The sequence below is a fragment of the Microtus oregoni genome, unplaced genomic scaffold, assembly GCF_018167655.1.
Source record: "Microtus oregoni isolate MIOR12 unplaced genomic scaffold, Mior012 000016F_ref0000370, whole genome shotgun sequence".
Lineage (NCBI taxonomy): Eukaryota > Metazoa > Chordata > Mammalia > Rodentia > Cricetidae > Microtus > Microtus oregoni.
The window spans coordinates 41,571,006-41,642,172 of NW_024543075.1; the positions used below are offsets into that span (position 1 = coordinate 41,571,006).

Here is a 71,167-nt window from a genome sequence, read left to right on the forward strand (position 1 = left end):
GAGCAAGCATTGATCGTTTTTGCCTGTTCCAGTACTTCTCCCAGTAGGAAGCATAGGAAAGGTAGGAAAGGAAGATGAGGAAGTCAAATGGGTCCACAGGCAGGTAGGAAGCAGATGGGAAGACATGATGGTTAGGATTCCTGTGATCTCTTGAGCATGGTTCCACACACAGGTAGGAAGCAGATGGGAAGACATGATGGTTAGGATTCCTGTGATCTCTTGAGCATGGGTCCACACACAGGTAGGAAGCAGATGAGAAGACATGATGGTTAGGATTCCTGTGATCTCTTGAGCATGGTTCCACACGCAGGTAGGAAGCAGATGGGAAGACATGATGGTTAGGATTCCTGTGATCTCTTGAGCATGGTTCCACACACAGGTAGGAAGCAGATGGGAAGACATGATGGGTAGGATTCCTGTGATCTCTTGAGCATGGTTCCACACACAGGTAGGAAGCAGATGGGAAGACATGATGGGTAGGATTCCTGTGATCTCTTGAGCTTGTGAACAGCAGCGTTTGTGTCACCATCAGTAGCAATGAGTGCTTGCAGATTGGCATTGTCATTCACAAATCCCAGGGCCTAGAGATGCTCCATCTGCTTGCGGAAATGAACCTCGGGAGATTGTAAGGAATGGGAAGGGTCTCCAGATGGGGACTGTGATTTCTGCAGCACTGTTCCAGATTGGAGGCAACATTCAGGCTCAGTCATGTCTGACACATTCAGGGTCCAGGGCACTGGATCAGGGTAGCTACAGCTGGAAGAAGGAAACCAACCTAGACCCCAAAGGTAAGGCTCAATGCATGGCAAAAGAATAGGAGCCTCTGTAGCCAAGAGCTGTAGACCATGCTCGATCTGTAGTATTGCTTGTGATGTTTTAGGGTTGGCTAGGGCTAAAAGCAAGTCTGAAAGCTGTGATAACTGCAAGGATGTGGGAGTTTGTTGTCTCCACTGCTCATTCTGCTGGGGCATATTCATGAGCAGCAGCATCTGAGCAGCCATGTATGGGTAGTTCCGAAGCAATTGGATCATTCCTCCTGTGAGCTGAGAGCTGGTCTGCTCACCTGACTGCTGGAGATCTCTCTCTAACCCCTGATCAGAGCTACCCACAGGGATGGCTGTACCCTTATCATCTTCCTGAAGCTCCTGGGTGAAGGCTGTGCTGAGTAAGGTTGGAATCCCAACTGGCTGCTGAATAGCACAGACATAGCTTTGGCCCTCAGTGGTGACTGAGGCTGGATTTTCCCTGGAAGCATCATGAGCACTGCTTAGAGTAGGATTTGTTGGGGTGATTGATGATAATCCACAAGAATTAGCATAAATGTCTTGGGCAGGGAAGTGGACCAATTGTTCCTCAGATGGCAGAGGAAATGGGGAACGAGTCTGGACTTGTTCTAGCACTTGACCAGCCAGAAGGGTTGTAAAAGAGTTGCCCCCCAAAAGATCATGCATTCCATTGAGCATTTGGTCATTGAAATCATAGGTCTGGCCCAGAGCATTGTTCCCATTTGGAATTGTCTCTAAGCCCAGGTAGGGCTGTGGGTTTGGTAGATGCTCAAGGTTCTGTGCTGGTTGATTGATCTGCATTATCTCTTGGATAACAGCCAGGTGCCTGGCCAACTCCAGAGTGTGACATAGGATCTCAGAATTGTCGATGAAATGGGAGACTTCTGGGTTCTGCTGCAATAGTTCTTGCATGTCTGGATGTTCTGAGATAAGCTGACACATGAAATCAATATTGGACAACATCCTCTGAACACAAAGATTCTCCAGCATCTGTGCAATATGCTCTGGACTGTACACTTCTGGGCTTTGAGTACCCATCTTGGGTGCGTCGGACCCCATGAGGAGGGATGATTCCTCTTTGGTTTGACCCATGCCTGCAGACTGGCACACCCTACTATTTCCTTTGGTGCTTCTGTCTTGATGGCAGGGATTGTTCGTTGACAGGTTCCGGAAAGAATGAGCCAGGGATCTGGAGCTATACTTGGACTTGATGACCACGTGAATGGTTTGGCCATCTTTGATGCCCCTGTGACTCAGTATGTCATGGTCTTTGAGAAGGCGGCCCATGAAAACCAGTACCAGTTGGTCCATTTGGCATTGGAAGTGAGCAGACAGCTTCTCTTTGAATTGCCTCACTGAGGTGTCACCAGCTACTGTAAAGCTGTTCAGGTGTCCTGGTGTCTTCACAATCACTCGAATGACACTTGGGGAGCTATTCTCATCTGCAGGCACACCTGCAGGACATCTGCTCTGGGGCATCCTAGGTGTTCGAGAGTTAATCTGAGGCATAGACCTTTGTGGGGAGGCAGATGGGAAGCAGCCAGAAGCAGGGGCAGAGAGAGGTGAGGGCAGGCAAATGTACTGCTGGCCTTCAGTGCAGGTGCTGTGTTCTAAGATCATAGGTTAGTTTTTCTTGGCGCCCCCAAGAAGAATGAATGGGCTGAGTCCAGTATTAATCGGTGTCGTGCCCTCACCCCAATTCTCCAGATGTGGCCCAGCTGAGGCCTGGCTTGGCTACTGACTCATACTTGGCAAAGAGTGGACTAAGTGGTGATGAACCTTCACAGCTGTCCTACCCCAAGGGCATGACCTGTTAAGAAAAGAAATATTGTGATGTCAGCTTAAGCCTCACAATATGTCCTGATGAAGTAGGGACATATACATTTGAGAAAGCGAGGATGCCGCACTCCATAATAAAAGTAATTAGGACAGTTTCAAGAATGGAGATAAAATTTCTTACTAAATAGGAGTAGTAGAAGTAGTAGTTAAACAGATATAGAATATGTGTTTTTTATATGTCTGTGTTTAGGTCCTTGTTTGGAATAATTAGGGTTAAAGTATAAAGTATTGGATTTGTTGAAACACTTAAAGAATAAAACTCATTCCAGAGAGCAAGAACGAAATCTGCATTGATGTGAGATTCCCCTCTGTATGCTGTGAATATGTTTTTATTACCATTAGCTAATAAGGAAGCTGTTTTGGCCAATGGCTTAGCAGAGCAAAGCCAGGTGGGAATCTGAAGAGAGACAGAGACAGTAGATGGAGTCAGAGAGATGCCCTGTAACAACTGCGGGAGACAGATGCCACAGATCCTTACCTGTAGGCCACGTCCTTGTAGTGATATGCAGATTAATAGAAGTGGGTTAATTTATTATGTAAGACTTAATTAATAAGAAGACTGAGCTACAGCAGTTGGGAGCATCGCCTGCTCTTCCAAGGGTCCTGAGTTCAATTCCCAGCAACCACATGGTGGCTCACCACCATTTGTGATGGGGTCTGGTGCCCTCTTCTGGCCTTCAGGCATGCACACAGAAAGAATATTGTATGCATAATAAATAAATAAATATTTAAAAAAAAAGAAGACTGAGCTAATAGGCTAAAAACACTGTTGTAATTAATATAGTTTCTGTGTGATTTTTTGGGTCTGGGCAACCAAGAACAAAGAAGCAGTCTCCATTCACACTGCATCACAGAGAGGGCTTCTTATGTTTGCTCATGATCTGGACACAGTGAATGTTAAAAAGGAAAAGGAGAGGAGAATCAATGAAACAAGCCCTTAATCCCAGCTCTCTGAACGCAGAGCCAGGTAGATGTCTATGGTGAGCCTGGTCTACATAACGAACTCCAGTCCAAACAAGGCCACATAGTGGACCTTGTCTCAAAAATTAAGTTAATTAAATAAAATATTATTGTTTTTACTTTTTATTGATTCTTTGTAGATTTCACATCATGCATCCTGATCCCACTCATTTTCCTGTCCCCTCACTCTTGTCTTCTGCCCTTGCAACCTTGTCCCCAAACAAAATTTAGTAGTAAAAACCAAAAGAAATTTTTTTTTTAAACCTCAGCATGAATGCTGAATTCTAATGTGGCCCATTGAGTCACACTGTAGACCCTTTAGTCTATACATCTTTATTTGTTTAAATTTTTTGGCGGGAGTAAGTGTTTTTTTTTTTTTTTTTTTTTTTTTTTTTTTTTTTTTTTTTTTTTTTGACAAAACCAGCTATGTGTAATAGATCTCACTGTCCTGGAATTAGCTTCTAGACCAGGCTGGCATTGATCTCATGGAGATTCACCTGTCTCTTTCTCCAGGGTGCTGGGATTAAAGGCGTGCACCACCACCACTCAGCCCATACATCTTTGTTTGTAAGTGTTCATTCCAGTGAGTTATTGGTCTGGTTCAAGGTCTCTAGCTTCTGCTACACCATTAACACGGAATCCCTCAGTGAGAACCCTTTTAAAATATTCCGTTGTTGCCTTGTGTCATGGAGATCCCATAACTTTTGATCTGCAGGTCCAGCCCCTTCACACATTCCAGCAGTTCATGGAGGATGTGGGTTTGGGGTGGGCTAACTCATAGTCCTGGTTCTGGGCCTGGGTGGTAGCTGGGTTGACCAGCTGCCAACATTCCTTCATTGTCACCATCCTGCCTGTAATGATCTGAACGTTCACTTTAAGAGACAAGCCCTGCCCACTCCTCACTCCTAACTCTCCCCCACACAAACCCTCCAACCCTGCCTCCCCCTGTCAGCTGAAGCAGATAGATCTTCCTTCTTGCTTGTAGCCCGAGTCTCTTCCTTTTCCACCTCCCTCTCAAAGAAGCAGCTTCCGCTTCCATCTCTTCCTTCTCTCTCTTTCTCTCTTTCTCTCTCTCTCTCTCTTTCTCTCTCTCTCTCTCCTTCTCTGCTCTTCTCCCCTTCTCTCCTTCCCCTCTATAACCCACTAAATAAATATCCAATCTTAGTCTGCATGGTGTTTCTATACATGTTGCTGTCTCTCTCCCGCTGCACCATGTGGCTACCTGCCAGGGCCCAGCCGCATTCAGAGACCTGAAGTGTTGTGTCGTGGCATGCCCATCTGTCTTTCTGTCCTCGTGGCCTGCTGCAGCCACTTGGGGAACTGTGCCATTCCTACCTGGGACTGGCTGCTTTTCGGACCCACTGTTCACTGCCTGCCGCCACATGGCCTGCTGCCACCGCTTGGGTACCTGCAGGGTTTTTGCTGCTGCAGCCACCGAAGTTCCTATAGCATTTTCTAATTAATCCACTACAGTGGCGATCTCTTGAGCCAAGTGTAACAGATAGCAAGAAGTAGAATCAGTTTCCCTGTTCACACCCTCAGGTCTGTCTCACACATACTCATACCACCAGGGTCAGCTCTACTGTTTTGCCCAGGCAAGATGCAAGGCTTGCTCTCCAGATTGCCATACTTGGTAAGGGACAGAGCCAACTCCTTCCTTCTCCCAGCCCCTAGGTCAGCTCTCCCGCCTGACACAGGTGGCAAGAGCTGGGGGGACAAATTTCCTCTACCCTTGACATCCCTGTCATACAAGGGAGAAGGCAGGGGCAGGTCACCTGCTCTCACACCTACAGGCCTAGCTCATCTATCCATCCTCACCAACAGAGTCAGCACTAGTGTGTTGCCAAGGCAAGGTGCCATGCCCACGCTCCTGTGTGCTGCAGCTGGTGAGGGGCAGGAACAGTCCTCCCTCCCACTCTCGTGACCTCAAGGCAGGGTCTCCCTCCCACCACAGGTGGCAAGAGGGGAGGAGGGGCCCAGCTCTCTCTCCCACTTCACCTTATGGTAGGTGAAGGGTGGGGCCAGATCTCCCACCAGCCTTTGCAGTTCCAGATCACTGGCACCTCCTGTCAACTGGGTCAGCTTTATTGCGCTACCCTGGCCAGGTGCAGGGCCTGCTCTCCTGAGTGTTGCCGGCAGTGAGAGGCAGGATCAGCTCTCTCATTCACCTGACCCCAGAACCAGATTTTCCTGCTTGCTTAGGTGGTGAGGGATGAGGAACAAGGGGTAAGTGGAGTCTTTCTCCCTTACCCATGCCACAGACTGTGGGGCTAGCTCTCCAACTCTCAACCAGCTCACTTGTAACCGGGCCGGTACGGAAATCTCTTCTGTACTTCCCTGAAGAGATTCGAGGCCCACTCTCTTGAGTGCTACAGTTGGTAAGCAGTTGTGCAGCCTTATCCTACCTGCATTCACTGGTAACAGGAGCCATGGATGTCAACACAGACCATGACAGCAACACAGGCCCAGAAGACACCTGGGTGGCAGTAAAGACTACTCAGGGTCACATGGCCCTGGCAGAGGCTCAGCACTCAGACACCAAAAGGGCCCTAGGTGGTGGCCTAGGCCCTTGATGTCAGTGTGGCCCATAGTGCACTGTGGGCCATAGACATCAATACAGACCCCAACCGTGGGTGAACCGTGGACCAAGGCATAGACCTTGACAGCAGCCTGGGTCCTTGCAGTCTGGCCTAACTGAAGATATTCATGGCCAGGTGGGCGAGTGCCATTACGATGAGCAAGTGTGGGGTGTAGAAATGGGAGAGGGGCAGAATGGTTAGTGTGCTGTGGTAAGAGGCAGTTCTGAAGAAGCCAGGGCAGCAGGGAATGGTTCGTGTTGGGCTACTTGTTACCAGGATCAGGGTGATGTCTGGGTCTGGGCTACTGCCTAGGGCTATGTCTGTGTCCTTAATCCTAACATAGCTGATGTCTATGTTGATGTCTATGACCCATGTTGCCACCAAGACCACAGGGATGCCCAGGGTCTGGGCCACCACACGTGGGCATGCTGCCCTTGGGCCATGTTGATCTGAGTGGCCATGCTGCCACCAGAGAACACAATGACATCCAGACATGATCTGCTGCCGGGGTCATATCTTGGTTCATTGCCCTGCAGCAGCCAGCATCTGTGTTGATATGCATGGTTTTGGTAACCATTGATGGTCATGTGGATGATCCAGGTCTGGTCACACACCTGAGTCCATGACAGGGTACAAGGGCCATGCTGACACCAGGACCAGACCAATCTGAAAGGTCTGTGCCATTCAGGGCCATGGTGATATGTGGGCCAGTGTAGGGCTATGTCTGGGTCCATGGCACTACCACAGTAAGGGCCTAGGTTGATAGCCACGGCTCCTGATACTACCAAAGGCCACACAAATACTCAGGGTCTGGGCTATTCCCTGGGGTTAGATGTGGATCTGAGGGCCCGCTGCAGCTAGGGTCATACAGAGATGAGTCACAAGGTGCCATGGTAACATCCAGGTTCAGGTTGCTGATGAGGATCAAGAATGGGTCCATAGTCCTACTTAGCGGGATCTGCATTAATGTCTGTGGTCTGAGGTTCCACCAAAGGTCACACAGATGCCAGGGTTCTACTATGTATCCCATGGCAATGTTGGTATCCCCGGGCCTTACTGCCACCAAGGCCATGCCAATCTGAGTGTCCTGCAATTGATGCCTGGGGCCATGATGTTATTCAGGCCAGAAATGCTGCTGAAGGCCATGTCTGGGTCCATGTTCCTGCTACAGCTGGAGTCTGTGATGATGCCCATGGCCTCCGATACCACAGAGTGTGGTAGGAACCTTGAGTGTTAAAATCAAAGGGCCGTGCTGGGCCATCCCTGCCCATCACTGACCCTGGGATAGCTGGTCCTGCCCCTTGCTGGACACTGCAGCAGGAAAACTTGTCCTGACCTCTCCCATGGGAAAGCTAACTCTCTACTGTATTCAGGAGAGAGCTGACCAAGCCCCACCCCTCACCCCTCACCATGGGTGTGGGAGGGCTGGCCCCTGGCATGTGTCAAAGAGAGCTGGCTCCACCCCTCTCCTGACAAGGGTGGCCACAAGTGGCCTGGACTGACCAGCTCAGTTAGCATCCAGACCCACATCCTGGGCCTTGGGTTGGCCCACCCTAACATCTACCCAACCCATCTCCTGCTGGAGTTTGTGAGGAGACTGGCCCTATGGAACAGTAAATGCTGGATCTCCATGACTCGGGGCAACAACAGAGTATCTGAGATGAGTTTCAGTGACGGTGGTGTGCCGGAGGCCTTGAACCAGGCCAATGACTCATAGCAATGAACATTTTGAGAGTGGGGCTGATTGGACCAAAGGGTATACTGCGTGACATGATACAGGTCCTGACACCACTAGGATGAATAAAGAGGTGATGGACAGGTGGAAGAGCAAGGTGGGTTGTTTATTTTCTTTGTTTTCAATAAACTTTGGGGGGTTCTTTTGGGGGGACATGCTGCAGGGGTAAAGGGCAGATCTGGAGGCAATGTATTATGAACAACATTGGGAATTATGATGTGAAATTAAAAAAAATAATGTTTAAAAAAACGAAGAAAAGAAAGAGAAAGAGAGAGAGAGAGAAAGAGGAAGAAAGGGAAGGAGGGAGGGAGGGAGGAAGGGAAATGAAACAAAAGTGAAGATCTTAAGTGAAAAGGAAGCCACATATTCCTCTGAGGCCCAGACTGTGGAATTCTAGACTTAAGTGAGAATGTTCCCACATAGTAGGTAAAGATTATTTTCTTCTCTGAGAATTAGGGGTACGACTGGCCATAGGGGCTTTCTTTAAGAAACTCCAAAATAGAGGTGAACAGGCTGCTCTTTACAGCACACTTTTTATTCACATAATTTATAAGTGGCTTGATCCCTATGCCATCATAACAGACTTTCTAAACTGATTGATTTCAAGATTATTGCTCAGTCTTAAGTGAAAACACCAGAGATGGCAGGTATATCTAGACCAATTGGTAGCAGGGAAAGTGGTAAACACTGCATTTCCTACAGGAAACAGTTTCTGGCAAGATTCTCAGTATCCCAGCTTCTTGGAGCTAGCATTTGATTGTTTTTCTTAGAAAGCTGATGAATTATTAGTGGCTATGTTAAGATATTTATATAAATATATAAATGTAGACTCATTACATTTACAAATTGAAAGCACAAATGTTCTAAAATTCATGTTTGCAAATATACACTCAAATACAGTGCATGCATCCTCTATGGCCACGATAGCTTGGGAATCTGTGTTTATACAGCTGCCTAGAAAGGGGATCACTGTATGGACAGATGAGGAACACAGGGAGAATTTAAACTCACACCTTCTCAGCACACTAAACAGGGTAAGGAGAGAACAAACACATGCTAGAAGACTTCCTGCAATCATACCAAGAAGTTTTTATTGGGAATGTCTCGATTCACAGTCCCAACCATATCCCATGCTACTTATCCTGACTAATTCTGAAGCTGACTTCCTAGAACAGGGTCAGGTGTGGTTGAGGGTAGTGAAGAACATATCTTCAGGCCAAGATTCTGCCTCTCTTCTCTGTAGAACCCTTTGGTGGTGTGGATGTATAAAGGGAACTTCTGTACCCCACTCTCAATACCAGCGCCCATGGGTCACTGGAATCAGATGGACTCAGCTCTACCCTTAGAATGAAAGGTCACATGATCCTAGAATTCTAGTAACTGTCCTGCTAAGTTTAAAAGCATGATGCCCAAATATCAGAAAAGGGCAACATTTCTCTCATTTCTCTAGCTAATTTTTTTGGTTATTTTTTAATGCTAAGGATTGAATGATGAGTTGCCCTCCCACCCCAATGTGCTAAGCATTGAATGTAGAACCTGATGCATGCTAAACACATAATTCAGCACTCAGCTACCTTTCCAAACCCGCTCTAGCTAAGACTGTATTTTTTTCTTAATCGAATCATTGCAGGCCATTCTTAGCAGCTTAATGTGTTGATTGAGATATTGATTACATACAGAACTAAATATAATCACTGTACTTCAATCATTTAGGTAGGTGATTGTTAAGAGAGGTGTCCTAGAGGTAAGGAAGACAGAGTATTTTTATGAGTACTCTGATCAGTCACAGAGTCTCCTGGCCTGGAGGGTTTGTTGGATCTGATAGGATTGATTGGAGCTTAAGCCCCAGAAGGCCCTTTAATGGGAGAGCTTGGCAGCCTTTCCTTTACTGTCAGGAAGGTGAGATCGTAATTTATTAAGAATCCGTCATTGTATACATAGAGCTTGTGGTCCCAAGGACAGTAATTGATGCCTTGCAGTGTTTCCAACATCTTGTCCAACAGGATGCTGAGTTGGTGTTCCTGACTGGTGGCCGTGTCATAAGCATAAAAGATCTCCTCTTGATGTGTGCTTAGCGAGCGTAAAGCATAGAGCACCCCACAGGCCATGAAGGCCCCTGAAAGAGAAGGCTTGTACTGGCTAGTATACCAGGTCTGCTCAACTTCTAGGGTGCTGTCATTGAGACGACTTATTACCAGGTTACCCTTGCTCTCTTCTGTGGCATAGAGCACCCACAGCCCCTTCTCGTCACCGGCAAAATCTAAGGTAGTCCATGGCACAGCAGCATAGGAGAAGCGGTTGTTGTAGGTGGCACCAGGCAATGGACGTCGCAGCACCAGGGTGTTGGAAGAAAGGTCCACCTTGGCCATGTCTCCTGTGCCGTAGTAGTTAAAGTACATGAAGTTCTTGTAGACGGTGTTGCCACTGCCATCACCATAGCCCATCTTCCACTGCTCATAGTGCTTCAGAACCACCAGGTCACCATAGGATTTGTACAACCGGTAGTAATCAAAGTACCTAGGCCAAGAACCCCACACAGTAGAACCATTAAGTGACAGCAGCAATAAGTACTAAAGAACAATGAAAATGATAGTGGGGCATCTGTAACACAACCCCTATAATCAAGCCCAGGGAACGCAGCAGAAGTGGGGGTGGAAAGATTAAGTGTAACAGCCAAAGGACCCTGAGCAGTGCTGTGTCTTCTAGACATGATAGGAATGTCTCACCCACGAGCTCACAATAGTATGGTGACCTACATAAGACCTGCACTAGATCAATAGATGACTCAGCATAGATGTGGGAAATATTTAGGAGGTCTTAACCCTAGGTGGAGAGTTACAAGCACTTCACAGCTGTGTGGAGGGAAGGAGCATCTGTTTTCCTCCTAATAGATTGCCCATGCCCTTATGGTCAGTCCAACACACGTGTACATGTGGGAAAAACTCCCTGGACTCAGACTGTGTGAGTATGTAAGTGTGTGTGTGATAGTATGAGAGTGTGTGTGAGTACGTCTGAATGTATGTTTATGTATGCATGTGTGTCTGTGTGTGTGTAATTACAGAAGAGAGTGTGTATGAGCGCGTGTGTGTGTGAGTACGTCTGAATGTATGTTTATGTATGCATGTGTGTCTGTGTGTGTGTAATTACAGAAGAGAGTGTGTATGAGCGTGTGTGTGTGTATGTCTGAATGTATGTTTATGTATGCATGTGTGTCTGTGTGTGTGTAATTACAGAAGAGAGTGTGTATGAGCATGTGTGTGTGTGAGTACGTCTGAGTGTATGTTTATGTATGCATGTGTGTCTGTGTGTGTGTAATTACAGAAGAGAGTGTGTATGAGCGTGTGTGTGTGTACGTCTGAATGTATGTTTATGTATGCATGTGTGTCTGTGTGTGTGTAATTACAGAAGAGTGTGTGTATGAGCGTGTGTGTGTGAGTATGTGTAATTATAGAAGAAAGTGTGTTAGTGTGTGTGTATGTATGTGTAATTACAGAAGAAGAGGACATAAATATTAAGGTGCAATATGGGGGTGAATCAGGTAGGGAGGATGAGCATCATGAAAATACATTGTCCTTTGCTATGAAATGCTCAAACACACAAAAAAAAGAGAACTGGGAAAGCAATTTAGAGTAGCAACTTTGGGGTCAAATGGTATTTTCATTCCATCTCCTACATATTGTATACTATGTTGAAATAAATAACCATTTTGAAAAGCAACAGCCACACTGTTGCTAGCCAGTGGACAGGTCTGCCAGACAGAAACTTAGCAAGAAATAAGGGAACTAACAGATTTTGTAACTCAAATGAACTTATTAGATATCTTTAGAACATTATACCCGAATACAAAATAATATGCCTCTTCTCAGTACCTCATGAGACATTCTCTAAAACTGACCACATACTCAGTCACAAAGCAAATATCAATAGATATAAAAAATTGGAATAATCCCCTGTATCTTATTGGATCACCATCACATGTTAGAATATAACAATAGCACCAAGTACAGAAAGCCTACAAACTCATAGAAACTGAACAATGCTCAACTTATCCACAACTGGGTCAAGGAAGAAATAAAGAAAGAAATTAAACCTTCCTAGAATTCAATGAAAATGAATGTAAAACATACTCCAACTTATGGTACATTCTGAAAGCAGGGCAAAGAAAAATTCATAGCACTAAATGCCTTCATGAATAATTTGGCAAGATCTCATACTAGTGACTTAACAAAACAGCTAAATGCTCTAGAAGAAAAACACGCAAACACACTCAAAACAAGTAGAAGACAGGAAATAATCAAATTGAGGGCTGAAGTCAACAAAATAGACACACACAAAAAAACAATATAAGGAATCAATGAGACAAAGAGCTGGTTCTTTGAGAAAATCAACAAGATAGACAAACCCTTATCCAAACTAATATAAAAACAGAGAGAGAATATGCAAATTAACAAAATTAGAAATGAGAAGGGGGACATAACAAGAGACACAGAGGAAATCCAGAGAATCATCAAGTCATACTTCAAAAGCCTGAACTCCATAAAACTGAAAACTCTAAAAGAAATTGACAATTTTCTGTATAGGTACCACATACCAAAATTAACTCAAGACCAGATACACAGTTTAAATAAACCTATAACCCCTAAGGAAATAGAAGAAGTCATTTAAAGTTTCACAACAACAACAACAACAAAAAGCAAACCAGGGACAGATTGTTTCAGTGCAGAATTCTAACAAAATTTCAAAGAGCTATTATCAATATTTTTCAAATTATTCCACACAATAGAAATGGAAGGAACATTCCCAAACTTCATGAGGGTACAGTTACCCTGATACCCAAGCCACAAAAAGATTTAACAAAGAAAGAGAATTTCAGACCAATTTCCCTTATGAACCTTGATTCAAAAATTTTCAGTAATATACTGGCAACACGAATCCAAGAACACATTAAAAAAACAAAAAACAAAACCAATCATTCATCATTGTCAAGTAGGCTTCAACCCAGAAATGCAGGGATAGCTCAACATATGAAAATTTGTCAATGTAATCTACCATATGAACAAACTGAAAGAAAGAAAAAACCCACATGATGATCTCATTTCATACTGAAAAAGCTTTCCACAAAATCCAATACCCCATCATGATAAAGGTCTTGGAGAGATCAGGGAGACAAGGAAAATACATAAACATAATAAAGACAATTTACTGCAAGCCAACAATCAACATCAAACTAAATGAAGAGAAACTCAAAGCAATCCAATAAAATCAGAAACAAAACAAAACTGTCCACTTTCCATATCTATTCAGTATAACACTCAGAATTCTAGCCAAAGCAATAAGCAACAAAAGGAGATCAAAGGGATACAAATTGGAAATGAAGAAATTGAACTTTTGCTATTTGCCATGATAGTACTCATTAGCGACCTCAAAAATTCTACCAGTAAACACCTAAAATTGATAAATACCTTCAGTAATGTGATGGGATACAAGACTAACTAAAAAAAATAAAATAAAATCACCATCCTATAAACAAATGATAAATGGGGTGAAAAATGTCAGAGAAATATCACCCTTTACAATAGTCACAAGTAATAAAGAATACCTTGGGGCAACTCTAACCAAACAAGGGAAAGACCTGATGACAAGAACTTCATGTCTTTGAGGAAAGAAATTGAAGACAATATCACAAAATGGAACTATCTCCCACACTCTTGAATGGGTTGGAACAACATAGTAAAAATGTTCATGTTGCCAAAAGCAATCTACAGATTCAGTGCAATCCCTATCAAAATCCTAACACAATTCTTCACAGACCTCGAACTATAATAATAAAAACAGCTTGATATTTGCATAAAAAGAAATATGTGGATTAATGGAATCAAACTGAGGACTCTGACACTAATCCACACACCTGTGAACACCCGATTTTTGACAAAGAAGCAAAATTGTACAATGGAAAAAAGAAAGCAGCCTCAACAAATGGTGCTGGCTTAACCGAATGATGGCATGTGGAAGAGTGCAAATAAGTTAATGTCTAGCACCACGCACAAAGCTCAAGTCCAAGTGGATTAAAGACTTCAACGAAAATTTAGTTACACTGAACCTCATACAAGAGAAACTGGGAAATCGCCTTGGATGCATTGGCACAGGAGACCACTTCCTTAATATAACACCAGTAGCACAGACACTGAGAACAACATTAAAAAATGGGACCTCTCGAAACTGAGAAGCTTCCATAGGGCAAAAAATATAGTAAATAAAATGACAGCATACCGAATGGGAAAAGATCTTCAACAACCCCACATCTGACAGAGGACTGATCTCCAAATATATAAAGAACTGAAGAAACCAGACATCAAACTCCTAAATAACTCAATTTAAAAATAGGGTACAGAACTAAACTGAGAATTCTCAACAGAAGAAACTCAAATGGCCAAAAGACGTTGAAGGAATTGCTCAACATTCTTAATCATTAGGGTAATGCACATCAAAATGACTCTGAGATATCATCTCACACCTGTCCGAATGACTTAGATAAAAACACTGATGACAGCTTAAGTTGGAGAGGATGTGGAGTAAGGGAAACACTTCTTCACTGCAGGTGGGAGTACAGACTATACAGTCGCTTAGGAAATCAGTATGGCAGTTTTTCAGAAAATTGTGAATCAATCTCCCCCAAGACTCAGCAATACCTCTCTTGAGCCAAAGTATGCTCAATCATACCCCAAGAACACTTTCTCTAATATTTTCATAGCAGCATTATTCAAAACAGCCAGAACCTGGAAACAACCTAGATGCCCCTCAGCCGAAAAATGATTGAAGAAAATGTGATACATTTACACAATGAAGTATTACTCATTTCCTAGGAAGATGAAATAGGTAAGATCTCCTGGGTAACCTGGAGGGAAGGGGAAGGAGTGGGGGATGAGAATAAGAGGGAACAGGATGGTCGAGTTGTGGGAGAGACAGAGAAGGAGAACAGTGAAAGAAATATCTTGAGAGAGGGAGCCAATTTGGGGTTAGGGAGAAACCTATTACTAGAGAAATTACCAAGAATCCACAAAGATGACCCCAGTTAAGACTCCTTGCAAAAAAAAAAAACAAAAAAAAAAACTGATCACCAAAACAAATAATGCAATAAAAAAATGGAGTACAGTGTTAAACAGAGAACTCTCAACAGAGGAATCTAAAAGACACTTTAGGAAATGCTAAACATCCTTAGCCATCAGAGAAATGCAAATCAAAACAATTCTGAGATTCCATCTTACAAATGAAAGAATACCCAAGATCAAAAACACTGATGACAACTTATGCTGGACAGGTTGTGGGGTAAAGGGAGCACTCCTGCATTGCAGGGGGTACAGCCCTTTGGATAACAGTATGGTGATTTCTCAGAAAATTAGGAAAAAAAACCTTCCTCAATACCCAGCAATACCACTTTTGGTACATATGCAAAAGATGCTCAATCATACCACAAGGACATGTGCTCAACTATGTTCATAGGAGCATTGTTTCTCATAGCCAGAACCTGAAAACAACCTAAATGCCCCTTGACCAAAGATTGGATAAGGAAAATGTGATACATTTACACAACGGAGTACTACACAACAGAAAAAAAAATAACGACATCTTGACTTTTGCAGGCAAATGGAAGGAGCTAAAAACCACCATTTTGATTGAGGTAACCCAGACCCAGAAAGACAATTATCACATGTACTCACTCATAAATGGCTTTTAAACATAAAGCAAAGAAAACCAGTCTACAAATCACAAACCTGGAGAATTGTACAGACAACAGTGAAGACCCTAAGAGAGACATACATGGATCTAATCTACATGGGAAATAGAAAAAGACAAGATCTCCTGAGTAAACTGGGAGCGTGGGGACCTTGGGGGAGGATTGAAAGGGAGGAGAGAGGCAGGGAAGGGAGCAGAGAAAAATGTAGAGCTCAATAAAAATAAATTAAAATGAATTATTAAAAGAAGACTCCTTGCAGTAGTGGAGAGGTTGCCTGAACTGGCCTTCCCCAGTAATCAGATTGATAACCATCCTAATTGTCATCATAGGACCTTCATCTAGTAAGTGATGAAAAGATAAGCAGAGATCCACAGCCAAGCCCTAGGCCTAGCTCCTGGAGTCCAGTCAAAAAGAGGGAAGATGGATAACATCAGCAAAGGGGTCAAGATCATGATGGGGAAAAACCACAGAGACAGCTGACCTGATCTAGTGGGAGCTCATGGACTCTGAACTGACATCTGGGGAACCTGCATGGGACCAAACTAGGCCCTCTGAAATTGGGTAACAGTTGTGTGGCTTGGTCTATTTATGTGTCCCCTGGCAGTAAGATCAGAATTTATCCCTGATGAATGAACTGGCTGTTGGAGCCCATTCACTATGGTGGGTTACCTTGCTCAGTCATGATGTAGTGGGGAGGGGCTTAGTCCTGCCTCAAATTGATCTGCCAGGATTTGTTGACTGTCCATGGGATCTCTGAGAAGTGGATCAGGTGTGTGGAGGAAGGGGAGACAACTGTGGTTGTTATTTAAAATGAATAAAAACCTTTTAAAAAAAGAATCAGTGCTAGGGCTACTAAGAAGCCTGTCAGGACCAGGCTAAAGTACATATGGGATGGACCCAGGTACATAAAGTTTGTCATCCAGGACTCACCTGCCATCAGCACGCAGGGGAGACACCCAGTAAAGGGCAGAAACTGGGTTGGGTGCTGAGTCTCGGCCCCAGGCACCTACTTTGTATGATAAACCCCTCCAGTTGAGCTTCAGCACAATGGGTCTGCTCACTTTCTGTAGGCCTCCATGAGTGCAGGAACCTACAGGGCAGTGCAAGCGAGATATGAGCTAGCTACAAAGCATATAATCCACTGATGCAGAGGATGGAGTGTAATCAGTACATGTGTGCTTGAGAACATGTTCATGCAACTGCATGCATAATCATATAAATAGACTGATTTTGCATGGATAGAGATGAATGCATGTGCCTGGCTATTAGATGTATAAATGACTGCATATGTGGATATGTCCATGAGAAGATACCAGTTTTGGTACAATCAGAAAACTGAAGACTTATTCCTTAGCAAGACCTACTGGCCTCCCAATCGTCCCTAAGGCTACTGTAGCAATCACGCATTTGGCCCAGTAAATAGAGAAAATCTTGGGGAATTCAGTCTGTGAACTCACCCGGAGCCAGGGGTGGACCAGGGTGTCTGGAAGACTGTTCCTGTTCCTTCTCCCTCTCACACTCACTTAGTCGTCCCTCAAGGACGTCCACCTCCTGTTGGAGAGCACGAAAGCTTCGGAAGTCTGCGTTAGCCAGAAGCTTCAGGCTCAGACTGGCATTAGTGACCTGAGGGAATGAGATCCCAGGAATGTGGATCACAGGGTGTCCTCAAGCTAAACTGGCACTCTTGATTTTCTGGGTTAGGCGTCTTCTCCAGAAAGAAGAGGTTTGGGGAAGTGTCTATCATAGCTAATCAGGTAAGAAAGGAGGGTGTGAGAGGAAGGGGAAGGGGGAGCACTTTGATCCCTCTACACACCTGGTTCCGGAGTTGGTGGAGGAGCTCCGGGGCCCCGCTGACACCTGCCTTGACCTGAAGCTGGGCTATCAACTCCTGTGCACGTTCCAGTTCTAGGTGTAGCAGGTTGAACGCTGGGTTGTCATATTGGGACCCAGTGACACCAGGATTCCTGGACTCCAGCATGTGACTCACCTCCAAAGTCTGACTGTCTTGGTCTTCAGTGGTAGGTGCACACTCCTTGGCCTGGGCATGAAGGACGGGCATATTGTTCCTCCAGATGTCAAGGAGCCCTACTCTTCTCATCCACTGACATCCACCTTCTGTCTATCACTTTATTTAACAGTAGTAATAACTCAACTTCCTATCTGAGAACACTCAGGTCCCTGTTTCTCTGAAGGAAAGAAAATACCAACTATACTATTCATAGAACCTTTAGAGTCACCCACCCCTTAGGACTAGCACAAGAGATAAACAATACCAGCTTCCAGTCTGGCCATATATCATGAAGCTTCCCAAGGAGTCCAGCAAGTAAGGTTTGCTAGACCATTAGCAACACTGAACTACAGATATAGTATTTCACCCCACCGTTCCACGTGGCACCTCTAGTTCAGTTCATTATGGCAAATCTGCTCTTTGATCCTCCACATTGATCATCCTGCGTTCAACCCTTTGATTAGATGATATGCATGTCTGTGTTTCCCCCGTCTTGTTTTTCAATGGATCTACAATCAGTATTTTATCTATCAATGTAAGAAGCTCCTATAAACATCATAAGCCATGCTTTACTATGGGAAACATTAAGAATAGTACCAAATTTCCCTTTCTTTCTTAGGTTTGATCTCAAATCCAGGGAATCATTGCCATGGAGTCACGACTAAACTGAAGTCAGTAAAAGATGGTCTTGCAACTGCCCCATCTCCAGCACTCACTCACCTTGGACAGCTGTTGTTCATACTTGCCAATGAGATCCTGTAGTGTATTCTGTAGCTGTTCCAGCTGCTGCAGGAATACCGAGTTGTTGGGCAGATGGACCACACACTGGAAAGTGCCACTCTCATCCGTGGAATTGAACGCATTTCTCACCAACTGCAAAATCAGGGTCAAAGGCATACTGAGGGCAACGAAGCACACTGGATCATTATAGGCTATTTGCAAAAGCAAGTCAGGGAGAGAGGCCAGCTCTGCTGTGGGGTGGTGGGGAACACTATGAATCTTACTGCCTGCTGAGGGATCCCTGTGTTGGGAGTTTGAGTTACTTTAATTTGCCAACAATGAAGCTTCAGTCCTCTCCTAACTTCTGTTAGTTGACCACTCACTCTTACCCTGAATCATGTATTGAGTGCACATAGTGATATTCCATTTGCATTTTAATAAATAAAGCTTGCCTGAAAATCAGAGAGTATAACAGGTGCACTGGTCAGCTTTACAGACTAGGCTGGCTTTGAACTCTTTACACGCAGTGGTGGCGAGGGCCTTTGATCCCAGCACTCAGGATCTGTGTGAGTTCATGGCCAGCCTGGTCTGTAGGGCACCAGTGGGGCTGTTTTACTCTCCGGCCTTCAGGCAAGCTTCATTTCTTGAAATACAAATGAAATATCTCTACTATAAGTGCAGATAGCTACACTCCACAATTTATATTTCTTTCAGAAAAAACACCGAGGCAGGCTTACGGAGCTTCAGTTGTCAACAAAACCTCTACAACCCCTACAACAAAGTTCTCTACAAGCTCAGCCTCTCCTGAAGGAAGCATGTAGAGAGAGTTCATAATCATCAAGAGAAGCAGCAGGAGGAGTCCACATCTGGATCCAGAGCTAACACTCACAAGAACATTTCTTGAGGTGAGTGGGGATCCAGGAATTTCAGTTGAAAAACACAAGGGTCTGAGATTAAAAGAATCTTATAAAATCATGTAACTAATAATTAACAAGGCTGGGAACTTCTCCAAAGTTAGGTATTTATTCCAAATCTTATGCTCTTATTTCAAAGGCATCCACACAGCTCTAAACTATGATGGAATGGGTCAACATAAGCACGAAGGTGAAGGCAAGAAGGAGCTCCCTTGTCTCAGTGAACCAGAGCAAGAGTGGGGCAACTCTAAGGCTAAGAGACACATAAGTTGAATTCGTCTTACCCTTGCATAACATGGTTTGCTCACAGCCAGTTCAAATCCACTTATTCTAGAGCTACATTTTCTATTTCCCCTCATATTGCATATGTAATCTCTCTGTGTCCCAGTACCTTCACATGGGTAGTAATAGAAATTGTAGCATTTTCTCTATTGTTTTACTTCAAGGATGGTAAGTAGATGGACAGAGAGACAGACAGATAGATAAGATAGACAGGTGGAGAGAGCACTTGAGATAGTGCCTGCCTTCTTAGAGTCGCTTAGATGTGCTATTGTAGTTCATTAATTCTTTCTCAATTTCACTTTGAAGCTGAATAAGTTAGCACTCTTAGAAATTCCTTCTAAATTTTAGATTATGACCATGGTACTAACTGGGGTTTATATATGATCCCTGTACTTCTCTGAGAAGCTTTACCTCCCCTGTATGTTTTTGAGTTCTAATACCCAGAGCTTACACTGGCTATGTCTTCAACCTAATAAGGCCACTTAATCTATAATGCCCTGGGCTGACCATCCCATCCTCATCACCAACATCTTTATCACAGGAAGAGTATACGCATGTGGTGGTAAAAAACAAGGACTTGTAACATCAGAACATACAGTTCTCCCCCCTCCTCTCTCTCTCCCCCTCCTCTCATCTTATGCCCATACTATCCAACAGATATCCAACCAACAAAATGGCATCCCATCCATCATCATCTCTCCTCCAGTTTTCTCTGTCTTTACTCTTGCCGCAGACCTGGGAATGAGAACGGAAGAAAGCGGCCAGCCTAAAACATAGAACTATCTCTCCTACATGATACCTTCACCCTTTGCCTGTACCTGAGGCTGTCCTGGAAGTGCCAGGAGCAGCAGAAAAGGGGCCAAAAGAGCTAGGTCAGAGTGCATCTTGGTCCAGCTGTAGGTATGGGCTAAGTCCCTAGACTACCCTGAGCTTTTATTTCCATTGCCAATGAATAGTCTCAGTAGGAGGTGACAAAGATTTCAACATCCAAAAAAGCTAAGCTATGTGTAGGATCTTGAAGTTGGGAAAGGGGATCAGAAAAAACTGGCAACTTCAAACATGGGTGGAAGTGTATTTCTTCTATGAAAACAGGGTTGCCCTCATCCATCCCAAACAGAGATCTGTTCCTGCCTTGCCAGGCCCTCCTACACAAATAGATTAAAACAAACCTGAGAGATCTGGCAGACCTTGGGAAGGGTCCCTTTCAAAGAGGATTATGGTCTTTCATCAATTTTCAGAGAGGGAGGAAGGCTCTAGAAGGAAATGCAACCTAACCTGTTCAACCTAAGGGCAGAAGCCATTTACTTAACCACTTAATCATGTCCCTTGAAAAGAGGCCAAAGTGTGCCCCTGGGGGAAATGCAAACATCACAGCACTATTTTGCCCTGTTACAAACCTTCTTTAGCGAGCTGCCTCCTCCACTCTCCTGGGTACTCTAAACATTTTTACTCTACTCCCCTCCAGATGCTCCCCTGGTATCGCTACTCCAAATGCACCCAGCCTCTGCTGTCTGTGTGCTAAGAAGCCTCCATGCCTCCAGCAGCAGGAGGCTATCAGGCCTCAAGTTCTCCGGCCTCTCAAGCAGATATTCCTATGGAGAAGGAAGAGTTTGGTTCCTAAGACCTGGACGAGAAATCACAGCTCAGGGCTCTCTCTTTTGGCTATCCAAAATCTCTCCCACCCTCTCTTTTTTTAAGCCATCTTACTGGAGTACCTATTTCTCAAGCAATGTGGACTATCATTTGGTCATGTGCCTCAGAGATGCTACATTTCCCAGAAAGGTTGCCGTAAAGGGCTAATCATTCCACTCTTATTCTGTTATGACTTCTGTTGCTTCCCTATTTCTCACAGTTCCCCTAAATCCAGACACTGCAGCACTTAGTACCAGGGCCCTCAACTACTCACTCATCCTTTTAGAGCCTGCCTGTGCTGTACACCTGTTTTAACAAGGCGCATGAAATCTCCCACTTCCCATTCTAGAAAGACTTCAAGAGCTGTGGTACATATAATTATGGGGAATTGCATTACTTTGCAATATAGGAAAATCTCAATAAGGTTATATTTTATCTTGGCTGACATTCTGCACTCAAAACCAACATACATAAGGTACATTCTCCATCAAGTCCTGTATTTTCATCCGGGAATCACAGAGGTTGTTAAGACAACCTCTGGTTATCTTGGGAGTTTATTTGAAAATCAAATATGCACATGATATGAAAGCATCTAGAATCAGGGTTCAAATGGGTGTCACTAGCGCTGTGTTTCATGGGAGAACAGATGGAAGGAAGGCTGAGTAGGAGAATAGCCAGGGAAAGGAGCATGAGATTGAGCTGTAGCCTTTCTCGCATCCTAGCAACTATATCTAGCAAATGACATATGGTAAAAAGCAGGAACTTCCTCAGACTCTTATCCGAAACAGGAACCCTCTCGTGGATGCTCTTGCTGTACTGCCACCTCAGCAGCTCTGGAGCTCAAGGTATTAGCCACCCAGATCAAAGCCGAGTTTTCAAAGCTCTGCACCTTATACTATCTATGCTATGCTATGCTACACTACACTATGAATACTATACTATATTATACTATACTGTACGATACTATTCTATTCCTCCAGCTCTTCCTGTCTTCATCCCTTCAGCAGACATGGAATTCTTGCTTAGCACCAGATGCCTTACAAAGAAACCACACTGAGCCACATTAGACCAATCTGAGTGTGTGAGAATGATGGAGAAAGACCATAGTCTTGCAGATGTTTCCTGGGCCCCCTTGTGGGTCACTGAAGGGCCCAAGCTCTTCTATACCTTAGTAACTTGTCACTGGAAGTCAAAACAGATGTGTAAGGAGAGGACTGTGCTGGTGAAGCTGGGTAGGGAGAGGTCAGTTTGCAGTACTCTGCCTGCCTACATGTTGGGAATAGGTCGTATGGTCATGGCCCCACCTGATTGCAGATGATGTCAACACTTGTGTTCACACAGATACAGTGTGTGGCACAGCTGGCATGTCGGTGCCCACCTTTCTCGCCCTTTGAAGCAAATGTCTAAGTCTCTGAGTGATCTGCTTTGTGCGCACTCCATAGACCACAGGATTAAGTGCTGGAGGAACTACCACGTAGAGATTAGCCAATAAAATATGGATGTGGCCAGGAACTGTGTGGTGGCCAAAACGGTGAGCCAGGAAGGAAAAGAGAGCAGGTGTGTAGAAGAGAACAATGACACCAGCATGGGCCCCACATGTACCCAAGGTCTTGTAGCGGGCACCGGGGGATGGCAGGCGACAGACGGCACGGAGTATAAGGGCATAGGAAGCACCTATGAGCCCTAGGTCCAGGGCTGGAGAGAGCAGTGTGGTAGCCAGTCCATACCAGATGTTGGGACGTGTGTCGCCACATGCGAGACGAGCCACACCCATGTGCTCGCAGTATGTGTGAGGCAAGGCCCGATGCCCACAGTAAGGGAGTCTCTGCAGAAGGACCACAGGGGGTGCCATGACACAGGCGCCACGCGTCACAGCTGCTACAGCCACCATGCCCACCACACGCTGGCTCAGCAGAGCCCCATAGCGTAGAGGCTGGCAGATGGCCACATAGCGGTCCACTGCCATGGCCAGCAGCACTGAGGACTCAGCAATGAAGGCCACGTGAGCAACAAAGAGCTGAGCTAAACAGCCGGCAAAGGAGATTTCATCCGACAAGCCCCAGAGCACAGCTAGGGCTTTAGGCACCGTGGATGTTGCCAGAATCAAGTCAGCGGCTGCCAGAAGCCCAAGAAGCTGGTACATGGGAGCCTGGAGGGTTTTGTCCACTGCCACCAGCCCCAGGAGAAGTGTATTCCCTACCAAAGATGCCAGGTACAGCAGGCATACGGGCACAGCAATCCAGGCATGCAGGCCCTCCAGTCCTGGCACACCCAGCAGGATAAAGGGCCCGGGCCCAGAAACTGTCTGATTGAGGCTGAGGAGTGCAGAATCCAGCTCCATCTTCTGCTTCCACCTGGCTCTGTCCCTGCAGGGCATAAAGGAGGTCTGTGAGGGCGACCGTAGTGCTCTGGAGAGTTGGGTGAGGGAAGGGAAGGGATAAGCTGTTACAGCTGGCATTTCCTTTCTGATCACTATGCCATGGACTGCTGTGCTAACAATAGAGTTCCCAACAGTATTGGGGATTTGTTATCATTTTCATATGCTGAATCAAAGAATTTGGCATCTATGCAGTCAACAGACGCCCAGTCACACAGTGAAGGGTAGAGTTAGGATTTGAGTCAAGTCTCATCTGCTTAAACGCTGTGCGTTTTTGAGTGTACTTTACTCTCTGAATGGAATGCTCCTGCATCTGCCCAGAACTGAGAGGAAGGCATTCTTCTAGGTAGCATACTGTGTCTTCCTTCCACCCCAGGGAAACGCGTGTGAGAATGGTCAGGGTGAAGGAGACAGGGTGTGTCTCTTCCAATCCATTCCCTGATGAATGCTAGGGTGAAGCTCCTGCCTATGATGCTTTTCCCAGAAACTCATCCAGATGTTACGCCCATCCCACTCTGTACAGGGTGCTTTCCCACTACCAGGACATTTGCCCCTCTAGTTCCCTTCCACAACAGCTCTAAGGACCTGATTTTGTGCAATGTAATTCTTTCTCTGATCAGTATTGACATCAGAGATTCCCCAAATCCCACTTTACGGTTCCTGTCTCCTCTCTCCTTTGTCCATGGGAAGAAACTATGCACTCTCTGGGCTCCGTTCTGGGAAATCTGGTGCCATTAAGAATATAGACCACTGGCTTTGTGGGAGCCTAGGCAGTTTGGACACTTACCTTACTAGACCTGGATGGAGGTGGGCGGTCCTTGGACTACCCACAGGTCAGGGAACCCTGATTGCTCTTCGAGCTGATGAGGGAGGGGGACTTGATAGGGGGAGGGGGAGGGAAATGGGAGGCGGTGGCGGGGAGGAGGCAGAAATCCTTAATAAATAAATAAATTTAAAAAAAAAGAATATAGACCATTAGGTCTGGGGAAGCAGCAAGAGGGATTGGGGCAGGGTGCCTTCATAACAGTGGAGTGAGTGGTCAAATTAAGATGGTGGTACTGAGCTGGGCAGTGGTGTCAGACGCCTTTAATCCCAGCACTCGGGAGGGAGAGGCTGGTGGATCTCTGTGAGTTCAAGGCCAGCATGGGAAACAGGGCAAATTTCTGAATAGGATTCAAAGCTAAAGAGAAACCCTGTTTAGAAAAACAAAACAAAACAGAAAATGTTGGTAGAGGGAGAGAACTGGGTGGGGTCTGTGACCCTGGCTGGCCTTGAACTGACTGAGATCCAGTGCTGCCTCCAGACAGAAGAGCTAAACTTGTAATCTTAGCACTCTGGAGGTTGAGGCAGGAAGACTATGAGTTCTAAATCACCATAGGAATCCTCTGACACCAACAGCAATACACCACACCACACCCCGGATGAAAGAATTGCAGAATAGGATTCTTTGTTCTCTACCTGAAGACCACAGTCTTGTCACTCAGTTTCTTGAAAGGTACAGTCTGGCAGTCTAAGCTGGTCTGATAGACTGTTAATCTGCGGACTGTGAAACCTGGGCTAAGTGACCAGATAACACCTTAGCAGAGTTGTGAATTCAGCAGAGCTATTTCCGGGGCCTTTACTCATCGGGACAGCCTCCCACAGAACATAGATTAAACCCACACTAGACCTTCCCACATGGGAGTCGCTGAGTAGCAATCAGAACTTCCTTCTGGAAGGCGATTTGTTTGCTAAGTGAAAGGGTCTAGCATCACCATTTACCATGGGGCCCCATAGCGTCCTCTGGATACAGAGAACACCTTGGCTGGGCTCCCTCATACAAAACAGAATGCTAAAGACATAAGCTATCACTTCCTCAGTAGTTGGGAACACCTGCCCCAAACCACAGGATAAGAGCAACCTGTAACCAGGTGGGGCCCCTCAAGAAAGTCCTGTGCTCAGGGTGAGAGCTTTATCAGATCACATCCTGTTGGCACCTTTCCAAGGACAACTGCTTTAGACTCTTCAAAACCATAGCACGTAGGTCTCCTTCCATTTCCCTCTATGCACCAAGTGAAGATGGGGAGATGGAAGCTGGGGACCCTCCTCGCATTCTCTAGAACAGAATTCTCAATCTTCCCTATGCTGTGACCCTTTAATACAGTTCCTCGAGTTGTTGTGAACTCTACAATAATAAATTATTTTCATTGCTACTTCATAAATGTACATTTGCCACTGTTGTGAGTCATACTGTAAATATCTGTGTTTTCTGGTGTGAAAGGGTCATTTATAGGGTTGTGACTCTCAGGTTAAGAACCACTGTTAGAGCCTTACTTTTGCTCTATGCCTGACTCTGTAGGCAGCACTGTCATCTTCTCATTTTCTGCCTGCCTGCTCTGTTCTCGTAATGTCCTGAGACCTAAGCCCACATGGGGAGTTCAGCAAGGGGCATGCAGAGGGAGGAGAGAAACAGCAGTGATCTCCCATAGCTCCCAGGACTAGACTGGCTCTGGGCTGGTCCAGAGTCCAGCTGCATCTCCATGGTAGAGACTCCACTACTGATGGGCCACACCATCTCAGGCTGCTTGCTGGGATAAGAAAACACCTGTACAGAAACGCTACAGTCACATAGACCTGGGGCCACACAAGATTCCCCCAGATCCGTGCAGGTACTGTCTCTTCTTCCCCATTCCTAGATTCCTTCCTCTCTGGAGAGCAGTTTCCCTTTGACTAGCAGAAGCAGCCTGCAGCACTTGCTTAGATTCTGAGTATCCACCTGGCTGCTTCCCTCCCTAGAGGGAGTCTCTGTTCTGATTCACATGTGCTCATCTTTGCCAGCATCTGTCCTAGAGACAGGGGTGTTTCATGAGCCACCTAGTAACCAGGGTTTGTCCCTACCCTCGGCTACCTCCAGAGATCATATGGTCATCACCATCTCTTCTGTTTTCCTGATGATCCTCTTTGTGCTGACTTGGGTCCTGGGAGTTCCTCCTTTCACGGTGCCTCAAGGACCAGCTCTTGCCTGAGAAGCTTTAAGGACAAAGGTCATCCCTCATGGACAGAGTAGAGCACCAGACACATATGAAATCAGTCTGATGCACAGAAGGCAGGGTGGGAGGGCTGAAGAAATAAACTGGAACACTCCAGTCAGTCTGTTCTTCTCATGATCTGGGGAGAATCAATTAACTTGGAGCCATGATTTGATCCAATTGTGGGTTCTCACCTGATTTTGGAAGAAGTAAGGATACTAATATGATACCAAATTATATTGTTCCTGTTCCTGTTTGTCCTCATTTCAGCACAATGACAAAACTCAGAGCAAACTCTGAAGCCAAGATGTTTAGGTGAAGATCCTATTTCTGCCACACAAAGGCTGTGACTTTGCACAAGGTCCTCATCTCTTGTCTTCATCTTCTCTTTTCTACAGTGAGGGTAATCAAAATGCATCTACTCCCACAATGCTTTGATAAGAGTATGTGTGTGTATATGCAAATATATATATACACAAATATAGTGTGTGTATATACATAGAGACTGTGTGTTCATACAGTGTGCATATATACATATATTGTGCATATACATATATAAAAATATGTAGTGTGTTTATATGTACATACATATATTCACAGTGCTACAAATCTAAAGGACTGGGTACACAGTTCAGTTATGAAGTACTTGGCTAGCTTTTGTGAGACCCTAGGTTCAAGCCAGTAAACCATATATCAAAACTTACCTAATTATTTAGGGTTCAGCAGACTGTACACTGCAGTGACTGCTCAGCACACACTGAACATTACTGCTGTTGCAGTCAGCACCTCCATCACTCGACTCCATCCATCGGAGACGCTCTCACTGCAGTCTAGTACACAATGTGGTAGGTGGCCTGTCAATGTGCCTTTAATGAAAAACAAAACACAAAACGCAATCAGGAGACTGAAACAAAAATTGTGAGGCATCAAATGGGTCTGAACTTATTGGCTCAACTCTTAAAAGGGGGAATAAAAGATTTTGATTTGATCCAAAAAAAGACTTCCTTTGGCAATAGAACTTGTTGGGATTAGTCTGGTTATAAGACCATTGTTAAGCAAAGTGAGAAGCACAGGGTGTTGCGTTCACTCGCCCCTTTCCCTACCATTCTGACAGAGAACAGTGAGACAGAGGAGAAATGATAATGCTTTGTGCCAGATTCCCGAAGATGACAGTCCAGTGGCTTTCCTACAGCAGGAAGCTAAGCACAGAGGAGCACGTACAGGCAACGGAGCAGTGCAAGCTTACCCAATCTGTTCTCTGGTTCTGTGAAAAGAAACCCAAGTCTCAACAACCCATTTCATTAATTTTGACCTTCAGTGCTGAGCTCAATGTGGAAAAGATCCAAGGGGAGGTCATTCGGAGGCTTTGTTCCAGGAGCCCTCAGAGCAGTCTAGAGTCTGTGTAATGTTGGTGGTGAACTGCTACTACCCGTGGGACCTTGACTTCTCACCTCTATGCTGTGGAAGCTGAATTAAAGATGAGGAAAAGGTATCTTGTCTCTATCCTCCAGTGTCTGCCTCCAATCTTGCTTCTCTGGCTCATTCGTCTGACAGGGTTGCCAGAATCTCAGAAACGCCAAAGATGCTTCTATGGCAAGCTGAGAGAATGTAAGTACAAGTGAATATGATTTATGGGTTTCTCCTGTTTGCACCTCAGGAGCAATGAACTCTGAGCCCCAGTGGGCCTGAGGTCTCAGCTGTGCTGTGTGGATGAGGAATTAGCAGAGATTTGAGGCTATCTCTGTGGACTTTCTTAAGCCCCAGGTTTAAGTGTCTGACATACTCAGAACCTAGAGAACAGGAAACTGGACCACGTGTCCCCAAAGATCCATTGCATGTGAGAGCAGCAAACCCAGATAGACATTCTCTTTGCTCCACACAATGGTAAAGCTAATTGTCACCTAGAAGTTATTACTGTTCTTAGGGACTGTCTCTATTCTATATGCTTCGTAAAGAGACTAAATATTTTGATGGAAACAGCCTGGATATTTTTCTTCCGGATTGAACTTCCAAATAAACCGTCACTACGATGCTGCCTTGAGTATTCCTGACTTTCCAAGCTTAATGTTTTCTTGGTGTGATGTAGATTATACGTCTCCCCCAGCAGTGGCTGTGCTTACGTAGGTAGCACATGACTCCCCCTACAAGTACCTTTCCCTGGCCTGAACAGACACAACACTCTGAAGGTTGTGCAACATGGCAGGAGGAGCTTGAGAGCAAATTGCCTATCTTAGGTGCCTGCCAGATGTACATGGAGAGGCTTAGATGCCAATAATAGACATTATTGTTCATGGCGCTTCCTTTTCCTCAAACATGGTACATTTTCCCATTTGGAACAACTAATGGCTTTCATTGGCACCACAAAATTCCAAGTTCATTCTTGGTTTTAGATCCCAGTTATAATGAAATTTGCTGCATGAACTCATAAGTCAGATGACAAAAAAACTAACCTATAAAAGTCTATAGTTGAAGAAGTCACACACATAGCAATACACAGAATTAATAATTTATACATTTTGTCTCATCATTCTATAGGAGTACAAACCAGAAGATAGATTTTCATCCATGATCTGATGATGGAACAGAAAGTTTATAACCTGCCATGCCATGAAGGAGTAGGACTGCAATTTGAACTTACAGGAAGATAAATTGTACCTTTTTTCTCCTTGAATAAATAGTAAAGAGGAGAGGGTTTTAAAAGTTACAATCTCAGGTTTCCACATGATAGATCTGAAGTAAAAGTAGAAACAACAGTGTAGACAGTGACGGAGTGGCCAAACACTGCAAATCCAGACCTTTCCTTCAGTACTGACCCTACTAGTCCAGAAAGCAGACCTTCCCAGGAAAGCTGATGGCTTCTGGGAAAGAGGAAGTCAATTTTCTTTCACAATGTGGCCCCTAGGAGATCGACTCCAGTGTATGGCCACATATCCAAAATATACGGCCAATGCAAATTGGACTCAATGCTTTCAGAAAAGTAAATGAACACAAAGTTGGATTTGGGTAAATAGAAAAGGGTGGCTAGGCCTGGGAAGAACTGGGGAGGGAGTAATAACAAGTCACACTGTATGAAATTGTCAACTAATAAAAGTAATCAAGTAGTTAACTAGTTTTTTTTAGAAAACTAAGATCACTTATAAAAAGCCAAGGCTCATGTAGGGTTACTGAGAGGCCACAGAAATAAAGAAATCTACATTCTCTTGGGAAGGAAGATGGGAAAGCAACATCAGCTTCTGGACAGACATAGAGCAGTTGGTGTGCGGGATGAGACAGTTCACACAGAGGTCCCTTCTCTCTTTTGCTTTGCTTTGTGACTCCATTAGTCTTTCATGGAAGCCATTCGTGCGTATAAGTGAATAATCTTGGTTTCTAGTTTCTACCAGGATGAATAGAGTATGTACTTTCAAGTTATCTTAACTCCGAACATATTTATTTATTGAATCTTCGGGAAGCTTTTAAAATAGAAGCTCTTAGCTATTCTGTGTTCTCAGCAAGATGGAAATTACCAGAAAAAAGAATGCCACAAAGTATTCTTTTTTTTTTATTTTTTAAATTTATTTATTTATTAAGGATTTCTGCCTCGTCCCCACAACCGCTTCCCATTTCCCTCCCCCTCCCCCGATCAAGTCCCCCCCCCCCCTCATCTGCTCGAAGAGCAATCAGGGTTCCCTGACCTGTGGGAAGCCCAAGGACTGCCCACCTCTATCCAGGTCTCGTAAGGTGAGCATTCAAACTGCCTAGGCTCCCACAAAGCCAGTACGTGCAGTAGGATCAAAAACCCACTGCAATTGTTCTTGAATTCTCAGTATTCCTCATTGTTTGCTATGTTCAGCTAGTCCGGATTTATCCCATGCTTTTTCAGACCTAGGCCAGCTGGCCTTGGTGAGATCCCAATAGAACATCCCCATTGTCTTAGTGTGTGGGTGCACCCCTCGTGGTCCTGAGTTCCTTGCTCGTGCTCCGTCTCCTTTTGCTCCTGATTTGGACCTTGAGATTTCTGTCCGGTGCTCCCGTGAGATGCTGAGGCCACAAAGTATTCTAATGCCTGTGAGGACTTAGCATGTCAGCACAGAAAGCAGACTCCTCAGAGTATTGGGCCTTGGTGTGTGATAACTGAACTAACAGACACAGACTCGGAGGGGGTGCTGAAGGCTGGAGTGGCCAGAGGCAGTAAACAGGGAGATATGACTTAGAAACAAAGTCCACAGAGCTGGACATTAAAAGATAAGTTCTGGTGACCTCACAGTGATTAGACTTTGTTACAAAAACAGCAATTTTTATACTTTAAAAATTGTATGTTAAACATAGATCCAAAACTATCTCTGCTGAAAATAAATGTGAGCTAGACCTGTCAGTTACATTGATTTAATGATTTCATGATGTGTGTATGCACAGCAATATACATTATTCCCTAGTCTAACTATTCCTTTCTTTTTTTAATCTACAGGAAAACATTAATGCAAGACACATGGATTTTCATTTCTTTCTTTCTTTCTTTTTTTTTCAAGACAGAGTTTCTCTGTAGCTTTTGATTCCTGTCCTGGAACTAGCTCTTGTTGACCAGGCTGATCTCGAACTCACAGAGATCCGCCTGCCTCTGCCTCCCAAGTACTGGGATTAATGGGGCATTTTCATTTCAAAAAAACATAGTAACTATACAATTTAAATTTTGAAAAGGCAAGTACAATTAACAACAGTAATAAAACATGCCCTATAAATACTTTTTTCTATAGTCTATTTTCAAGGTTCTGAGCTCAACAGAATGTCACCAAGATTTGATTCCAGGTCTGTGTTAAAGACCTTCTTGCTGGGAACCTTGGATAGTCACTTCAAGGTGTGGGTCCTACTCTTCAGATAGTAAGATTTTGTCTACTAGAGGCCTGAACATCTGCTCCTCTTTACCCAGAGTCTGTTTTCATCTTGTTGTTGGGGTAGGGGGGTCTATCTCTGCATTTTATTTTGTTTTCTGTTGTCTTGGGTAGAATTAAGCTACTGATTTAATTCCTTTAGTATTGTTTCTTAATTAGTATACAAAATAAGAGGGATTTCACTGTGACATTTCCATACTTACTTTGTGTTTTTCCCCCTCTTCCCCTCTCCTTTCTCCTAGTCTCTTGCTTTCTCTCCTTCATCCCACAGTAGCCAATCTTCTGTTCTCACATCACACATTTTCTATCTGTACCCCAATCTCCCCAACTTAAAATGTCTGTTTCCAAAGTGGCAATGGACTGCAGATGTGGGAAGAAAGAAAAGGAGGTACCTTCTGGAGGAAATAGGAACAGGGTAGAGGCAAGAATAACAGGAGTGAAAAACAATTGAGAAGAAAGCTTGATGACATAATAGCATGGATGTATGCAAATACCACCCTGAAATTAAAATCATCCTGTTGATCCAGGCGTGGTGAGTCAGGCCTGCAGTCCCCAGAAAACAACCTCCAATTGGAGGCCAACCTACTGTAGTGGTGAGATACAGGCCAGCTCTGGCTGCAGAGTAAGGGAGAGTATCTCAAAACAGCACAAAATCTGAGGAATAGGGAGGAACAGAATCAGTATCCTCATAGAAGAGAAGTGACCCAGATGCCAGATAATGCCAAAAACTGAACGTATGTTCCAAAGAAACTTAATGCACCATGCAGAGCCTGCGAGTGTACCTGCCAGGAAAGAGAGCACCAGAGACTGGGGAGCTGGTAATAGGTTGGGCAGACAAGATGACTACTTTTCACAGCAAACCTTAGAGCTTCATCTATGTGTAACCTGGATGCTTTATTTTTTATTTTATTATTGATTTCTATTCAGCTCTACATTTTCCTTTGCTCTGCTCCCTGCCTCTCCTCTCCCCTTCAAACATCTCTCAAGATCCTCATGCTCCCAAATTACTCAGGAGATCTTGCTTTTTCTATTACCCATGTAGATTAGATCTACGTATATCTTTCTTCTCTGGAATTGTGATTTGTGGGCTGATTTTCTTTACTTTATATTTAAAAAAACTACTTATGATAATACATGTGATAATTGTCTTTCTGGGTCTGGGTTATCTCACTAAAAATGATGTTTTATCGCTCCATCCATTTGCCTGCAAAATTCAAGATGTTATTATTATTTTTTTTTTTTGCTGTGTAGTACTCCATTGTGTAAATGTACCACATTTTCCTTATCCATTCTTCAGTCGAGGGGCATTATGGTTGTTTCCAGGTTCTGGCCATGACAAACATGCTTCTATAAATATAGTTGAGCACATGTCTTTATGACACAATTGAGCATCCTTTGGATATATATTCCAAAGTGGTATTACTGGGTCTTGAGTGTAGTGTGAGCTGCGGGCTGCGTTCCTGCCACCCAGTTCACAGCCATCTGACTAGCTTATGCCCTGAAATAACAACACACAAATTGTATTCATTTAAATACTGCCTGAACCATTAGCTCTAGCCTCTTACTGGCTAACTCTCACATCTTGATTAACCCAATTCTAATAATCTGTGTAGCACCACGAGGAGATAGCTTACCGGGAAAGATTTTGCATGTCTGACCTGGCGGCTGGCTCCATCGCATCTGCCCTCGAGAGGAGAGGTGTGGCTTCTGCCTAACTTCCCTTCTTCCCAGCATTCTGTTCTGTTTAGTCCACCTACCTAATTTTCTGTCCTATCAAAGGGCTAAGGCAGTTTCTTTATTAACCAATGAAATCAACACAAAACAGAAGACGCTCCCACATCACTTGAGGAAGGTTGTTTCCTAATTTTCTGAGAAATTGCCACACTGACATCCAAAGAGGCTGTACCAGCTTGTATTCCCACCAGCAATGCAGAAGTGTTCCCTTTACCCCACAACCTCTCCAGCATAAGTTGTCATCAGTGTTTTTGATCTTGGCATTCTTACAGGTGTAAGATGGAATCTCAGACTTTCAGACTTGTTTTGATTTGCATTTTTCTGATGACTAAGGATGTTGAACATTTCCTTAAGTGTCTTTCAGCCATTTTAGATTCCTTTGTTGAGAGTTCTCTGTTTAGGTCTGTACCCAAATGCCCTGTGTTTACGACGTCCTTACATCTCCACTTTCTAGTTATCTAGTTATATGATTCTCACCGATTTCCACATTTATCTAAAATTGTCGTTCATTTAAAACCAAACTCTGATTGCTTTTCTTAGAAAACCACAGTGGTGGTGACTCTACTCTCTCGTAGTCTTTAATTGTGTTCTCCTCCCCTTTCACTTCAGTAACCGAGAGGCACCTGACAACTCACTCTGAGCTCACCATCTAAACAGGACTTTAGTCAACATCTGTCTGATTGCTCCTTAGTAGTCTCCTAATTATTTCTGTATAGTGTTGACTTTTATGTACTGGTTCAATGTATTCTATTTGATAATTCCAGAAAACTGTCATACCCAAACATTTATAGTCCCATGAGATGCTATTCTTGTTTCTTAGAAACTGCACAAGTCCATAAACCTGCAATATCTACTTTTATCTAATATCTGTGGATTTCTGTATTATTTAGTTACTAGTTAAATAAATATAAGCACTGTTATAAATATAAGCTTTAATAACTTGGTCACTTATCAGTAATTATTAACACCAAGTATCAGACCAGCCTGCTACGATGGAGAACAAGCTCCCTTAAACTCACCCCAGAGTGACTAATTCATCCTTGAACACACAGTTCACACCTCAGTTCTTCAAGTTTCCATGCTCAGCCCCCAGTGAAATACCCATCTTTAGAGATTCTAGCTGTCGTTTCAACAAAAGCGATATCTTGTCATTTCCTTTCGTAGTAAGTCTTTTATTCATGTGCCTTACTCACCTTCATCTGAGCTGTGTGTTCTTTGGGAAAGGTTACTTTGCAAGGGTTTTTCACCATCACCTTAAAGCATGACCCTCAACTAATAACTGAGATACAATGTAAATATACATCTAAATGTATGCAAACCTGACTAAAGAATTTGACATTACTGTTTTCATGTTCTAGTTATTCTCCTTTAGAGATTTCTCAACTCCGGGATATTTTCCTCTATGACAGGGGGTCTAGAGAAAACCATTATTTTACTACCTTTATGTCCTAATGCTAAGTGCTGTGAACACTGACATTTGCTCAGCAGACCGCTCCTCAATGCCACCCCTAGAAGGAACACCTATATATGTGGTTATCCTTCCTTTCTGTACCACATACATAGCCATCGTGGTAGGCAATGATATTATAATCTGTGTATGCAGACAGGAAACGGTGTCAGATGTCAAGAGATGTGGATTTAAAACCCAGATGCACTGCTATTTAACGACATTGTAAGCTTGTCTGTCAATGAACCTAAATTTCTATTTGTGTATAAAGAAGATGAGAATGACATACACATTACAAACCTACAACACTCAGTCCGTGCATGTACAGTTTACTTTCCACCTTCCTTGAGATCATGACTACAATTTAGAGAGAATTCCATAATGATTCTTCCTATATGAGGAGAAAGCCATAAAGGAGTGGGAACTTACCTGCATTCTAGGTCTTTGTTGGGACTCCAACTTCTCCTCCAGGAACTTCCCTTAACCTTCCACCAAAGATCAACCACCTCTGTCAAAGGCACCTAGTTCAGATCTGTCCCAACATCCTGTATCAACTCAGATCCCTGTCCACCCTCCTGACTGTCATATAAAATATGATCGCTTTTCCACTTTGACCCACACCCATGGCAGTTTGCACCCCTTGCTCAGTCATCTCTTATAAGTGAACTCAGGTAGTGTGCAAGAAAAAAAAGCATTGTTAACCACTGAGCCATTTCTCCACATAGCTAGTTTTCCAGAGCACTGTATATATTTGCAATTCTTGTACCCACAGATGTCTGCTGCCTGTTGCCACATTAACTCTGAGCAGTGCCATTAACTCATTTCTCGTGACACTATTTAAGCATTCCTTTCTGCTTTCACCCATCTCACTCACAGACAGAAATATACTTAACATCCCTAGGGAGTAGGAATTCTGGATTTTTCATATAAAAGGAATCACATATTGTGGTATTCTATGTTTATTATGGTATTCTGTGTTTGACTTTCACTTAGTATAATGATTCTAAGGTTTGTCTATATTCTAGCTTCCATTCCTACTTTGTTAGACAGGATGGAATGCTGCAAGTCAACTTTTGAGAATTAAAGACAAGAAGATCAGGAGTTCAAGGCCTGCCTAGTCCTGCCCTGAAACAATAACAAATAAAACCTCACAACTACTCAGCAAGTCCTGCCACCCCACTTAAAAAACCCATCAAGCAATTTTTTCTTTCAGACCCTCTCTCTTTATATGCCCAAGACTCTTATGTACCAATTCTTCTGCCTGTAACATTGGACCCTCTTCTCCCTTTCAGGGTGTCTCCTCCACCTAAACATCTCATTTGGATTGGAACCAGAAGAGAGGTACACTCTTCAGACTGCAGATTTCATTCTCTTTCTCTTAGCTCTAGGCTTCCACTCTGTCAAAGACCCCAAAATGAGCAATGCACATACTACTGATTCCACACTCTCTCCACATTCACACAGTGATTCCTCATTCTGGCTTCTTCACTGTTTCCTCTTGGAGGCAGTACATTCCCTCCAAAGAACTGTAAATACCTCATCTACTACAAATGCAGGCAGTTACTGGAACCTCTCTGTCATCCTCCTATTTCTTGCTTCTTTCTTTTTTTCTTTTCTTTTTTTTTCCGAGATAGGGCTTCTGTATAAGATATCTCTTTCAAGATAGGGTTTGGCACCTGTCCTAGAGCTCACTCTGTATTCCAGGTTGGCCTTGAACTCACAGAGATCCACTTGCTTCTGCCTCCCAAGAGCTGAGATTAAAGCCATGTGATACCACCACCCAGTTTTCCTTGTTGATTTCTTAACCAATGATTGTTGGCCTTAAAGCATCCTTCTCTTCTATCTTCTAAGCCTGAGTACAGCAGAAACTCTGACAAACAGAATGCTTTATCTTGTTTTCTCTATATTATGGATGTCCTCCTTCCTTAGTAAAATTGTGTGTGTGTGTGTGTGTGTGTGTCTGTGTGTGTGTGTGTGAATGTGTTGGCACAAATGCCACAGAGCACACGTGGAGGTCAAAGGACAACTTGCAGGAGCTGTTTCCTTCTTTCCTTCCACCGTGTGGGTCCTACTGATTAGCTCAGGTCTTCGGGCTCAACAGCCATCACCCTTACCTACTGAGCCATCTCATTGCCCCCTTCTCCATCCTCTAATTCTCTTCTTCCAGCAGGAATCAATGTTCCTTCTGCTGTTCTGTCCTTCAGTTGACCATATGTCCAGTTGGGTGTGTGTCCTCCCAAATAGTCTACAGCACTTCCCTTGTCCCTCTGCTCTGCCTCCATGTCTACTGGTAGCACACGTATGACATTTATAGTCTTCCATAGGAGCTAAGGACCAGCTACCCAAGTACTCTCCATCCTCACTTGAAACGAGACCCTAAACACTCTCCATCCCCACTCCCAGGAATACACAGCTCACTCCAGCTACCTTTTGACATACCCTCCACCCTCTCTGAAGAGCAGCGAGGACTTGGGCACTTCTGCACCTTTTTCTGACTCTTCCTCCTGTCTTAACATTTCCCTCCACCCTTCAAGACTTACCTCTCCCTTTGGCACCTTCTGATTCACTTTCTCAGTTCCACACATGGTCTGTAGCTCTTGCTTCTTAAACGTCTGGCTTACCTCACAGTGTTTATCCTTTCTTGTCTTCTGGGAGAAGTAACTCTCCTGTCTTGGGTATCCCTCTGTTCCTAAGCTTCAGCTGCCTCAAGACCACACCAATTAACACAGGCGTCTATTGCATGTGCACAAGGATCACTTTTGCATGGGGCCAAATGGAACAGAACATTTCTAAAAGATAGGCCAGACAGATGATGAGTGGGGAGAGAGAGAGAGAGAGAGAGAGAGAGAGAGAGAGAGAGAGAGAGAGGCCCCGCTGGGTCTTTTTGTTTGGTTGTTTGTTTTAACTCTGCTTGTTTTCCCTCTCTCAGTGTTACTCTATTTCCTGCCTTCAAACTCACCTCTTTCTTCTCCTCTATTTTCCTTCCTGAAGCATTTTCTTTCAGGACTTTTCTTAATCACTTTCCTCATGGCTGTTCAAGCCTAAGTTTGTCTTTTGAGGCAGGATAGAAAGTCTAGGAAAATTAAGAGGGCCATGGGAAGGAAATGCCCAATTCCAGAGTCTGGTTGAAGTTTCTTGCCAGCTGGGAATCTATAATCCTGTGAAAGTTATCTACCCTAGAGATAATTTTCCTTTTCTGTAGAAATACATCCAGCATGTGGGAGGCAGAGGCAGGTGATCTCTGTGTTCAAGGCCAGCCTGGTCTACAGAGCTAGTTTAAGGACAGCCAGGGCTACACAGAGAAACCCTGTCTCAAAACACCACCACCACCACCACCACCACCACCACCACCACCACCACCACCACCAAAACCCAAACCCCCTAAACATCAAAACAAAACAAAAGGATTGTTAAGTAGCACTGAACCATGAGTTTATTGTTTCTGCCTTCATAGACATTTTTCTGGAAATCTTACAAACAGAACTAACAGCTTTGGTGTATAATAAAAACATTTTAACTTCCTTTTTAACCTCTTGGTCTAGGGTATTACCGTAGTAACTGTGATCTTATTCTGTACACCTCAGGACTCGCCCTATAATTTCACTTAGATTTTTTAGCAACCCTTTGTTTGTACAACTTCAAAACCAGCCCAAATCTCTCTCTCCCTCTCTAACACACACACACACACGCATTCACACACAGTTTTACACACACATGTATACACAGTCACAACACAGACACACACACAGACAACTGACTGTGATAAAAACAGCTATAGATGACTTAAGAAGGCTGGATAGATGGCTGAGCAGTTCAGCGTGCATGATGCTCTGTCATGTGGCTTAGAAATCCCAGCACCCACATTCTGTGGCTCCCAGAGACCTCTAGCTTCATTTCAAAGGACCAAAAGCCTCTGAAGTCACCTGTGTATGCACATACACTGGCATATCCTTTCTGCTTTTCAAAACAAGCTCATACTGACTAGTTCCTGAATGCCTCTCTTTCAGCTCTTGTGTTTATATCTATGCTAAAATGTCTTCCTAATAAACTTTGCTTCATACTGATTGGTCCTAAAAATCCCTCTCTGTGAGGAAGGCAAGAATCCCATCTTCATCTGAGTGGAGGCCCCTGCCCAGCTGCCACTCACTGTCCACTTTAGTTCTTTCCTCTCCACTTCCTGACTAAGATCCCTTTCTACTTACACGAATCTGTGATGGTGTGTACTGATGGTACACATTAGGACCTTGGGGATAAATCTCTGGGCTTGTTTGTGAAGGATTTGCTAGATAAGGTTGGTGTGAGAGTCCCCACCCTATCTGACAGATTAGATGAAAAAGAAAGTGAGCTGAGCACCAGCGTTTATCTCCCTCTGATTCCTGCCTGTGGACAGTGTGACCAGATGTCTCAAGCTCCTGCCACCATAGACTGGAGCCATAATAACCTTAAGTTCCTTTGGTCTGGCTTTCCATTGCACTTTTCAGACAACCAATGCAGGGTTTAAGAAACTAATGTGTAGATTTATAGGGACTGCTGTTTTAGTCAAACATTTAACATTGTCTTTTGTTTGGTTTTAAACAGGGTTTCATGTATCTCAGGCTGGCTTTGAAGACAACCTTGAAGTTTTGAATCATTCTCCTGCCTCCACCTTGCAAGCAGAGGATTACAGGGATGTGACACCATCCCTAGTTAATATGGTGTTGGGGTTGAACCTGCGGCTCTTTGTGTGCTAGGCAGGCATTCTACCAATTGTGATTTGTTATTAGTGTTGTCATTTTTAATGCCATTAGGCTTTCTGGTCTGAATTTTTTCTCTCTGTATGGTCAAAAGTTGAAAGCAAAACAAGCAAGTCTGTTATTCTTTTATAAAGATGGGGGACTGGTCCCACAAGGGGCAGCAGTCTTATGAGGGGCAGCCAGTCCCATGAGGGGCCATGGTTGGTCACCCAAGGTTTTGGCAGGGTAGCAGTGGGTCACCCAAGGCATGGGCAGGTCCCCAGAGGCCTTGGTGGGTCTCCTTGGTGGGCAGGAAACTACAGCGGGTGAGAGACAGGCAGATAGGCCATGCAGAGAGAGTTTGCGCATAGAGTTTATTTAGTGGGTTATGGAAGGGAAAGGGAAGAGGAAGGAGAGAAGGAGGGGGAAGAAGAGAGAGAGAAGGAGAGAGAGAGAGAGAGAGAGAGAGAGAGAGAAAGAGAGAGAGAGAGAGAGAGAGAGAGAGAGAGAGAGAGAGAGAAGTTACCTCTTCAAAAAAGGGATGGAAAGAGAAAGAGAGCACAGGCTGGAGGACGCAGGAGATCTGCTTGCCTCAGTGGAAGTGGTTTGGGAGTGGGCGGAGCTTGTCTCATAAAGTGACAGGGTACCCAGGTGACAGGTCAGACCAGCAGATCATAACATCCCCATCTCTTTCTTATAATAAAAAACTGAAGTTAGGCATAACAGGTTAAAGGAATTGGGTTGGTGGATTCTCAAGACTGCTTCCTGCTTATTTGTGGGCATTGTCTTGACAGGGCACCTGAGAAAGCTGGGAGCTGGTCACATCATGGTGTAGCTGGTCTGTTCCTGTCCAGTGTTGGTGATATGAAATTGTTGGGTGTCTCTTGGACCTGGCAAGGTATTGGCAGAACAGAGGACAGTGTTAAGTTTAGGAAGAAAAAATTACAGGAACAGGGAGTTGAGGAGGGTGAATCCGACCTGTTTAAGGTAGATCCTTCAATTAGGCTCCCTGGAACTCATAAGAATTTTGAGTTTGTGAAAACATAAGTTTTAAATAACAGCATATTTATAACAGAATGACTGTGACAGATATTTTTTCACAATGAAAAGTATTTTTAAGACTATGAAAGGCAGCATGAGAGAGAGATTTGATAACTTGTATTTGTCCTCACACTTTTATAACTTGCAGATACACACCTTAATAACTTGTATCTTACTGATATTTGTTCAGTGAGGCTGTCCTTTTATTTATTTTTTTTAAATTTATTTATTTATTAAAGATTTCTGCTTCCTCCCCGCCACCGCCTCCCATTTCCCTCCCCCTCCCCGATCAAGTCCCCTCCCTCATCAGCCCAAAGAACAATCAGGGTTCCCTGACCTGTGGGAAGTCCAAGTACCATCCACCTCCATCCAGGTCTAGTAAGGTGAGCATCCAAACTGCCTAGGCTCCCACAAAGCCAGTACAATCAAAAACCCATTGCCATTGTTCTTGAGTTCTCAGTAGTCCATATTGTCCGCTATGTTCAGCAAGTCTGGTTTTATCCCATGCTTTTTCAGACCCAGGCCAGCTGGCCTTAGTGGGTTCCCGATAGAACATCCCCATTGTCTCAGTGTGTGGGTGCACCCCTCGCGGTCCTGAGTTCCATGCTCGTACTCTCTCTCCTTCTGCTCCTGATTTGGACCTTGAGATTTCAGTCCGGTGCTCCAATGTGGGTCTCTGTCTCTGTCTCCTTTCATCGCCTGATGAAGGTTAATATTCAGGAGGATGCCTATATGTTTTTCTTTGGGTTCACCTTCTTATTTAGCTTCTCTAGGATCGTGAATTATAGGCTTAATGTCCTTTATTTATGGCTAGAAATCAAATATGAGTGAGTACATCCCATGTTCCTCTTTTTGGGTCTGGTTTACCTCACTCAGGATAGTGTTTTCTATTTCCATCCATTTGTATGCAAAACTCAAGAAGTCCTTGTTTTTTACGGCTGAGTAGTACAAACAATGCTGCCATGAACATAGTTGAGCATATACTTTTGTTGTATGATAGGGCCTCTCTTGGGCATATTCCCAAGAGTGGTATTGCTGGGTCCAGGGGTAGGTTGATCCCAAATTTCCTGAGAAACCGCCACACTGCTTTCCAGAGTGGTTGCACAAGTTTGCATTCCCACCGAGGCTGTCCTTTTAAACCAACAAAACCTCTCAGCTGTCAAATTGCATCAGAGATCTTTGAGAAGGACAAAATTTTACTTGAGTTATTGATAAAAAAAGAAAACCAACAACAGCAGCGAACTTACTCTGTTGTCTACCTATAGCCCCTCCTCAGGGTCCTCCAGGTCACTGAGAGTCACATTTGCCTTTTGCTGTTTAGCGCAGGGCCTGCCAGGTTTTAGAAGATTCCTGTGGGTCATAAATTTGGAGGAAGACAAGCATACCATGACCTGAGCATCTAGGCTATCAATTCCATTTGATTCTGTCCACTTTCTGGAGATCTTCAGTTTAGATGAAAGTCAGTTTTTCCCAGTGGTCAGCACTTGGCAGTTGATGAAGTGAATTGCAAATGGACATTGTTCTGTGCCCACCTGTCTTCTGTCTTCTTTGGAGGAAGTAGAGTGTTTCTAGGAGCCAACCTGTCTCTCTGCTATAAACATCTTTTAATAATTAAATATTTAAATGACATATTCCCTAGATATCTGAGTGGTTGAGGGCTATTTATTGGGTATAGATAAGTTATAACTACAGTATAGGATCTGCCTGGAGAGCTGGGTCCAAACTTGACTGTACTGGATCTCAACTTCATAGGTAAGATTTATACTTGTAAAAGACAAAAGAGAAAACTGCTTGCAATAGAAGCTTAATGGTTGAATTGACAGTAGCGAAGAACATCTTAATATATTTTAAAGCAGGGCTGGATTACATATACAGCATTTTTTAAAGAGACTTAAAAGTATATACCAATTTAAAACATGAGACTTATTGCTTTCTTAGTCTGGAATGATATATTGAACTTAAAACATTTAACAGTAAGTATACACACATTTACAAACAGTTGAATTTAAGTTCCACATAAAGTTAAATAAAAAGTGAGTGAAAAAAAAAAAAAGAGCTGGCTAGGGGCGGGACCTCATGTGGAGAGCCTTCTGTAGGCCCTCTTTGACTGTGAACAGAACCTGTGGCTCCTCCCTTTGTTAACCTCAAAGAAAATGGCAGCAGCCTTGGTTGTCCACTTGGTGTGACTATTAAAATTTAGTCAGTCACTGGTAGAAGTTAGAAATGTAAGCCTGTTTTCCACGGGTGAGGCAGAAAAATACCAGAGGGGCCCTGGGTTCCAAAAAACGAATGCCCCGCTCGGGTGCAGTGCTAGGGAAGAACCCAAGAAAGGGCAGTCCCACGAGAGGCACTAGGCTAAAAAGGAAACCATCTTACCAATTGTTCCAGTGGACTGAAGGAAAATGAGATAGGAAAGAATAAAGCCACTAACATTATGGAGTTCTATTTCTACTGACCATCTACTCCTGTGCACGGAGACTGTCCTGGAGTGTTGTTGATATATACAGTATCACTCTCCTGGAGGAACCTGATTTTCCTTCTCCCCAAAGCTATCATTTATATATAGTTTCCTGGACAGTGGTAGAATTTTTGCTCACTTTGTCTCCTTTGCACTAGAAGTTTTGTCTAGCTTGAGCTTGTGCAGGGCTCATGTGTAATGTCACAGACTCTGTGAGTTCATTTGTGCATAAGTCCTGTTGTGGAGACTTCCATATTCAGGCTGAGTGTTCCAAGATCTCTCATTGTCTACACATTGGCCAGTTGTGGACATCTCCTGTTGAGTACCATCTACTGCAAGACGAAGCTCCTGTGCTGAGGGCTGAGTAATCCACTGATCTATGAGTACAGTGTTTTGTCATTAGTAGCCATTTTGTTGTTGATTGTTTAGTAGAATGATAGTAGATTTTCCTTTAGGGTCCATGACCTATCTAGTCTCAGGTTCTTGGCTTTATTAGCAATATTGGGTTTCATCTTATGGAGTAGACCTCAGATCTAACGAAGAAGTAGTTGGTTAGTTTTACAACACTTGTGCACTAGTGGGCATATCTTGCCAGTAAATTGTTACTATAGCTTATAGGGTTTGTAGCTGGGTGACATTGATTACTTCTTTTCTCCTACAAAATCCAACTATATCACTTTTAAGCATACACCCAAAAGACTACATTTTCCTGAAGAGATACTTGCTTTATCCATGTTCATTGTTGATCTGTTCATAATAGCCAGAATTTGTAAACAGTCAATATGCCCAACAACTGATGAACAGATGATAAAAATGTGGTTTATTTACACAATGAAATATTATTCAGTTGTTAAGAAATTTGCAGGTAAATGGATGGAGGTAAAAACAGTCACCCTGAGTGACAGTAACACTATCTTGAATGATCTAGCCTAAACCTAGAAGGACCAACATGTTTTCTCTTATACATAGATATTAGCTTTCATGATTTATATATATGTGAGGAGAAAGGGATTGTCCTAAGAATATAGAAGATATATACACTATATATGTGTATACACACACACACACATACACATATATAGTGTTATAAAGGGATAGTGGGGAAATTCAAAGAGGAGGGTTAAAGAGACAACAAACAAGAGTGTGGTGGCATGGAACAATTCTGTATTCCGTCAATTATATTTTAAATAAGTCAGTAGTCAGCCATGAAGTATAGGCGGGACAACCAGACAGGAAGTAGGGGGTGGGTAAAGGAGAACAGGAGAATTCTGGAAAGAATTTTACAGTCCTGGCCTTGCCACAGAAGAAGCAAGATGTGACTGCCTCCCTGAATAAGTTACTGAACCACGTGGCTAACATAGACAAGAATAATGGGTTCATATAAGTTATAAGAGTTAATAAGGCCCTTTCCGCTCTGCCTTTCCCCTGCACGGGAGGCAGCCATGGCGCCCAGCCGGAATGGCATGATCTTGAAGCCCCACTTCCACAAGGACTGGCAGCTGCGAGTGGACACTTGGTTCAACCGGCTGGCCCGGCAGGCGAAAGCGCGCTGCATTGCCCGGCGCCCCACGTCCGGACCCATCAGGCCTATCGTGAGGTGCCCCACAGTGCGCTACCACACCAAGGTCCGAGCTGGCCGGGGCTTCAGCCTGGAGGAACTCAGGGTGGCTGGTATCCATAAGAAGGTGGCACCCAACATCGGCATCTCCGTGGACCCAAGGAGGCGAAACAAGTCCACCGAGTCCCTGCAGGCCAACGTGCAGCGCCTGAAGGAGTACAGCTCCAAGCTCATCCTCTTCCCCAGGAAGCCTTCTGCTCCAAAGAAGGGAGGTAGTTCGGCTGAAGAACTTAAATTGGCCACTCAGCTAACAGGACCTGTGATGCCCATCCGGAATGTTTATAAAAAGGAGAAAGTCAGAGTCATCACAGAAGAAGAGAAGAACTTCAAGGCTTTTGCCAGTCTTCGCATGGCCCGGGCCAATGCCCGGCTCTTTGGCATCCGAGCAAAGAGGGCAAAGGAAGCTGCAGAACAAGATGTTGAGAAGAAAAAGTGATGTGCTTTTGGAATATTGCAATAAATTTTCCATAAAGCAAAAAAAAAAAAAAAGAGTTAATAAGAAGCCTGAGCTACTGGGCCAATCAGTTTACAACTAATGTAGACCTCTGTGTGATTTCTTTGGGATTTAACGATTGCGGGAACCAGGTAGAACAGAAACCTCGGTCAACAGGGTGGTGTAGAGGACGGAATGGGGAGAAACAGGTGACACTGTGGGCTGTTTGAAAAGTCATATGGAAATCTACTACTGTAAAAGCTTCCTAAATTGTGTGTGTCCTGGTTATGGACTCTGTTGTTGTGAAGAGACGCTATGACCATGGCAATTCTTACAGAGAAACCATTGTTAGAGGTGGTGGCTTATCCCTTCAGAGGTTTAGTCCATTGTCATTATGATGAGGAGCATCAGGTAGACACGGGACTGGCTACATCTTGATCAGAAGACAGCAGGAAGTCGACTGACAGTCACACTGAGTAGAGCTTGAGAACAACACCATACCCACCTCCACAGCAACACACTTCCTCCAACAAGACCACACTGCCTCCAGCAAGCTACAGCGATCCTCCTGCCTTTGTTCCCCTTGGAATACTATCATTGTCTATGGGTTGCTTAGCTTGTCGTGTGGATGCTGTAATCTGAACTCTGGTCCCCATGTTTGAATAGCAAATGCTCTTAGCCTCTGAGCCCTCAACTCCATGATTCTTGTTCACTGCTGCACCCTGCACCCATCCCTGTCCTAGATATCTTTTTTTCTGCATCTCTTGCAGCTACACACATAAATAAATCTAATAACATGCTAATATACTCCAAGGATCTCCCCAAGCTTAGAAATTTGAATGGTGATGGTAAAAGACGTCACCTCATCCCCAAAAATAAAACCCAGAAAAAGCTAATTACATGTCTGAAGCTCAAGTGCAGCTCAAATTGAGTCAAGGGGCTGAGGCAGAGGTCAGATGGGTCCGTGTTTGTCTTCCAGTTTTCAGGTTGTTTGGAAGGTTTCTGAGTCCCAGGGTGGACATAATCCCACCATACTTATTTTAAGCTGCCCATGTGATGATGTGTGTTTTTTTTTTCTAATTTGGGTAGGTAAATGAGTATTTAACCTAGAAGTCAGCTTTGAAAATGTATTAAAGAGCTTTTGACATCACCAAAACTTAAGTGTTAAAGAAATAGAAAACCAATATTCCCTTTTTCCTTCTCTGTCTTACTTTATAGCGCTACAAAGCTATAATCACATCATGTGTGAGAAGGGAGGTCCAAACTCTTTCAAACACAAGCATAAGGCACATAGAGAGTCCCTTGAAGGTTGTATTTGTCAGTGGAGAGGACATAGTGTGGAATCCTCCTGGGATTTTCTTCTCTCAGGATACCAGCTGTCCTGGAAGAGCTGAGGCTGCAGCGGGGACTCAGCACATCTCAGCTTTTGGGATCTCAGGCCCTTACCAGCTATGCCCTTGGGATGAGTTTCTGTGCAATATCCAATTCCCTGCCAAGGTTTGTGTGTGGGTCCCTCTGGTGCCTGCAAGCTCAGAGCAGGTTCTCTGCAGGTCTAGGAGGAAGAATAAGAGGATTTCCTTTAAACAGTGCTATTTCTCTTTGTCCTTATCAAGGATCTGGATTTGAGAAGTGTTGGGTTTGGACAGGCAGGCAAGACTGGCAAGCCAAAGAGAAGTCCTAGAGGCTAAGCAGTGAGCAGAAGAGGGCTGAGAGATACAACGATGGACCGAGTTTAGTTCCTGTAAGTAAGTCTTCAGGGCTGGGGCTCAGATTATAAGGTATCAAAGAACAAAACGGTTGTGGATATGTGGGATAGAGGACCGACGAGGCTGGAGGGAGTTTGGAACAAGAAGGGTGGATTCTGACTCTGGCTCTTAGGGTTTTATGCATTTTCAGGTTTTCTAACGTCCATGCACATTAAGATCTGTCTATGATAATACAAACATTACTAATAGTTCGTAGTTCGTTATTTATTAAAATTAAAATTCTATTTGTTATGTACTTGTGGTGTGTGTGTGTATGTGTGTGTGTGAGAGAGAGAGACGTGTTGAGAGAGGGGTAGTGGTAGTGGTGGTGGTGTGTGTGTGTGTGTGTGAGAGAGAGAGAGAGAGAGAGAGAGAGAGAGAGAGGTGGTGGGAGAGGGGTGGTGGTGATGCACAGGTGTTACAGGTGTCACAGCACGCGTATGAAGCCAGAGGACAACTGTCACATTAGTTCCTTCTGCACCTTATGTGGGGTGCTGGGGACGGAACTCAGGTGGTAGGTGTCTTCACTCACTTGCCTGCCCTATGCTTTGCTACTTATGAAGAGCTTGTAAGTCCTTACTTCTAGGAAGAAAAAGGCATTTTGGGCATATCAAATCATGTGTTCAATGTAACACAAGTAGGAAACAGATTAAACTCATCCAACTTAGCTTTGAAAGTTATTTTTAAAATTATCACTTATTTTACTTTACTTCTTTGGTGTAGAAGACAGTGTTTTACTGTATATTCTAGGTGTGGAACTCACTATTTGATCCAGGCTGGCCTTAAACTTGTAGGGCCTTCCACGTCCTCAGATTATGGGTTACCATGTTCATCTACAGTTGATTGCTAAGCAGTTCTCTGGGCTATACTGTGACTGTCAGATTTGTGAGTCTGCATGTATCTGGGCATTTGTATCATCGCAGCACACATTTCCACGCCATTCTGGATTCACTCATTCATTTTAGCCACCTGTTAATTATAACGGAGAATAAGAACAGCAGTGGGGTGGAAAGCATGGCAAATAGGTTCTGTGTCAACAAAAGTCAGTGTGATATGCTTTACATATTCTTTAGGTTTAGGGTAATTAGTGTTTTATAGCAACAGAGTTTTAAGTAAGACAATACAGTTGAAATTGTGGAAATATCTGAACCTTAAGCAAGACAGAAGAATAAATCAACGCACGGAGCAGTGCTCAGTGCTGCCTCACACTGGGGGGCCTTGCTGCTATGACACATTTTCTGCAGAGACTTTCAGCTAAGCCTGCTGCTGATTGACAGGCTTCCAGCGAAGCCTGCTGCTGATTGACAGGCTTTCAGCAGCTCAGAGAAAATAGACAGATGCGTGGTGTCCGTGGAGCTGCATACACACAGGAGACTTCCTGGAGCTGAAGCTTAATTTTTCTTTTTCTTTCCTCTTTGCTGGTTTTCTGTTTTTCCCCAAACCCTCTTATTCCATCCAAGACCTCACAGCCACAAGTTACATATTTTCTGAAAACAAATCAAAATCTATCCATAAGGAGTTACATTAAGAGCACAGTTGCATCATGTTTTGCTTTCTTTTCTTTTTTTTTCTTTTTTTTCATCTGAATGTGTCTTTATTAGGCATGGGACATCATGTTTTTCTTAGAAGCCACAAGGAGTTAAACTTGTTCTTTGTATTTATTTCCCTACCATGACATCTTCTCCCCAAAACAATGGTTCATTTTTTGGTTGGTTGGTTTTTTGGTTTTATTTTGTTTTTTGAGACAGGGTTTCTCTGTGTAGTTTTGGTTGTCCTAGAACTAGCTTTGTAGACCAGACTGGTCTTGAACTCACAGAGATCCGCCTCTGCCTCTGATGGGATTACAGGAGATTGCCACCACTGCTGCCTGGCATTTTTTTTTTTTTTTTGGTTATTTGAAACAGTGTTTCTGTGTGTAGCTTTGATGCCTGTCCTGGAAGTCACTCTGTAGACCAGACTAGCATCAAACTCACAGAGATCCCCCTGCCTCTGCCTCCCTAGTGCAGGGCATAAAGGCATGTGCTAGGATCCTTTCATCTAGTATTGTATTTGACACCATGTCAAACACAGCAGGAACACGGCAGCAGCAAACAGATGAAAGTATAGCGAGAGCAAGGGGTATTCTGCAGACAATCCTCCGGGGCTGTGCCTCCCAGGATACACTCAGAGCGACTGCAACTCCTCTGTTATGGCCATCAGCACAAGCCAAACTGAAAGGAATGGAATGGGCAAAGGCAGTCTTGTCCCCAAAGTGTCTCATGCTGTTGGTGAGCATCTCTTGGGAAATATCAATAAAAATGACAATTATGACCTTACTTATATCCTTAATGAAAATGCTTTTAGTGTTTGTATGTGGCTTGGTACACACTGACTTCCAAATTACATAGAATTATTTTGCTTTACATAAGAAGCAATACAGATTTAATATGTGAAAATTTATTGTCAGAGACATTTAGTGAGAATATTTATTTTTATTTGGCTTAATTGTTGATATTTCATCTAAAAATGTTCTTGAGTGACACTGTTGTGTAGGTCTTGAGGGTAGTATAAAAAATGAACAAAATTGACATGATTTTTGTCTTTACAGAGATTATAGTCAAGCCTGGAAAAGAAATGTTAAATAAGTAATGTAAGTATTATGAATTTCCTAAAAGAAGAAATAAAATTTCTAATATAGAGAAATCTGGAAACTGTCTCCAGGGATTATTCTACCCCATTTCCGTGCATGGAGTGGACTAGGCTTGCTGAGGCTGAAGTAGGAAACACAGCTTTGTTGGAAGCAAAAGGAGTGGGAGAAGAGCTTCACATATTGGGAGCCTAGGTGCCCAGCCTCACTAAGATGGGCGTGGACAGAGTGTGTACCACACCGTGTTTGTATGGCAGGTGTCATCTGTTCCACAGCTCTTTGTGCACTGATCAGCTTTGAGTTACAGTGCTTTAAAATGTAGCTTTGGAGCTGGTCACATATGACACGCCAGTCACAATGTGAAGGAAGACTTTAAGGAGAAGTTTTTGATGGGTCACGTGAGTGCAAACACCTGCAGTTAATCAATAGATGTCAAAGAACTGGGAAGATTTGCTTGGAGGATGATAAGAAAACAGGAGAAAAGTTGTCACATGGATAAGGTGTTACCAGGGGACAGTTAGTTCAAATAATTACACAAAAACCAAAGATTCAAGAGGCTGATGAATGGCTTAGTGGGTGAAAGGGCTTGTTGGACAAGCCTATGGCCTAAGTTGGATCCCTAAGATCCATACAAAGCTGGAACAAGAGAGCCAACTCCACAAAGTTGCCCTCTGACCTCCATGTGACCCCCCCACACAATAAATAAACACGATTGAATTCTAGGAACTGCCTATAAGGGACATGACTTCCATTTTCATTAAGGAGTGTTCTTTTAAACAGTACAGTCCCCTTTTCTCTATTCAGTGATTACATAGTAAAATTTACTTAAAATATTCTTATGTAGCTTTATTTATTTAGTATAAGTGTGTGTGTGTGTGTGTGTGTGTACACGTGTGTACTCTAGTGTGCAGTGTGGCGGCCAGAGGGCAATTTGCAGGAGCCAGTTTCTCCTTCCACTATATGGGTCTCATGGATCAAACTCAAGTCATTGGACTTAGTGGCAAGTGCCTTTACCTGCAAGTACATCACCCTGACCCTTAAACTGGCCTTTTTTTATTTCCGTGTTGCTAAGCTTTCTTTTGTTACATTTTAAAAATTTGTCCAAAAATATACTTATTTACTCTTTTATTTTGTCATTTCTGGGTCATTTTGTTTAAGTATTTCACATGTCAGCACCATATAACTGGGGTTTATTTATTCTCTGTAAATTTACAGAGAATTTAGATTTGATAATAGAAAAGTTCAAACAATATACGTCTGTAACTATAAAGTGATGTGTTTGGTGTCATATTGTTGACTTGTTTTATGTTTTGGTTTGCTATGCTTTCTTTATGGTGTATAACCCTGTCTATTGTTATGTTGATATCATGTACTTTCTCTTCTCCAAAGAGCTCATTAGCTCCTTTGGGAATTTTGCTTATGAACATAAAAGTTTTAAGACTTGGCGTTTGACTCTCAGATGTAATGTTTACTTATCCTGTAGCTTTTGAAAGGTTATTTCTCTCTCATTTACTCTCTACATTTGTAAAATAAGGATAATATTATGGTGTATTTCATAGTTTTTTTTTCTTTTTTGAGACAGGATCTCATAGATCCTAGGCTGGCCTCACCTGGATGACCTTAACTTCCGGTTCTCCTCAGTGTTGGCACAGGCACATGATGGCAGCCAGAATGCTTGAGTGAAACCCATGGCGCCTGCTGGGCTGGGCAAGCACTGCAGCATCTGAGTTAGGTCCCCAACCTTCTCAGAGGACGGTTAGGAGAGTTTCAAAAGTGCTTTCAGGCTAAGATCTTTCGTCAAATTCTGAAAATTCTCAAAACCCATCTTTCCAAGTTTCCTTGTTTCTATTTTGACATTTAGAATCAGTAAAATTTGCATTTCTTATACTAGAGGTCTCCCCAAGACCTCTACTTTTAAAAAATACAAGTAGCTCAAAGTCTTGGCCAATATATTTTTTTTTCTCCTGAGACAGGATTTCTCTGTAACTTTGGAGCCTGTCCTAGAGCTAACTCTTGTACACCAGGCTGGTCTCGAACTCACAGAGTACTGCCTCTGCCTCCTGAGTGCTGGGATTAAAGGCATGTGCCACCACCGCCTGGCATTTTCTCCAATTCTTACAGGAGATTTTCCTCCTTCATCCTTAGCAGGTAGACAGGTGGTCCAGCTTCATGCCTTGTTCTCCACGAGGAGGTCTCTGGTATCCCTGTCTCAGAGCATGTTTGTCTGAAAGTCCCAGGGCGTGGAGGACAGTGACTGCAGAAACTGATGTGGAGTTAGTATTCAGACACCTCGCGATTCTGTGTATTACTGTTTTCTCACAGCTTCACATCACTTGTGAGTCCTCAGCACCACAAAAGAGTGCTGGTCATGGAATCCAATGATGTTGGCTCTACCAGTTTTTAGAGATGAGATCTTCCTTGGCTAGATAGATGACTTCACAGGTGTTCAGTTTCTCAGAACAAGACAAAAGTGAAAAGACAAAATTCAATTTTTAATGAGGAGCTTCTAAATAATATAACGCATCAAAGATGCTGGAGTATACTAAGTTTTCAAAGTTGCTGATAACCTCATGTTCCCATTCTCTGTAGTGAATTCCTGTTCCTATATGCAGTTAGTGTCCTTTTCCCTAGACACACCCATACAGTAATGAGTATATAGACTCAGGGAAAACTCAGTCATTTCAACAGGAATAGAAACTGGACAAGTTATTTCTCTCTGGTTTGGTTTCTAGACTAACTTGGGAATTAATACTGGAGTCTGATGACTCTCAAAGTCATGAGCATTACTTTCTTTTGGGGGCATATATTTATTTTATTTTTTGTGTGAGTGTTTTGCCTGAATGTATATATGTGCATTATGTGTGTCCTTGGTGTCCAAAGAGGTCAGAAGAGGGTGTCAGATCTCCCGGGAACTGGACTTAGCAGATGACTGTGAGCCACTACACCCACAACAATGGGTGTCAGAAATTTAACCCAGGACCTCTGGAAGAGCAGCCAGTGCTTTTCACCAAGAAGCAATTATTCCTGCCCATGAATAGCGCTCTTAATAGTAACCTGATTTTCTTTTCTCAAGTATAGGAAAGAGGAGAACTGGTCCCAAGGAGGTTGTGGAGGAAGAATTGCCACGCAATTCCTCGTGCTCACTGTACACATTTGCTTTTAGGATAGAAGGGCTATCAATCAGATCTCAATGGTCATGCACAACACAAGTAGCTACAGCACTGGCCCCTTCACCCTCTCGGGCATCCCTGGACTTGAGCAATACCATGTCTGGATCAGCATCCCTTTCTGCTTTATCTATTTGGTGGCCATCATGGGCAATAGTATCCTTCTCTACCTCATCACAGTGGAAAACAGTCTTCATTCCCCCATGTTCTTCTTCCTTTCCATGATGGCCATGACAGACCTCATATTGTCTACTACCTGTGTCCCCAAGACTCTTTGTATCTTCTGGTTTGGTCCTCAGGAAATCAGTTTTCCTGGCTGTCTGACCCAGTTATTCTTTCTGCATTATAGCTTTGTCTTGGACTCAGCTATCTTGCTGGCCATGGCATTTGACCGCTATGTGGCCATCTGCTTACCGTTGAGATACACCACTATTCTCACACCCAAAGCCATTGTCAAAATTGCTGTAGGAATTTCTTTCCGAAGTTTTTGTGTTTTTGTCCCATGTGTTTTCCTTGTGAACCGCCTACCCTTCTGCAGGACACACATCATTGCCCATACCTACTGTGAGCACATAGGTGTTGCCCGACTGGCATGTGCGGATATCTCCATCAACATCTGGTATGGATTTTGTGTTCCTATCATGACAGTAATTACAGATGTGGTCCTTATAGCCATTTCCTACACTCTTATCCTATGTGCTGTTTTTCGACTTCCCTCCCGAGACGCACGTCAAAAGGCCCTGGGCACCTGTGGTTCCCATGTCTGTGTCATCCTCATGTTCTATATACCAGCATTTTTCTCCATCCTTGCTCATCGCTTTGGACACAATGTCCCTCGCACTTTTCACATTGTGTTTGCCAACCTATATGTAATTATCCCACCTGCACTCAACCCTATTGTCTATGGAGTGAAGACCAAGCAGATAAGGGATAAAGTCATTCTTTTGCTCTTTCCCAAATGGTCCCAGTGGCAGATGACTGAAGTGTTGCATTTGGAGGCCAGCTCATAAAATACAGTAGGTAAAAGATTGCAATTACAACCACTGACTTCCGAGAGAGGACACATGGAACTATTCTTCCTAATCAGAATTGGGGTTTTGCTTTCTTAGTTATTTTATGCAGAAACCTACCCAATTATTCTAGTTTTAGGAAAAAAGCCTCAGAGGTTAGAAGAGAAAAAAATATTTATTTCACCTCTGAAAATAAACAACTTATCTTCAATAAGAATCTTGTAATTCCATTTGGTCATTATTTGTACACATACCTTACTTGTGTATTCTTGTGTCAAAGGGAGGTAGGGAACAAGTGTTGTTTCTGTAGTTTCTAGATTTAAAACAATTACATTGGTCTATTCGTGTGTGCATGTGTAAGCATGTGCATTATGTGTGCATGCATATGTATATGGGTACAGACATGCCACAGCTTTCATGTAGAGGCCAGAGGGCAATTTGTGAGGAAGCTAAGTCCTCGCTATGCACCACAGAGGCTTTGGGGATCAAGCTCAGGTTCTTTGACTCGGGCGCAGCACCTTTAGCTGCTGAGTCATGTTGCTGAAACAAGTTATCATTGCTGTTTAGACAACACCAGGTATCTGCCAGGTATCCGCCAGGGTCCTAGGCAACATTTATCAATACATGAAAAGAAAATCTTAATGAAACTATTAAATCAGTGTTGTAGATGTTTCTCTTATGAAGAGGCTTAGGATAATGCTGAAGATTTTTTTTGAAAAGAAGAGAGATACTGGAGGTAACTCAGCAGTCCAGAGGACATGGCTTTGGTTCCCAGCACCCTCATGAGAGCTCACAACCATCTGTAATTTCAGTTCTAGGGACCTGACATCCTCTTCAGGCTTTGGAGGACACCAGGTATGCACATGGTACATGCTCATACGTGAAGGCAAAAAAAAAAGACATAAAACAAAAATATAAAGAAATGAAAGGTTAGAATACTTTTCCATAGGATGAAGGGACTAAGGGATCTTCTAAAAGATGTAATGCTATATGGTAAAAAACAAAGCAAAAGCTAAAAGAGCTCAAATAGTTGGCTAAGCTCTAATAATTGACTCAAATAATCTTTACTTTTATTTTGTTTTTTCAAGACAGGGTTTTTCTGCGTAGCCCTGGCTGTCCTGGAACTTCTCTGTAGCCCAGGCTGGCCTTGAACTCACAGAGATCCACCTGTCTCTGCCTCCTAAGTGCTAGGATTAAAGGCATGTGCCACCACCACCACCAGGCCTCAAATAATCTTTAAAACATGAACATAAGGAAGTTGCCATTTTAGTCGTTTAGGTTCCTAGTCATCAAAAATGTAACAAAGTTTCAAGTTAAACAAATTGCTCAATACAATGCAGGTAATTGAATTGTAGGGCCTTCCATTCTAAGGGATTTTACTTTCTATGAACTTCTCTAAGATAAGAACTAGCAGAGCCAGCTGCCTGTCAGGGGACCACTCCTTGATCTTGCAGTGAGAATTCTACTAATGTGTAAAATAATTGTTTCTTAATTATTTAATTAAAGGTGAGTATTATTAATTAGAGGTGAATTATCAGATGGCATATTTTGATGTGAATTACAAATAAATAAAGCAGGGCGTTAGAGCATGTGCCTACATTAGTTCAGTGAAAACTGTGGAGATTTACCAGACCTCGGCTCTAGTGACAGAATGGACTCTGACTTTGGTGTGGCCTGATGGCCCCAGGTGTGGAAGGAAGAAAGCACACTGACTGTTTCATGAAGCATAGAGAAGACAAAGAGAAGAATCAGGAATGTCTGTCTGAGTCTTAAGCCTTCTTTGCTCTTCATACAAAATAATGACCCAGGAAAAATTGGCTTACAGTGTATTTTACTGCTCTGTATTTGACTAACATCTAAATAATTAGTCTTGCACTACTGGATACTGAAAAGGTGCATTTTAAAATTAAATTATTGGTGATATATGCTGTGTCAAGCCTGAAGAAAACTCAAAGTTAAAAATATGCCAGAGAGATGGCTCAGTGACCAGGGTGTTTGTGGACAAGTGTGACCTCAGTGACCAGGGTGCTTGTGGACAAGTGTGACCTCAGTGACCAGGGTGCTTGGTGGAGAAGTGTGACCTCAGTGACCAGGGAGCTTTGTGGACAAGTGTGACCTCAGTGACCAGGGTGCTTGGTGTACAAATGTGACCTCAGTGACCAGGGCTCTTGGTGGACAAGTGTGACCTCAGTGATCAGGGTGCTTGGTGTACAAATGTGACCTTAGTGACCAGGGCACTTGGTGTATAAATATGACCTCAGTGACCAGGGCGCTTGGTGTATAAATATGACCTCAGTGACCAGGGCGCTTGGTGGACAAGTGTGAGTTCAGTGACCAGGGCTCTTGGTGGACAAGTGTGAGTTCAGTGACCAGGGCACTTGGTGGACAAGTGTGAGGACCAGAGTTGGGGTCCCCTCACCCGACGTAAATGTTGCCTGGGTATGTGGTTTGCCTGCAATTCCAACCTCAGAAGGTAGAGACGGGATCCCCAGAAAAAGCTTGCTACTGGAACTAGCCATATCTGTGAGTTCTGTGTTTGACTGAGAGACCCGGCCTTAGCAAATAAAGCAGGAGAGTAAGGATGATTCCTAACATAAACTGTAGGCTTCCATAGGCATGTGTCCACATACATGTAAACATGCAAGTACACATATGTATACCACTCATACACACATACACACAAACCACACACACAGAAGAAATACTGAAGGAAAACAAATAAGCAATCCTTGTTCATTTTTTTTTTTCGTTTTTATATCCTGACCAATGTTTCCCCTCCCTCCTCTACACCCAATCCCTCTCCCCACTATCCTGCTATCCGCTCCTCCTGTTTCTCTTCAGAAAAGGGCAGACCTCCCATGGATATCAGTCAGCCATGGTATATCAAGTTTCAGTGATTCTAGGTACCTCTTCTGCTATTGAGACTGGACGAGGCAATCCGGCAATAAAGGGTACCAAAAGCAGGTAGCAGAGTCAGAGGCAGCCCCTGATCCCACTGTTAGGAGTTCCACAAAGAGACCAAGTTACACAGCTGCAAATCAGCAATTTTATACTACACATCTTACATTTTGTTGATGTTGAATGTATTTTCAGATGTAACATAGCTATTGGTACCGACGTCACAAAACTCAGAAAACCTAACATGGCCATTAGAACTGGGCAGTAAGAGCCTCCTCAATAAAAATTAATAATTAATGCACAAATAAGTATATTTGAGACTTGGGCTTTCAGGAATTAACAGAATCAACAATGCGACTAGCTATCTTCTCACTAGAACTGTATTTCAGTCCTTGTATTAGTTTTAGCAATGAAACATTTATAATGAGGCATCTGCTTAAGATGACTTCCCAATAATGAAAATATGGCAAAGACATAAAGGTCTGGATATAGGTGATTAAAAAAAGATGAGACAACAAATGGCTGGACTCTAAAGTGGGAGTAAAAGAGAGACTTCATTTAGGAAATGACAGTCAGATGCACAGTCGGCCAGGAGCTTGGACAGTACACAGAGAGACAAAAGTGGGATCAGACAATCTCTTATTTATTTGGTTTAGATTTATTCATTTAATTTATGTGTTTTGCCTGCATGCATGTCTGTGTACCACATGCATGCCTTGGGCCAGAAGAGGGTGTAGGATCCGCTAGAACTTGAGTTACAGATGGTTGGAATTAGGGACTGGAATTCTCGCAATGCATGAACCTCAAGCTGATCTATTTAGACACTAAAGTGAAAATTCATTCATGCCAATCAGAGGGCTTGAAGATCTCTATTCCACAGATTGGATATGAGAATACTCAGGAGCTTAAGAAGATGCCAAGTCTCTTACTACAGAGATAGTTGCAATGCATGTTTATTGCTGCTCTATTCATGAAAAAGGAGATCAAGGGAATACAAATCAGAAAGAAGTAGTCAAACTACCTATTTGCTGATGATATGATAATTTATATAAGCGACCTCAAAAATTCTACCAAGGAACTTCTACAACTCATAAAAACTTTCAGTAATATAGCATGATACAAGATTAATTTAAAAAAATCAGTAGCCTTCCTGTACACAGATGATAAAAGGACTGAGAGAGAAATCAGAGAAACATCATCCTTCACAATAGCCACAAATAGCATGAAATGTCTCAGAGTAACTCTAACCAAAGAAGTGGAAGACTTGTATGACAAGAACTTTAAATCTATGTAGAAAGAAATTGAAGAAGACACCAGAAAGTGGAAAGATATCCCATGCTCTTGGGGAGGTAGAATTAACATAGTAAAAATGGCAATCTTACTAAAAGCAATCTATAGATTCAATGCAATGCCCATCAAAAACCCAGCAAAATTTTTCACAGACCTTGAAAGAACGGTACTCAACTTCATATGGAAAAGCAAAAAACCCAGAATAGCCTAATCAATCCCGTACAATAAAAGAACTTCTGGAGGCATCACAATTCCTGACTTCAAATTGTACTACAGAGCTACAGTACTGAAAACAGCCTGGTATTGGCATAAAAACAGAAAGGAGGACCAATGGAACTGAATCGAAGACCCAGATATTAATCCACATACCTTTTAACCCCTGATTTTTGACAAAGAAGCAAAAATATCAAATGGAAGAAAGAAAGCATATTTAACAAGTGGTATTGGCATAACTGGATATCAACATGTAGAAGAAGAAAAATAGACCCATATCTATCACCATGAACAAAAATCCAGTACAAATGGATCAAAGACCTCAACATAAAGCCAGCCACACTGAACCTTATAGAAGAGAAAGTGGGAAGTACAGTTGTACACATTGGCACAGGAGACCACTTCCTAGATAAAACCCCAGCAGCACAGACACTGAGAGAAACAACTGATAAATGGGACCTCCTGAAACTGAAAAGCTTCTCTAAAGAAAAGAACACAGTCAAGAAAACAAAACGACAGCCTACAGAGAGGAAAAAGATATTAACTAACCCCATATCAGACAAGGGTAAAGGGAACACTTCTGCATTGCTGGTGGGAATGCAAGCTGGTACAACCCCTTTGGATGTCAGTGTGGTGATTTCTAAGAAAATTAGGAAACAATTTTTCTCAAGACCCAGTAATATCACTTTTGGGTATATATCCAAAGGATGCTCAATCATGCCACAAACAGGATACAAGATCAACTCCAAAAAATCAGTTACCTTACTATACACTAAGGATAAGGAAGCAGAGAGGGAAATCAGAGAAGCATCACCTTTCAAGATAGCCACAAATAGCATAAAATATCTTGGGGTAACTCTGACCAAGGAAGTGAAAGATCTATTTGACAAGAACTTTAAGTGTTTGAAGAAAGAAATTGAAGAGGACACCAGAAAATGGAAGAATCTCCCTTGCTCTTGGATTGAGAGGATCAACATAGTAAAAATGGCAATTCTACCAAAAGCAATCTATAGATTCAATGCAATTTCCATCAAAATTCTTCACAGATCTGGAGAAGACAATAATCAACTTGATATGGAAAAACAAAAACCCAGGATTGCCAAAACAATCTTATACAATAAAGGATTGTCTGGAGGCATTACCATCCCTGACTTCAAACTCTATTACAGAGCTACAGTATTGAAAACAGCTTGGTATTGGCATAAAAACAGAGAAGTCGACCAATGGAATCGAATAGAAGACCCGGACTTTAACCCACAAACCTATGAACACCTGATTTTCGATAAAGGAGCTATAAGTATTCAATGGAAAAAAAGAGAGCATCTTCAACAAATTGTGCTGGCATAATTGGATGTCAACCTGTAGAAGAATGAAAATAGATCCCTATCTATCACCATGCACAAAACTCAAGTCCAAATGGATTAAAGACCTCAATATCAGTCCGAACACACTGAACCTGATAGAAGAGAAAGTGGGAAGTACTCTACAACACATGGGCACAGGAGATCGCTTCCTACGTATAACCCCAGCAGAACAGACATTAAGGGCCTCATTGAATAAATGGGACCTCCTGAGACTGAGAAGCTTCTGTAAAGCAAAGGACACTGTCACTAAGACACAAAGGCAACCCACTGACTGGGAGAAGATCTTCACCAACCCCACAACTCACAAAGGTCTGATCTCCAAAATATATAAAGAACTCAAGAAACTAGACCATAAAATGCTAATCAACCCAATTATAAAATGGGGCACTGAACTGAACAGAGAATTCTCAACAGAAGTTCAAATGGCCAAAAGACACTTAAGGTCATGCTCAACTTCCTTAGCAATCAGGGAAATGCAAATCAAGACAACTTTAAGATACCATCTTACACCTGTCAGAATGGCTAAAATAAAAAAATACCAATGATAGCCTTTGCTGGAGAGGTTGTGGAGAAAGGGGTTCACTCATCCATTGTTGGTGGGAATGCAAACTTGTGCAACCACTTTGGAAAGCAGTGTGGCGGTTTCTCAGGAAATTTGGGATCAACCTACCCCTGGACCCAGCAATACCACTCTTGGGAATATGCCCAAGAGAGGCCCTATCATACAACAAAAGTATATGCTCAACTATGTTCATAGCAGCATTGTTTGTAATAGCCAGAACCTGGAAACAACCTAGATGCCCTTCAATGGAAGAATGGATGAAGAAAGTATGGAATATATACATATTAGAGTACTACTCAGCAGTAAAAAACAATGACTTCTTGAATTTTGTATACAAATGGATGGAAATAGAAAACACTATCCTGAGTGAGGTAAGCCAGACCCAAAAAGAAGAACATGGGATGTACTCACTCATATTTGGCTTCTAGCCATAAATAAAGGACATTAAGCCTATAATTCATGATCCTAGAGAAGCTAAATAAGAAGGTGAACCCAAAGAAAAACATATAGGCATCCTCCTGAATATTAACCTTCATCAGGCGATGAAAGGAGACAGAGACAGAGACCCACATTGGAGCACCGGACTGAAATCTCAAGGTCCAAATCAGGAACAGAAGGAGAGAGAGTACGAGCATGGAACTCAGGACCGCGAGGGGTGCACCCACACACTGAGACAATGGGGATGTTCTATCGGCAACTCACCAAGGCCAGCTGGCCTAGGTCTGAAAAAGCATAAGATAAAACTGGACTTGCTGAACATAGTGGGCAATGAGGACTACTGAGAACTCAAGAACAATGGCAATGGGTTTTTGATCCTACTGCACGTACTGGCTTTGTGGGAGCCTAGGCAGTTTGGATGCTCACCTTACTAGATCTGGATGGAGGTGGGTGGTCCTTGGACTTCCCACAGGTCAGGGAACCCTGATTGTTCTTTGGGCTGATGAGGGAGGAGGACTTGATCGGGGGAGGGGTTAGGGAAATGGGAGGCGGTGGTGGGGAGGAAGCAGAAATCTTTAATAAATAAATAAATAAAAAAGAAAAGAAAAAAAAATCATGCCACAAGGACATGTACTCAACCATGTTCATAGTGACACTGTTTGTCATAGACAGAACCTGGAAATAACCTAAATGCCCCTCGACTAAAGAATAGATAAGGAAAATGTGGTATATTTACACAATGGAGTACTACATAGCAGAAAAAATAATGACATCTTGAATTTTGGAGGCAAATGGATGGAGCAAGAAAACATTATTTTTAGTAGGTAACCCAGACCCAGAGAGACATGTATCACATGTATTCACACATAAGTGGTTTTTAAACTTAAAGCAAAGAAAATCAGCCTACAAATTACAATCCCAGAGAACCTAGACAACAATGAGGTCCATAAGAAAGGCATACGTAGATCTAAACTACATGGGTAATAGAAAAATCAAGATCTCCTGAGTTATTTTGGAGCATGGGGACCTTTGGAGAGGGCTGGAGGGGAGGGAAGAGGCTGGGAGTGGAGCAGAGAAAAATGTAGAACTCAATAGAAATCAATAATCAAATAAAAGCAAGCATCCAGGTTACACATAGATGAAGCTCTAAGGTTTGCTGTGAAAAGTAGTCATCTTGTCTGCCCAGCCCATTCCTGGCTCCCCAGCCTCTGGTGCTCTCTTTCCTGGTAGGTACACTCGCAGGCTCTGCATGGTGCATTAAGTTTCTTTGGGCCATATGTTCAGTTTTTGGCATTATCTGCCAACACATTATCATGGAGGCGAATCAGCTGGCTCATTTCTCTCCTACGAGGATATTGTCTCTGTTCCCCCCCATTCCTCAGATTTTGTGCTGTTTTGAGATACCCTCCCTTACTCTGCAGCCAGAGCTGGCCTGTATCTCACCACTACAGTAGGTTGGCCTCCAAGTGGAGGTTGTTTTCTGGGGACTGCAGGCCTGACTCACCATGCCTGGATCAACAGGATGATTTTAATTTCAGGGTGGTATTTGCATACATCCATGCTCTTATGTCATCAAGCTTTCTTCTCAATTGTTTTTCACTCTTGTTATTCTTGCCTCTACCCTGTTCCCTATTTATTCCAGAAGGTACCTCCTTTTCTTTCTTCCCACATCTGCAGTCCATTGCCACTCTGGAAAAAGATGTTTTAATGTGGGGAGATTGGGGTAAGGATAGAAAATGTGTGATGTGAGAACAGAAGATTGGCTACTGTGGGAAGAAGGAGAGAAAGCAAGAGAATAGGAGAATGGAGAGGGAAAGAGGGGGACCAACACAAAGTAAGTATGGAAATGTCACAGTGAAACCCCTCTTATTTTGTATACTAATTACGAAAGAATAGGGATTAAAGCAGTAGCTTAATACCACCCAAGACCGCAAAAAGACAGCAAAACAGAATAAAATGCAGAGATAGACCCCCTACCCAAACAACAACAAGAAAACAGAATCTGGGGAAGGATTTGTAGGCCTCAAGTAGACAAATCTCATTATCTGAAGAGTAGGACCTACATCTTGAAGTGACTTTCCAAGGTTCCCAGCAAGGAGGTGTTTAATACAGACCTGGTATCAAATCTTGGTGACATTTTGCTGAGCTCAGAGCCACGAAAATAGACTATGAAAAAAAGCATTTGCAGGGCATGTTTTATTATTGTTAATTGTACTTGCATTTTCAAAATTTAAATTGTATAGTTACTATGTTTTTTTGAAATGAAAATCCATGTGTCTTGCATTAATGTTTTCCTGTAGATTAAAAAAGAAAGGAATAGTTAGACTAGGGAATAATGTATATTGCTGTGCATACACACATCATGAAATCATTAAATCAATGTAACTGACAGGTCTAGCTCACATTTATTTTCAGCAGAGATAGTTTTGGATCTATGTTTAACAAACAATTTTTTTTAAAGAATTATTTATTTATTAAGTACACAGTGATCAGCCTCCATGTATGCCTGCAGACCAGAAGAGGACACCAGATCTCATTACAGATGGTTAAACAATTTTTAAAGTATAAAAATTGCTGTTTTTGTAACAAAGTCTAATCACTGTGAGGTCACCAGAACTTATCTTTTAATGTCCAGCTCTGTGGACTTTGTTTCTAAGTCATATCTCCCTGTTTACTGCCTCTGGCCACTCCAGCCTTCAGCACCCCCTCCCAGTCTGTGTCTGTTAGTTCAGTTATCACACACCAAGGCCCACCATACTCTGAGGAGTCTGCTTTCTGTGCTGACATGCTAAGTCCTCACAGGCATCAGAATACTTTCTGGCATTCTTTTTTCTGGTAATTTCCACCTTGCTGAGAACACAGATTAGCTAAGAGCTTCTATTTTAAAAGCTTCCCGAAGATTCAATAAATAAATATGTTCGGAGTTAAGATAACTTGAAAGTACATACTCTATTCATCCTGGTAGAAACTAGAAACCAAGATTATTCACTTATACGCACGAATGGCTTCCATGAAAGACTAATGGAGTCACAAAGCAAAACAAAAGAGAGAAGGTACCTCTGTGTGAACTGTCTCACCCCCCCTCACACTGCTCTATGTCTCTCCAGAAGACATATGTTGCTTTCCCATCTTCCTTCCCAAGAGAATGTAGATTTCTTTATTTCTGTGGTCTCTCAGTAACCCTACATAAGCCTTGGCTTTTTTTATAAGTGATCTCAGTTTTTTAAAAACTAATTAATTACTTAATTACTTTTATTAGCTGACAATTTCATACAGTGTGACTTGTTATCACTCCCTCCCCAATTCTTCCCAGGCCTAGCCACCCTTTTCTATTGACCCAAACCCAACTTTGTGTTCGTTTTCCTTTCTAAAACCAACGAGTACAATTTGTACTGCCCATATATTTTGGATATGTGGCCATCCACTGGAGTCGATCTCCTAGGGGACACATTGTGAAAGAAAACTGACTTCCTCTTTCCCAGAAGCCATCAGCTTTCCTGGGAAGGTCTGCTTTCTGGCCTTGTAAGGTCAGTACTGAAGGAAAGGTCTGGATTTACAGTGTTTGGCCACTCCGTCAGTGTCTACACTGTTGTCTTTCTACTTTCACTTCAGATCTGACATGTGGAAACCTGAGATTGTAACTTTTAAAACCCCCTCCTCTTTAGTTTATTCAAGGAGAAAAAAGGTGCAGTTTATCTTCCTGTAAGTTCTGATTGCAGTACTATTTCTCCATGACATGGCAGGTTACAAACTTTCTGTTCCCCCATCAGACCATTGATGAAAATCTATCTTCTGGTTTGTACTCCTATATAATAATGATACAAAACCCACAAAGTTCCTTTCTCATGTATAAAATATTAATTCTGTGTATTTCTTTGTGTATGACTTCTTCAACTATAGACTTTTATAGGTTAGGTTTGTTTTCATCTTACTTATGAGTTCATGCACCAAAATTTCATTATAACTAGGAACTAAAACCAAGTATGAACTTGGATCTTTGTGGTGACAATGCAAGTCATTAGTTGTTCCAAGTATGAAATAGTACCATTGATGGAAGAAGGTCATTGGTTAAGTAATAAAGAAACTGCTTGGCCTCATAGGTTAAAACATAGGTGGGAGGAGTAAACAGAACAGAATGCTGGGAGGAAGAGGAAGTGAGCTCAGACTCGACAGCTCTGCTCTCTGGAGCAGAGATGCCATGCTCCCCTCTCCCGGGCAGATGCGAGATGCGATAGCTCTGCTCTCTGGGGCACACGCGATGAAGCTCCAAGCCAGAATGGATGTAGGCTAGAATCTTCCCGGTAAGCACACCTAGTGGTGCTACACAGGTGATTAGAAATGGGCTAAATTAATATGTGAGAATTTACCTAGAAGAGGCTAGATAGAAATGGGCCAAGCAGTGTTTAAATGAATACAGTTTGTGTGTTGTTATTTTGGGGCATAAGCTAGCCAGGCGGCCGGGATGCTGGGGACGCAGGCCCGCTGCTCCTAATTACAACAGTACCATGTTTGAGGAAAAGGAGGTGCCATGAACAATAATGTCTATTATTGGCATCTAAGCCTCTCTATGTAGATCTGGCTGGCACCTAAGATAGGCAATTTGCTCTCAAGCTCCTCCTGCCATGTTGCACAACCTTCAGAGTGTTGTGTCTGTTCAGGCCAGGGAAAGGTACTTGTAGGGGGAGTCATGTGCTACCTACGTAAGCACAGCCACTGCTGGGGGAGACGTATAATCTACATCACACCAAGAAAACATTAAGCTTGGAAAGTCAGGAATACTCAAGGCAGCATCGTAGTGACGGTTTATTTGGAAGTTGAATCTGGGAGAAAAATATCCAGGCTGTTTCCATCAAAATATTTAGTCTCTTAAAAGAGTGTATGGGGTGGAGACAGTCCCTAAGAACAGTAATAACTTCTTGGTGACAATTGGCTTTACCATTGTGTGGAGCCAAGAGAATGTCTATCTGGTTTTGTTGCTCTCACATGCAATGGATCTTTGGGGAAACGTGGTCCAGTTTCCTTTTCTCTAGGTTCTGAGTATGTCAGACACTTAAACCTGGGGCTTAAGAAAGTCCACAGAGATAGCCTCAAATCTCTGCTAATTCCTCATCCACATTGCACAGCTGAGACCTCAGGCCTACTGGGGCTCAGAGTTTCTTGTCCCTGAGGTGCACACAGGAGAAATCCATAAATCTTATTCACTTGTACCTGCATTCTCTCAGCTTGCCATAGAAGCATCTTTGGCGTTTCTGAGATTCTGGCAACCCTGTCAGACGAATGAGCCAGAGAAGCAAGATTGGAGGCAGACACTGGAGGATAGAGACAAGATACCTTTTCCTCATCTTTAATTCAGCTTCCACAGCATAGAGGTGAGAAGTCAAGGTCCCATGGGTAGTAGCAGTTCACCACCAACATCACACAGACTCTAGACTGTTCTGAGGGCTCCTGGAACAAAGCCTCCCAATGACCTCCCCTTGGATCTTTTCCACATTGAGCTCAGCACTGAAGGTCAAAATTAATGAAATGGGTTGTTGAGACTTGGGTTTCTTTTCACAGAACCAGAGGAGAACAGATTGGGTAAGCTTGCACTGCTCCGTTGCCTGTACTTGCTCCTCTGTGCTTAGCTTCCTGCTGTAGGAAAGCCACTGGACTGTCATCTTCGGGAATCTGGCACAAAGCATTATCATTTCTCCTCTGTCTCACTGTTCTCTGTCAGAATGGTAGGGAAAGGGCGAGTGAACGCAACACCCCGTGCTTCTCACTTTGCTTAACAATGGTCTTATAACCAGACTAATCCCAACGAGTTCTATTGCCAAAGGAAGTCTTTTTTTGGATCAAATCAAAATCTTTTATTCCCCCTTTTAAGAGTTGAGCCAATAAGTTCAGACCCATTTGATGCCTCACAATTTTTGTTTCAGTCTCCTGATTGCGTTTTTTTTTTGTTTTTCATTAAAGGCACATTGACAGGTCACCTACCACATTGTGTACTAGACTGCAGTGAGAGCGTCTCCGATGGATGGAGTCGAGTGATGGAGGTGCTGACTGCAACAGCAGTAATGTTCAGTGTGTGCTGAGCAGTCACTGCAGTGTACAGTCTGCTGAACCCTAAATAATTAGGTAAGTTTTGATATATGGTTTACTGGCTTGAACCTAGGGTCTCACAAAAGCTAGCCAAGTACTTCATAACTGAACTGTGTACCCAGTCCTTTAGATTCGTAGCACTGTGAATATATGTATGTACATATAAACACACTACATATTTTTATATATGTATATGCACAATATATGTATATATGCACACTGTATGAACACACAGTCTCTATGTATATACACACACTATATTTGTGTATATATATATTTGCATATACACACACATACTCTTATCAAAGCATTGTGGGAGTAGATGCATTTTGATTACCCTCACTGTAGAAAAGAGAAGATGAAGACAAGAGATGAGGACCTTGTGCAAAGTCACAGCCTTTGTGTGGCAGAAATAGGATCTTCACCTAAACATCTTGGCTTCAGAGTTTGCTCTGAGTTTTGTCATTGTGCTGAAATGAGGACAAACAGGAACAGGAACAATATAATTTGGTATCATATTAGTATCCTTACTTCTTCCAAAATCAGGTGAGAACCCACAATTGGATCAAATCATGGCTCCAAGTTAATTGATTCTCCCCAGATCATGAGAAGAACAGACTGACTGGAGTGTTCCAGTTTATTTCTTCAGCCCTCCCACCCTGCCTTCTGTGCATCAGACTGATTTCATATGTGTCTGGTGCTCTACTCTGTCCATGAGGGATGACCTTTGTCCTTAAAGCTTCTCAGGCAAGAGCTGGTCCTTGAGGCACCGTGAAAGGAGGAACTCCCAGGACCCAAGTCAGCACAAAGAGGATCATCAGGAAAACAGAAGAGATGGTGATGACCATATGATCTCTGGAGGTAGCCGAGGGTAGGGACAAACCCTGGTTACTAGGTGGCTCATGAAACACCCCTGTCTCTAGGACAGATGCTGGCAAAGATGAGCACATGTGAATCAGAACAGAGACTCCCTCTAGGGAGGGAAGCAGCCAGGTGGATACTCAGAATCTAAGCAAGTGCTGCAGGCTGCTTCTGCTAGTCAAAGGGAAACTGCTCTCCAGAGAGGAAGGAATCTAGGAATGGGGAAGAAGAGACAGTACCTGCACGGATCTGGGGGAATCTTGTGTGGCCCCAGGTCTATGTGACTGTAGCGTTTCTGTACAGGTGTTTTCTTATCCCAGCAAGCAGCCTGAGATGGTGTGGCCCATCAGTAGTGGAGTCTCTACCATGGAGATGCAGCTGGACTCTGGACCAGCCCAGAGCCAGTCTAGTCCTGGGAGCTATGGGAGATCACTGCTGTTTCTCTCCTCCCTCTGCATGCCCCTTGCTGAACTCCCCATGTGGGCTTAGGTCTCAGGACATTACGAGAACAGAGCAGGCAGGCAGAAAATGAGAAGATGACAGTGCTGCCTACAGAGTCAGGCATAGAGCAAAAGTAAGGCTCTAACAGTGGTTCTTAACCTGAGAGTCACAACCCTATAAATGACCCTTTCACACCAGAAAACACAGATATTTACAGTATGACTCACAACAGTGGCAAATGTACATTTATGAAGTAGCAATGAAAATAATTTATTATTGTAGAGTTCACAACAACTCGAGGAACTGTATTAAAGGGTCACAGCATAGGGAAGATTGAGAATTCTGTTCTAGAGAATGCGAGGAGGGTCCCCAGCTTCCATCTCCCCATCTTCACTTGGTGCATAGAGGGAAATGGAAGGAGACCTACGTGCTATGGTTTTGAAGAGTCTAAAGCAGTTGTCCTTGGAAAGGTGCCAACAGGATGTGATCTGATAAAGCTCTCACCCTGAGCACAGGACTTTCTTGAGGGGCCCCACCTGGTTACAGGTTGCTCTTATCCTGTGGTTTGGGGCAGGTGTTCCCAACTACTGAGGAAGTGATAGCTTATGTCTTTAGCATTCTGTTTTGTATGAGGGAGCCCAGCCAAGGTGTTCTCTGTATCCAGAGGACGCTATGGGGCCCCATGGTAAATGGTGATGCTAGACCCTTTCACTTAGCAAACAAATCGCCTTCCAGAAGGAAGTTCTGATTGCTACTCAGCGACTCCCATGTGGGAAGGTCTAGTGTGGGTTTAATCTATGTTCTGTGGGAGGCTGTCCCGATGAGTAAAGGCCCCGGAAATAGCTCTGCTGAATTCACAACTCTGCTAAGGTGTTATCTGGTCACTTAGCCCAGGTTTCACAGTCCGCAGATTAACAGTCTATCAGACCAGCTTAGACTGCCAGACTGTACCTTTCAAGAAACTGAGTGACAAGACTGTGGTCTTCAGGTAGAGAACAAAGAATCCTATTCTGCAATTCTTTCATCCGGGGTGTGGTGTGGTGTATTGCTGTTGGTGTCAGAGGATTCCTATGGTGATTTAGAACTCATAGTCTTCCTGCCTCAACCTCCAGAGTGCTAAGATTACAAGTTTAGCTCTTCTGTCTGGAGGCAGCACTGGATCTCAGTCAGTTCAAGGCCAGCCAGGGTCACAGACCCCACCCAGTTCTCTCCCTCTACCAACATTTTCTGTTTTGTTTTGTTTTTCTAAACAGGGTTTCTCTTTAGCTTTGAATCCTATTCAGAAATTTGCCCTGTTTCCCATGCTGGCCTTGAACTCACAGAGATCCACCAGCCTCTCCCTCCCGAGTGCTGGGATTAAAGGCGTCTGACACCACTGCCCAGCTCAGTACCACCATCTTAATTTGACCACTCACTCCACTGTTATGAAGGCACCCTGCCCCAATCCCTCTTGCTGCTTCCCCAGACCTAATGGTCTATATTCTTTTTTTTTAAATTTATTTATTTATTAAGGATTTCTGCCTCCTCCCCGCCACCGCCTCCCATTTCCCTCCCCCTCCCCCTATCAAGTCCCCCTCCCTCATCAGCTCGAAGAGCAATCAGGGTTCCCTGACCTGTGGGTAGTCCAAGGACCGCCCACCTCCATCCAGGTCTAGTAAGGTAAGTGTCCAAACTGCCTAGGCTCCCACAAAGCCAGTGGTCTATATTCTTAATGGCACCAGATTTCCCAGAACGGAGCCCAGAGAGTGCATAGTTTCTTCCCATGGACAAAGGAGAGAGGAGACAGGAACCGTAAAGTGGGATTTGGGGAATCTCTGATGTCAATACTGATCAGAGAAAGAATTACATTGCACAAAATCAGGTCCTTAGAGCTGTTGTGGAAGGGAACTAGAGGGGCAAATGTCCTGGTAGTGGGAAAGCACCCTGTACAGAGTGGGATGGGCGTAACATCTGGATGAGTTTCTGGGAAAAGCATCATAGGCAGGAGCTTCACCCTAGCATTCATCAGGGAATGGATTGGAAGAGACACACCCTGTCTCCTTCACCCTGACCATTCTCACACGCATTTCCCTGGGGTGGAAGGAAGACACAGTATGCTACCTAGAAGAATGCCTTCCTCTCAGTTCTGGGCAGATGCAGGAGCATTCCATTCAGAGAGTAAAGTACACTCAAAAACGCACAGCGTTTAAGCAGATGAGACTTGACTCAAATCCTAACTCTACCCTTCACTGTGTGACTGGGCGTCTGTTGACTGCATAGATGCCAAATTCTTTGATTCAGCATATGAAAATGATAACAAATCCCCAATACTGTTGGGAACTCTATTGTTAGCACAGCAGTCCATGGCATAGTGATCAGAAAGGAAATGCCAGCTGTAACAGCTTATCCCTTCCCTTCCCTCACCCAACTCTCCAGAGCACTACGGTCGCCCTCACAGACCTCCTTTATGCCCTGCAGGGACAGAGCCAGGTGGAAGCAGAAGATGGAGCTGGATTCTGCACTCCTCAGCCTCAATCAGACAGTTTCTGGGCCCGGGCCCTTTATCCTGCTGGGTGTGCCAGGACTGGAGGGCCTGCATGCCTGGATTGCTGTGCCCGTATGCCTGCTGTACCTGGCATCTTTGGTAGGGAATACACTTCTCCTGGGGCTGGTGGCAGTGGACAAAACCCTCCAGGCTCCCATGTACCAGCTTCTTGGGCTTCTGGCAGCCGCTGACTTGATTCTGGCAACATCCACGGTGCCTAAAGCCCTAGCTGTGCTCTGGGGCTTGTCGGATGAAATCTCCTTTGCCGGCTGTTTAGCTCAGCTCTTTGTTGCTCACGTGGCCTTCATTGCTGAGTCCTCAGTGCTGCTGGCCATGGCAGTGGACCGCTATGTGGCCATCTGCCAGCCTCTACGCTATGGGGCTCTGCTGAGCCAGCGTGTGGTGGGCATGGTGGCTGTAGCAGCTGTGACGCGTGGCGCCTGTGTCATGGCACCCCCTGTGGTCCTTCTGCAGAGACTCCCTTACTGTGGGCATCGGGCCTTGCCTCACACATACTGCGAGCACATGGGTGTGGCTCGTCTCGCATGTGGCGACACACGTCCCAACATCTGGTATGGACTGGCTACCACACTGCTCTCTCCAGCCCTGGACCTAGGGCTCATAGGTGCTTCCTATGCCCTTATACTCCGTGCCGTCTGTCGCCTGCCATCCCCCGGTGCCCGCTACAAGACCTTGGGTACATGTGGGGCCCATGCTGGTGTCATTGTTCTCTTCTACACACCTGCTCTCTTTTCCTTCCTGGCTCACCGTTTTGGCCACCACACAGTTCCTGGCCACATCCATATTTTATTGGCTAATCTCTACGTGGTAGTTCCTCCAGCACTTAATCCTGTGGTCTATGGAGTGCGCACAAAGCAGATCACTCAGAGACTTAGACATTTGCTTCAAAGGGCGAGAAAGGTGGGCACCGACATGCCAGCTGTGCCACACACTGTATCTGTGTGAACACAAGTGTTGACATCATCTGTAATCAGGTGGGGCCATGACCATACGACCTATTCCCAACATGTAGGCAGGCAGAGTACTGCAAACTGACCTCTC

At 43.6% G+C, this 71,167-nt stretch overlaps 6 protein-coding genes across 7 annotated transcripts; 3 read left to right on the forward strand and 3 right to left on the reverse strand.

The window, feature by feature from the left end:
* Window positions 1-581: 581 nt before the first annotated feature.
* Window positions 582-2,294, reverse strand: LOC121457346 (ubiquilin-like protein). Its single transcript, XM_041666025.1, has one exon. It carries the CDS (start codon window positions 2,292-2,294, stop codon window positions 582-584), a length of 1,713 nt encoding a protein of 570 aa, XP_041521959.1.
* Window positions 2,295-9,736: 7,442 nt separating this feature from the next.
* On the reverse strand, window positions 9,737-20,441 carry LOC121457471 (olfactomedin-4-like). Its single transcript, XM_041666159.1, has 6 exons — window positions 20,376-20,441; window positions 18,362-18,514; window positions 17,447-17,671; window positions 17,091-17,256; window positions 16,564-16,723; window positions 9,737-10,415 (listed from the first exon to the last, which is right to left on the reverse strand). The coding sequence occupies exons 1-6, from the start codon at window positions 20,439-20,441 to the stop codon at window positions 9,737-9,739; spliced, it is 1,449 nt and encodes a 482-aa protein (XP_041522093.1).
* Window positions 20,442-22,522: 2,081 nt separating this feature from the next.
* On the reverse strand, window positions 22,523-23,530 carry LOC121457395 (olfactory receptor 52D1-like). The gene has a single exon (XM_041666065.1). It carries the CDS (start codon window positions 23,528-23,530, stop codon window positions 22,523-22,525), a length of 1,008 nt encoding a protein of 335 aa, XP_041521999.1.
* A 20,746-nt stretch (window positions 23,531-44,276) lies between these two features.
* LOC121458077 (60S ribosomal protein L13-like) lies at window positions 44,277-44,888 on the forward strand. 2 transcript variants are annotated; one of them, XM_041667203.1, is made up of 2 exons: window positions 44,277-44,519; window positions 44,661-44,888. In XM_041667203.1, the coding sequence occupies exons 1-2, from the start codon at window positions 44,277-44,279 to the stop codon at window positions 44,886-44,888; spliced, it is 471 nt and encodes a 156-aa protein (XP_041523137.1). The 2 variants fall into 2 exon arrangements, with proteins under 2 accessions (XP_041523137.1, XP_041523136.1); XM_041667202.1 differs by having other exon boundaries at window positions 44,277-44,888.
* Window positions 44,889-52,446: 7,558 nt separating this feature from the next.
* LOC121457396 (olfactory receptor 52H1-like) lies at window positions 52,447-53,433 on the forward strand. The gene has a single exon (XM_041666066.1). It carries the CDS (start codon window positions 52,447-52,449, stop codon window positions 53,431-53,433), a length of 987 nt encoding a protein of 328 aa, XP_041522000.1.
* Window positions 53,434-70,063: 16,630 nt separating this feature from the next.
* Window positions 70,064-71,071, forward strand: LOC121457397 (olfactory receptor 52D1-like). The gene has a single exon (XM_041666068.1). It carries the CDS (start codon window positions 70,064-70,066, stop codon window positions 71,069-71,071), a length of 1,008 nt encoding a protein of 335 aa, XP_041522002.1.
* Window positions 71,072-71,167: the final 96 nt, after the last annotated feature.

Excerpts from the sequence above, each read along its gene's own strand:
- LOC121457346 (XM_041666025.1), bottom strand. The coding sequence starts at position 2,294 with ATGCCTCAGATTAACTCTCGAACACCTAGGATGCCCCAGAGCAGATGT.
- LOC121457396 (XM_041666066.1), top strand. The coding sequence starts at position 52,447 with ATGGTCATGCACAACACAAGTAGCTACAGCACTGGCCCCTTCACCCTC.
- LOC121457397 (XM_041666068.1), top strand. The coding sequence starts at position 70,064 with ATGGAGCTGGATTCTGCACTCCTCAGCCTCAATCAGACAGTTTCTGGG.
- LOC121458077 (XM_041667202.1), top strand. The coding sequence starts at position 44,277 with ATGGCGCCCAGCCGGAATGGCATGATCTTGAAGCCCCACTTCCACAAG.
- LOC121457395 (XM_041666065.1), bottom strand. The coding sequence starts at position 23,530 with ATGGAGCTGGATTCTGCACTCCTCAGCCTCAATCAGACAGTTTCTGGG.
- LOC121457471 (XM_041666159.1), bottom strand. The coding sequence starts at position 20,441 with ATGCACTCTGACCTAGCTCTTTTGGCCCCTTTTCTGCTGCTCCTGGCA. Across the intron at positions 17,672-18,361 it reads ATGAACAACAGCTGTCCAAG|GCCAAGGAGTGTGCACCTAC; the intron begins GTGAGTGAGTGC and ends CTTCATGCCCAG. Across the intron at positions 17,257-17,446 it reads TCCACCAACTCCGGAACCAG|GTCACTAATGCCAGTCTGAG; the intron begins GTGTGTAGAGGG and ends TCATTCCCTCAG.